Genomic DNA, 72,089 nt, shown 5'->3' with positions numbered 1-72,089 from the left:
TTGAACCAGAAATCTATAATATGTCACAATTATGTCTTCCCTATTACACTGCCATCTAAATAATTACAAATCTGATGAAATTGCTTAAAGTATTCCGCTCTCCATGTACTTGATTTACAAGATTGAGACTTGACAAATTAGTGGGTTGTAAGAACAACTGATTTGGTTGCTACTTAGCTTAGTGTACAATGCTAGCATTTTTGCTAGTCCACTCAAATTGCATTGAATACTGTATCTATCTGTCCATATTTTTCCCCAGTTAAATAATGACATCTCAATACATATGCAGTGTATTGGATGTGAGCCATATTTTCAGTTATGTACTTATAAACTATATGACTTTCCCCCCCTCCCTAACATTTTCCTGCAAGCGCAGGGCCCACTTATTTTTGGATCAACTGAGTGTATTCTATTTCAATATTATCCTGTTTTTAATCAACGTTCTGCTTCACTCCTCTTATACATTAATCTGTAATGCAAAATTAGAGCAATCTCAAAATAAATATTAGAGAACATTGCAAATTCTTTGGAGAGGCTGGGTTCCATTCTATATTAGCCTGAAGATATAAGACAAGATAAGACATACTTATTAGTTGTTTTAAGAACCATAGCTCTGTCTTTCTTGGAATCTGCCATTTTTTAAATAAAGGCTTAAAACAACTGAATAATTCAAGCAAAAGGTACTACCAGTGGTGCCTGGCAATAAACTACACAATCATAGCCACTACCTATCCCAAAAGGGATCATATACCAATTGCAGGGAAGCATTTTACTAGCTGAGCATGTTCTGTTCTCTTTATTTCAAACATATTCATAAAAAGTACATTTTTGGACTATCTCCAACTTAACACTGGCAGATCTACGCACATGATTTTCAGTTGGCCCGGAAGCAACATAATTTAATTATGATACTTTCTGTTGAAGAAATGTTTGATAATACGGTTGGTTTATTCTATCAACCGATCAAAACAGCCCAGGGATAATATATATAATTTAGGAAATAACTTTATCCAAGGGGAACTAATGCAAAATAAACTCCAATCTTTCATATAGGCAGATGATAAAACAAATATTTCAGATACATTGGACTTACTATATGGCCCTATTTTTGCTTAAGTATTTCATTACACAAAATGTATGTATTTTGTGGGTGATAGCATTCATTTTAATGTGGAAAATCTGTTTACCGTTTATCAAGTTATGTTAGGAGCAGAGAGACAGAGGAAGAGAGAGACTATCAATTCTTCTGAGGTCTTTTCATGTTTGGTTCTTTTATTTATAAACTACTCTGAAAGTTTTTCTAGCTGTGGTGTATAAAATCATAAAACAAAATCCCCCCCACCCCCCAATAAAGGAGAATACTTGTTGCTCAAGGTTAAAATGAGACATCCTTAGTCCTTTCTGGGCTTGCTTGTTTTATTGCAGACATTTCATTATCCAAACTAGGTAACATCATCAATGCTAGACACCAGCACTGATGATGTTACTTAGTTTGGGTGATGAAACATCTGCAAGAAAACAAGCCAGCTCAGAGAGCACCAAGGACCTCTAACACATTTTTTTCACTTGAATTAATAAAGCTGCTGACATTGGCTGACATTAAGATAAATTTATGCCTCTGCTTTTGGGTACCTTATTCCAAATCCTGAGGATCCCAGGAAAAGTTGGTTATAGGTCTGCAAATGCTTCTGTCTGTAACTTCTACACTGCAGTTTTCCCCCAATTTTCAGATAACAGATAATCAGGGTTGGAAGGGACCTTGTAGGTCATCTAGTCCAATCCCCATTTCTGACAAATGGCAGTCCAATCTCTTCTTGAAAGTTTCAAGTGATGGCGCTCCCACAACTTCTGAGGGCAAGCTATTCCATTGGTTGATTGTTCTCACTGTCAGAAAGTTTCTCCTTATTTCCAGGTTAAATCTTTCCTTGTTCAGTTTCCATCCATTATTCCTTGTCTGGCCTATAGGCGCTTTAGAAAATAGCTTGACTCCTTCCTCTCTGTGGCAGCCCCTCAAATATTGGAAGACCGCTATCATGTCTCCCCTGGTCCTTCTCTTTCCTAGACTAGCCAAGCCCAGTTCCTAGCCAATGCAACCGTTCATTGTATGTTTTAGCCTCCAGTCTCCTAATCATCCTGGTTGCTCTTCTCTGTACTTTTTCTAGAGTCTCAACATCTTTTTTATAATGTGGTGAACAAAACTGGATGCAGTACTCTAGGTGTGGTCTTACTAAGGCTTTATAGAGTGGTATTAGTACTTCCCTTGATCTTGATTGTATCCCTCTGTTAATACAATTTAGGATTGCATTAGCTTTTTTGGCTGCTGCTGCACACTGCTGGCTCATATTTAGTTGGTTGTCCACTGAGACTCCAAGATCCCTCTCACTGTTACTGCTATTGAGCCTGGTTTCACCCAGTCTATATGTGTACTTTTGGTTTTTCTTGCCTACGTGTAGGACTTTACTTTTCTCTACATTGAATTTCATTTTGTTAGATACAGCCCAGTGCTCTAGTCTGTCAAGATCCATCTGGATCTTGAGCCTATCTTCTTGGGTGTTAGCTATTCCTACCAGCTTAGTATCATCTGCAAATTTGGTAAGTTCCCCTTCTATTCCCTCATCTAAGTCACTAATGAAGATATTGAAGAGTACTGGACCTAAGACAGAACCTTGTGGCACCCCACTGCTTACTTCCCTCCATGTAGACTTAGACCCATTAAGGACTACTGGGTTGAGTACTGTTTGCCAGCCAGTTACTTGTTTCTAACTTCAATTTCTTTTCCTAAATATAATACTGGAACTGGCCTTTTTATGGGAAAAAATGGGTGGGGGTGGAATAGAAAGGAAGCAGACAGCGGAAAACCAGTTTTGCAAACATGTAAGTTTTCATGGCAAGAACTCTAATTGTACTCTTGCAAGTTCAGTCAGTCATAGGGTGGTCTTTATTTATTTTATCCCAAAAGACTACATACACATCACAATCCTTATGTGTGCATTTCAGGAAGGGGTAAAACAAATGTTTATCTTTTCAAGTTCACATGAGATGGTCCCCAATCGATTATCCTTGAACTGACACTACTGCATTCTGCTTTTCCTGACCATTGTCAAAATGTAAAGCAATGATTAGAAAAACAACAACAGACAACAAAATATTATCTTCCTTTGCTTTTTGAGATGTTTATCTGCATCAAATTCATATACACAGATAATAGGATAAATATGTATTCTTCCTTGAGCAAATATCACACATCTTCTTTGAATCAGGAAGATATAATAATTTTTAATGCTTATCAATAGCCTGCATTAACTGATTTGCAGAGCTCTTTCAAGCATACACTTTTCTCATTAGATCTTCCAAGTTAGCTCTTGGTTTGTTGAATATGGACATCTTCTGAGAATTTGGTATAGGATTTTGAGACCTATGAGCACAAAAATAATTCCTAGTCAATTCTTGTAACTCTGCATATAAACTCACAGAAGGTCCATATAATGTCAGAGGATGATTGTCTAAAAGCTACCAAGTTCCTGTAGTTCAGAATGTAGTTAATCCTACCATAACTACTAACCTATTTTTAAAGTTGGACATAGAGAGGAGCAATCATCTCAGTTTGTCCATTTCTTTAAAAGTTTGTTTACTTCATTAAAATAAAAGACTTAGCCCCAATTTCATGTGCAGACATTGACAGAATCGTTCCATGCTTTACTGCTGATGTCAGAATATTGAGAATCTTCAAAAATGTAGAATGGCATCAGGATAGGTTTGAGAGAATGTAGCTGTGTGTCCTAATCTCCAAAACTTTTCCTATCATCCAAGGTTTGAAACAGCTATCTTGCTTGGCCAAGCGCTATAGCTATCTTTGTCCTGAAATGTTTTAAATTTTAACATGAATTACATGATTTCTAAAAATTTACCTGCTACAATAGTCAAAAACAAAAAATAATGAAAGATATAGTTAATGAAAGTTTGGCAAAATGGAAGGTATATTATAGCTGTGCAATTGGAAGAAGATATATTGTTAGCTTTATAATATATAGCATATTATATACTATACTTATTCATAGTATATAATCTTCTTCTTCTGTTATATAAAAATGTGTATGTGTGTGTTTGTTGTGTGTGTGCATGTCAGCACAACTCTGAATGCTCATCAATTTCACCAAACTTGGTTCGAGAAGATGATCACTCTGAAAAGAAATACTGTGGGGTAAGACACCTCTAACACCCCTCGTGTAGTGGGGTGTGTGTGTTTTTCAGTTCAGGAAACCAGCTAATCACTCCCACCTGGCCCTGCCTTGCATTTTACCTCCTCCCCACCACTTCATATACACCTGGCCTCTCCTGAGACCGTTTTGGCATCTCGCACTCCTTAACCAGCCCTCAACCCCCTCCAAGCAACCGACTTCAGTGCATGCAAAACCCAAGCCATTTTGACAAGGTGCTCGGAGGAGGGTCTGGAGCTACTAAACAGGCTGCCAAGCTAAGTGCCTGAAGGACCCCATCTGTCACTGGGAGTCCAGGCGCAAGGAGGCCTTGCCTGGGCCCTCGGCACCAATGGGATTCTCAGGAGGCCCGATCTAGCAACTGGACTGGCTCTGCCCTAAGGGAGGCTGGGGGCATCATTGGGCTCCTACAAGAGGGACTGCCATGTCCCATGAGGCGCCATGATCCCATGAGACTGCTGCTTACACTGCACACGTACCCAGGCAGCTCTCTTCTGGATGGCGGGCTGCAAGTGGGCACAATGGTGGGTAAGAGGGGGTGGCCCTCTCCCTCCATGGGCTTCCTCCTCCTCCACAGGTGTCTCCAGAGTTGCTGGTGTTTCTGCACCCAAAAGCCAGTCTGCCTTCCTGGCCTCCGCGCCTGCTGCCTGGGCATGCTCTATGTCTCCTGCATGAGTTCATCAAGCATTTTACCCACACGCCAACTGCCACTCACTGCTGCCTTTGCCCCACCCAGGTGCACCCTTCCTGGTCTGCATAGTAGACTGTGGCACCTGGTGAGCAGAGAGAGAGAGAGAGAGAGAGAGAGAGAGAGAGGAGGAGGAGAGGAGGTGAGATGAATGCATTTATTTGTTCTTCCTCCTGGAAGGTTGACACTATAGATATAATGTATTCCTTTTCCTGTCTAATACAGGACTGATAAATAAATACCCAGGCAACGCTTGGTCAGCCATATCCAATATTATATGGTATATTATAGGTCCGTGGCACTTAATTGAAAGTAACAATTTCCCAAGTCATCAGGCATTGAAAAGGTGTTTTAATTGGTAAATTATGTTGTTAGATTCTTTTAACTAACTGACAAAAATAAACAAACTGAAAATAAGTCTTTGTCAACCAACTGGTCATTGATTTCACCTAATAACAGCCACATTGAGTATTTCCTAGTGAAAAACGCCTACAGAAGGAATTCATTTCTAATTTTAAAATCAAACAAATCAACCCAGAATTTTCAACATGAAGTCCTAACTGATCAACCTGTTATCTTTAGATATATTAGATGAAGACCCAGCCCTGGATGACTATAATGTTGGAAAGGTGGAAGGAGAAGAAGGAGATGAAGGAGAAGAAGATAAGAAGGAGGGATGGACCCAGCAGCAAGATGGATGTGTTCAGTTACAGTGGCTGCAGGTACAATCTTGGAGGTCCCCAAAGGCCAGGTTAGATACAGTTTGTCATGGAGAAAATCATATTTATATGGTAGATCAAAATAAAAAACAAAACAAAACCTAACTTGATGTCAAATAATCAATCAATATATAATTATCATGACTTAAACTATTACATTTATGTTAGTTAAACAGGATCTCTTGTAAACCAAGCAAATGGTGGAAAATCCTTCTGCATGAAGTCACTTGGTTTTCTACTCTAAGGCAATTCCGGAAATAATGTAAGGAAATGCTGGCAGAAGTAAAGAAATACTTGATTTCAGTGGGTCTTTACATACCCCAAGCTCTGGAAGTCTTTCTGAACAGAAAGTACATCCTTCTGGGATAGATCATTTGTACCAAGATGTATAATAGCATCAACATCACAGTCCTTGCTGGCATTCTTGACTATCTTAAGAATACGCTTCTTGTCTCTTCTTCTTTCCACAAATCAAGACAAATTACCAAGGACTGTAATCTATATTATTGTCATTTTACCTGATAAAGTATAAGAGCTTTTCCCTTGTAATGTGAGGAAACATACGTTTGGTTAAGGAGCAAACAAGTACTGTGCAACACTTCTATACCGTACCCTCTGAAGAACCTTTTGGTCCTCAAATTAAAAGTTCTGCAAAGCTCTTGTTAATCCAACAGTGAAAAAACAAAGCTATCAATATTAAACTTATTTTTAAACAAATTTCTCATCTCAGAGATTACTTCTTTAATCACCTTACCAAAAACACCAGATAATATCACTACCAGAATGTTCTAAAAGTTAGAGTTTCTCAAAAGTATGTTATCAAAAGTCTCAGTCAATTTCTGTCAAGGCTTGAAACTAAGAAGCCTACTACAGTGAAATATTTTGAAATAGAAGGTTTCAGTTTTTGAGATTTGATTTATCTTAGTAATTAGATATTTTAGATTTAGAACTGTGTAAAAAACTACTTTTAACAGTTGCCAGAAGAAACTAGTGCTTGTGCTATCTACTTTCTTCCATTGGATCCCATCTACTTGGCACAAGACTCGGACTACCTACTGTATCTCTAACAGATTCTGCCTCCTGTTTAGGCAGAGTAGGTACACACCAAGTGTTCTCAATTTAGCTTGGTGGGACCAAGGAAGAGTGTCTTCTTTGTTGATGCTCTCTTCACCAAAGCAACATTTCTTCAGAAATATGGATGGTACTCTCCCTCTCTGGAACCATTTCTGAAACTGTTAAGTCCTGACTTTGGTCCCTGGCTTGGAATTAGTGTGCTTGTGAAGCCCCTGACATGTTTTGATTGCTATTGTTGCTTTTAGAACAGGCTGTGACATTCTGTTTTATGGGAGGTTTTGTTAGTTGGGAGGCCATAAGGAATTTAATGCAAAAAAATAAATAAACAATTTACGAGTTGAGTAAGTTTTGATAGAAAAATCAATTTGATTGCTGAGAAGCCCTGTCACAGCATCAGATTCTTGCCTTCAGCTCTACCTGGCTGTTAAATGAATGCAATGCCCATTTTTCTATGGAACCAGTGGTCAACTACCAGACACAACCCTAACCCTAACCCAGATATATTATATTTAGAAGGAATAACTTAAGCAGCAGCCTTGTGCAGCATTCTCATATTTTTTTGCTATTGGGTACGCTGGTTGGGAATGATAAAAAATTATGTCTGAAATACCTGGTGGGCAATAAATTACTGTCTTGAAGTTGATATCAAAAATATCAGGCAAAACTTTGTACAGAGGGTTTTCTGAAAAACCTGTATGTTGGACTTCATCTCTGTGATTCAATTTCTTTTCCTAAATATAATACTGGAACTGGCATTTTTATGGGAAAAAATGGGGGGGAATAGAAAGGAAGCAGACAGCGGAAAACCAGTTTTGCAAACATGTAAGTTTTCATGGCAATAACTCTAATTGTACTCTTGCAAGTTCAATCAGTCATAGGGTGGTCTTTATTTATTATTATTATTTATATTATTATTATTATTTATATTATTATTATTTATATTATTATTATTATTATTATTATTATTATTATTATTTATATTATTATTATTATTATTTTATTTTATTTTATTTTATTTTATTTATTTTATTTTATTTTATTTTATTTTATCTCAAAAGACTACATACACATCACAATCCTTATGTGTGCATTTCAGGAAGGGGTAAAACAAATGTTTATCTTTTCAAGTTCACTATATTCAAAGATATAGTTAATGAAAATTTGGCAAAATGGAAGGTATATTATAGCTGTGAAATTGGAAGAAGATATATTGTAGCTTTATAATATATAACATATTATACACTATATACTATTCTATAGTATATAATCATCTTCTTCTATTTATATTAAAAATGTGTGTGTGTGTGTGTGTGTGTGTGTGTGTGTGTGTGTATGCATGTTTCAGCATAACTCTGGAATGCCTCGAGCAATTTCACCAAACTTGGTTCGAAGATGACTTACTCTCTGGAAAGAAATACTGTGGGGGTAAGACACCTCTAACACCCCGTGTGTGTGTGGTGTGTGTGTGTGTGTGTGTGTGTGTGTGTGTGTGTGTATTTTCAGTTCAGGAAACCAGCTAAATCACTCCACCTGGCTCCGCCTTGCATTTTGCCCATCCCCTCCCCACCACTTCTCATATCACCCGGCCTCTCCTAAGACCGTTTTGGCATTTCGGCACTCCCTTAAGCAGCCCTCAACCCCCCTCCAAGCAACCGACTTCAGTGCATGCAAAACCCAAGCCATTTTTGACAAGGTACTCGGAGGGAGGGTCTGGAGCTACTAAACAGGCTGCCAAGCTAAGTGCCTGAAGGACCCCATCTGTCACTGGGAGTCCAGGCGGCAAGGGAGGCCTTGCCTGGGCTCCTCGGCACCCAATGGGATTCTCAGGAGGCCCGATCTAGCAACTGGAGCTGGCTCTGCCCTAAGGAGGCTGGGGGCATCATTGGGGCTCCTGCAAAGAGGGACTCAAGCCATGTCCCCATGAGGCGCCATGATCCATGAGCTGCTGCTTACACTGCACAGCTACTCAGGCAGCCTCTTCTTGGATGGCAGGCTGCAAGTGGGCACAATGGTGGGGTAAGAGGGGTGGCCCTCTCTCTCTCCATGGGCTTCCTCCTCCTCCACAGGTGTCTCCAGAGTTGCTGGTGTTTCTGCACCTAAGCAAGTCTGCCTTCCTGGCTCACGTCTGCTGCCTGGGCATGCTCTATGTCTGCCTGCATGAGTTCATCAAGCATTTTACCCACACGCTCAGCTACCACCACTGCTGCCCCCCACCCCACTGCAGGTGCACCCTTCCTGGTCTGCATGGTGGACTGTGGCACCTGGTGAGCAGAGAGAGAGAGAGAGAGAGGGAGGGAGGGAGAGGGAGATGAATGCATTTATTTGTTCTTCCTCCTGGAAGTTTGATACTATAGATATAATGTATTCCTTTTCCTGTCTAATACAGGATTGGGATAAATAAATACCCAGGCAACACTGGGTTATCAGCTAGTATTCAATATTATATGGTATATTATAGGTCTGTAGCAATTGGAAGAAAGTAATTATTTCCCAAGTCATCAGGCTATTGGAAAAGGTGTTTTAATTGGTAAAATTATGTTGTTAGATTTTTAACTAACTGACAAAATAAACAAACTGAAAATAAGTCTTTGTCAACCAACTGGCTGATTTACCTAATAACAGCCACATTGAGTATTTTCAGGGAAAAACGTCTACAGAAGGAATTATTTCTATTTTTTGAAATCAAACAAATCAACCCAGAATTTTCACATGAAGTCCTAATGATCAAACTCAAGTTATCTTTAGACATATTAGATGAAGACCCAGCTCCCTGGATGACTATAATGTTGGGAAAGGTGGAAGGAGAAGAAGAAGATGAAGGAGAAGAAGATAAGAAGAGGATGACCAGCAGCAAGATGGATGGGTTCAGTTACAGTGGCTGCAGGTACAATCTTGGAGGTCCCCAAAGGCCAAGTTAAATACAGTTTGTCATGGAGAAAATCAATTTATATGGTAGCTCAAAATAAAAACAAACAAACCCAACTTGATGTCAAATAATCAATCAATATATAATTATCATGACTTAAACTATACATTTATGTTAGTTAAACAGGGATCTCTTATAAAACCAAGCAAATGGTGGAAAATTCTTCTGGCATGAAGTCACTTGGCTTTTTTACTTCTAAGGCAATTCTGAAATAATGTAAGTGAAATGTTGGCCAAGTAAAGAAATACTGGATTTCAGTGGGTCTTTACAGGAACAATCCAAATACATTTCAAGGAAAAATCCTGATGAAACTTTTTACCTAAGATTTAAGTAAGTGATAAACACAAAGAAATAGTACTACATTTATTATTAGTAAAAAAGTTAACAATTACAAACAACAAGACTTTTCTTTTAAGAGGTTGTGAATACACAGAAAGCTATCAAATCTAAATTGTATACTACTTTAAAAATGCCAATAATGTATCAGTCTGAGGATGGAAGATCTCATTTCAATTTCTCCATGTCAGTTGTAATTGATAGAATGTGTGGTGGCAACTTACCATAGAGCATCATGAGATCTCTTTGGAAGTCACAGTTAACTTTCAAAAATATTAAGAGAAGTGAGAAGTAGAACAATATAAGACATCATTAATATATTTCTTTGATTTATGAACATAACAGTTGAATTGTTAATAAGGAAGGCTTAAGCAGTAAACTGGAACAGTGTACAAAATTTCAATGGCAACAGATCTACAGAATCTCATTTAAAGAAATGCTTGACAAAAATAGGGGCCATCAATTAGTCCAAAATTAGTTTTAGAACAAATGTTAGATTGCTTTCATTTGACCAAGTTACAGTAGGTTGATACTGTACTTTGTCTTGTTATAGATTATTTTTTCTTGCTTCGTACCTTTGTTTTTCATAGGAAATGTTGAAATTCTTTATAGGTATATACTTGCAAAAACTTTTTTTGCTCTCATCATTCATATGTTCTGTCAATTGTAGTGTTGATTTTTAGTTATTACATGCACAAGACTTTACCAGCTACAGTAGTGCAATTCATAGAGCATTGCCAAATATAATGAATGATTCATATGTTTCCTATTTATTCTAACTTAAAGCTGACTCTTACTCTGGCATTCAAAGCTCTGTAATGAAAAACAGACCTAAGCAATGCTTACCTTGTTCTGTTTCTTTGTGTACTTTTTACCGATGAGGAAGATATATTTTTGATGTAGGAAAGAGGCCAATTTAACCAGGTATAGTTCTATCTATATCACAAAATCTAGTGGGACATTCATCTATATAATTTAAAACATATATCTGCTATTGGTATTAAATCTGTGCGATTTATCTAATATTTCTCCATGTGCCTGGTAGCTTCTGTAATCTTCATTTTTAATTATGTGCTTTTCAACAGTGGCATCCAAGAAATAATCATATCTCATTAATAAACTATTGTTTTCTTATTCCATATTCATTTGGTTTGCTTTATTTTCTTCCATATTATGTATTTAGTTCATCTGCATGTTTTAGTTTGAACCTGGTAATAGTTGCACTGAGCAGCGATCAATAGGTACAGGAAGGAATATAAATGGCAGAAACTCTTTGCTACTATAGTAACATTAAAGGCATTGTGTATAACTCTTTAAATTCTAATAAAAAAACAACAGAGGTCAAAAGTATGGTAAGATACTGGAATTACTGAACAGATTCCACAACTATATTTGAATTTTTAAGCATGTCATTATGCAGAAATCAGACTGCATATCAATGAACAGCTGGATCAATCAGTAGCTATATGAAACAGTATAGGAAATGATAGGAGGCGGCTCAGACAATATTATTTCCATACAGAAGGTATTCTTAGATTAATATGTTGTAAATTTCATATTTAAGTGACAGACAGGACAAAGGCTGCAGCCTAAATTACAACCTGATACGAGAGATCTGAATCCAGATGAGGGATGGGAAGGAAAAAGCATCTCTAAAGGGTTCATCTCTCATTTTCTGGAAAGGAAAGGCAGGAGAGGAAGAAAACACTTTCGGACTTGCAAGATTCTGTTAGAATAACCATACAATAAAGGCAGATTAGTACTCATGGTTTTGGTTTCTTATCTGGACTACACTGAAGAGCTGATACTTATTAGTCAATATCACCTTATGTAATATCTTTGCCAAGTCCTATGCTAATTTGTGTCTGGTTTACTTTCACTGAATTTCAATGAGCATAGAAGTTGGCTACTTATGTGACTACACCATTTAATTAATGGTAATCATCATTCTGTGGATGATTTCATAATATTGTGCTTGTCATGTCTTGTCATCATTGTTAATATTACCCATCTATTGCTAGACTTACTGTAAAAACATAAGGAAAGGATAATGTATAAATATTTCAAGTTAGCTAAACCAGCAGGAGCTTAAGAGGCAGTGGCCCTCAGTGACTAGACCAATTGTTAATTTTGGCAAGCATGGCACTTGTTTTTCCATCCTTAAAAAGCATGATGTCTTTAAAAAAATATTTAGGGGAGAAATAAGGGCCACACCACTTGAATAGAAGAAACAAAAGATTCTTGAATAGGTACCAGCAAATGAAATTCTTTTCCAACAAGCCAACCAATCCTTATGAGAAAAGTTCACAACTGGGTGTTAACTTTGTAAAGTGTTATGTTATTTTTGTTCTCTTCCTGAAGTGCCCTTCTTACAAAGGTGATTTCATTTTTAATAACTGCTGACTTTTACATTTCCCATTACATTAACTTTATTGGAGCAAAAATACCTAAGAGTATTGTGACACTGTAACTGGAGTATAAATTCCTTGAGGTAGGATCTCCGTGGACTATGCCTGATAATATAAAATTCCTGCTTGTGTCATGCACTGATTGCTCCAAGACTGTTCATATTTGCTTATATTTCCATTGTCTGTTAAAACAAAATTTTGGATCATGATATGAACTACAAATACACTTTCCACACTTTTCAGCATCCATTTAAACTTTTCAAATCCACAAAATCAGATTATTGCTAGTTCTTCATCAACATGAAACAAAGCTAAACCTAAAATGAAAAGTTTTGAAAAGTTTTGTGGATATGAACAGTCTTGTTTAACTGGTTACTGTCTCCAAGGTTTTTGGTACACTTAGCAACACTTTGACTGGGTCATAATATAGCATAAGTTCATGAGGCCAAGGACCAATAGGTACTTCTCAAAGCATCCAGCACTTAATGATAGGATGGGAATTTTATAGAGGTACTCCTGTTAATTCCTTGGTGGTCCTTTCATATAATCTAAATCTTGGTTTGTGAATTGAAATGATTTTACTATAGACTCTTGGAGGCTTGTGTGAATTAAATAGATCATTGTAGGTTTGAGAATCAAGCCAATAAAAGAATCTCTCTCTTCTCTTTCATCATTCCTCTCCTTATCATATCTATCTATCATCTATCTATCTATCTATCTATCTATCTATCTATCTATCTATCTATCTATCATCCATCCATTCAGCTAGCTATCATCTATCTGCCCATCCATCTAGCTTTCTAGCTATCTAATCTAATATATAATCTATCATCAGCTCTCTTTCTCTTTCCTGCTCTCCCTCTATCTCTATAGGTTCCCCCAGAATGGCACATGGCCAGGGTCTCTGTGAAAATCCCTTTCTCTAAAGAAATCTCATGCTACCAGTCAGATAGAGTGGGTAGGTGGTTTCTGGTCCCTTCTCCCAAATAGTGTCATCTCATGGGAGCTAGGAATTTTGCCTTTTCTATGGCAGCACTCTATATCCTGAAGTTTGACAGGCCTCCATCTTTTAGCCATAAGACCTGGCTTTTTCCCAAGCATTGGAAGTAGATTAACTCCCAATGATAGATTGCTAAAGTGGATTGGTGTCAGGTTTTTGTTGTTTTAATGTTTTAACTGGGTTATAGTTTTTAAATTATTTATATGTCTTTAAATTTTTGATTGGGAGCCACCCAGAGTCAGATGAGCAGCTACATAATTGTTTTAAATAAAAAATAAATAAATCATCTCCTCTTCTTCTATGACTATAACAAACAGCGTGAGCTGAGAAATGTATTCTTTCTGGAGCAGAAATATTTCTGAATTAAAACAATATTTTATTTTGCAGATTTTAGTGAATCAGCTATGAAAGCTTTGGAAAAGATAAGAGTATTCAGATTTTATGTTGTGTCAGATCAGAATAGTGCAACCAATTGGTATTCCCTGTGATACTCAGCAGAAGCAAAAGTTGAAATAGTATAAAAAGATTATTGATCCTTTTGCACTTTGGTATTGGGAGAAGACTCATGAGAATATTGTGGGGAGCTGGGAAAAACAAAGGAATCATCAAATAAATCAATTCTGAGGCACAAATGACCAGGCTCAAATCATCATAATTCAGACAATTCATCCAAAAACCTAGTTCTTGGAGAAGACTCTAGAGCTAGGAAAGGTGGAGGGAAAGCAAAGAAGATTATGACCAGGAGCAAGGAATGTGAACTCAATTAGAAATGGCAATTGATGCACTGCTGGAAGGTATGAAGAGATCAAGTTCTTCAACTAGTCATGGAGAAAATCTATCTATGCGACTGCTAAAAGTTGACATTAATTTGATAGTCATTTGATAATCAATTTGGGATGAGGGAAGCATAATCAGCTTCCCTCACCCCAAAAAGAGAAACTAAGTGTGCAGTGTCACTATTTGACATCTTTTACATCAAGGATTCAACCCAACTGAAAACCAAGAAAAAGACTTATGGCCACCAAAGAACCAAAAACACGAAATTATGTTATGATCCCCGATTTAAAAATACAGTAATTAAGTTTGTGCGATTTAGTTGTAGCAGCTAAAATAATCATTGCCCAACATTTTAATTCTAAGAAATGGAACAATTAAAATGTAGATTAACAAGGCCTTTTCAATTGGCATATTAGAAAAAAAATTACAGTTATAATAATACTGTAAGTCACCAGAATTCTAAAAAAAAAAATATATGGGTTATGTCAACAGCAGAAGATTATAATATAATATTTTATACATATACAAATTGCATATTGTACACATATACATACACACACACACACACACACACACACACATTACAATTTGTACTTGTACAGTACCTGTCTCTTTACTGTACTTACAATCTTCTGTAATTTCCATATCTTTTTTACTTTATGCACCTTGGATTTATGTTATTTTGGTTATTTGATAATGTAGTTAATCATACTTCAAAAAACAGGAATATTAAGAATGGATTGGTATTATGATTGTATTATATGGGAGACATTTATCTTTTCTCAACTAAAAACAGATGCCTTTTATGTTTAATAGGTATGTAGGGGCTGATCAGTATTTAATATATTTATCATTCTTAAATAGTGCTAAATCATTAAGGGGTTGAAATATTTGTTGTTGTTTTGTCTGTGTGCACAAAACTACTCTATAAATAACTTTCATTCCAACAAAACAAGGGCTACTTTCCATTTAAAAAAAATCTTGATGGCTCCATTAAGATTTCAAGATTATTACAAATTCCCTAAAGCAATGGCAAAATGCTGTGATTTTCTAGATCATATATGTATTATACAAGTGCTGAAAATCTTGCTCTTACAATTATCAAACAAGAGAATTGAATTGGCCCCCACTGGTGTAGAGAAAATCAACAGTAAACAGGTACTGTTATTGTTGTAATATGCACCATTCTCCAAAATGTGGATGTATGATGAGGAACAACATATTCATGAAAAATCAGCATGAATATCTGAAGTTATGGTTGCACAAAGAATGTTGTGCAGCGCATCCATGAGTATTTATTTAGCTGCAATACCAACTAGACTAATTGGAATCTGCTTCTCTAGATAGTCATGGTTGCTGCTACTTTTTCTGATTTTTGTTGCTACCTGTATTGCTCTTTCCTTTCCTTCCCCCCCCCTCTCTATAGGTCCAATTTAGAACTGATGAGAAGCTCTTCTTCCCATATATCTCAACCAGTTTCTTCATCTAAGTTTTTCTTTTGAACCTGGTTCAATAACAGTAACAAGACTGAGAGTAATCAGATCAGAATGGGAGGACAATGTAAATAGAAATTGCGCTCCACTAAAAACAAAGGTTCAAGTCAGGTAGCTTAGCCAACATTGTGTACATATTTGTGTCAAAAGCATCCAATATGTAGATATAACTCTAGCAGAAAATTACACATATGCTATTCTTCTGTTTGAGCCTATTTCTCTGACAAATATTCGATAGGATAATTATGCCCTCATCTGCAATCATTTGTCTTTGGTGAGCCATCCTTTTTTAGTCCAGTGCAGCAAACTTTGGAACTAGTTTGATGGCATGTATCTAATATTGTTATATCCTATTGCTTAAATAAAAAGCTTACTAAGCATGGGAACCTTAATGGATTTAAAATGCCAATTTATCATTATATTAATCATGTGTTTTCCAAGTTCTTTCATTAGATCTTCAAGATAAGGAACCCAGGTTGAACTAATTGTGCAATGCTCAACCCACTAAAGTATCTATATGTTATTGTATATCATACATATCTTTTGGCAAATCATTTAAAAATAAGAATATCACTTTTAAATCTTTTAACATTAATTAAATAATTAAACAGTTAAGAATTAAAATGGAATGGAGTATTTTTTTATATACCCTCATTGGATTGTTCAGCTTATCTTCACCCTGAAGTTATCAATAGAAAAGCTACTATGAAAAAAATGTGGAAAATATTTTTATTATAAAACACAGTATACTGATCTTAATATTACATACAATACAGTAAAATATCAGAGTCTTGTAAAGACCAATAATTTATGTACTGAGACACCTGTCACTGATATTCTTCTAGTCTCATAGTCTGAAAAACACACATAAACAAATATAAAATAAAAGGATGTCAACTAGGAATTCTGTTGCTGAGTTCTATTTTTACTTTTACAGTAATTATTGTTTTGCCATGCTGAAATAAAATCAGAGGGTTATTACTCAGTTATTGCTAATTGAAAGATTCAAAAGAACTGCAAAAGAGAAAGGGGGAACATTTTGAAGTTGCTAAATTCTCATCATTCCTGATTTCTGACCATGGTTCCTAGCATAGGAATCTTCAGGGCGATAGGTGAGGTCACATTTATCACAACATCATTACACAAATTGTAACACTTAAGGACAAATTGCAATATGGCTTGTATCAAAAGCCCTTGCAACCTTGGGTTACTGAGCATCATAGTTTGACTTCTAGAGATTCATAGTTTTCTTAACCCTTGTGACAGAAGTATAGTTAGGACTAATTTTACAGCAAAGCTTGAAAACTAGATGTGGTAGGAAGAGATATAAAAGAATAGCTTGCAGCCAACAACTAGAAGGAAGCATTTTTTTTTCCTGTGTCAACTTTTTTTTAAAGTAATACTGCTATGGTATGTCTTAAGGTGTTTGTTTGAAAACAGAATTTAAGATTATCTGTGGTTAGAATAGAGTAGAAATGGGCTATGAAAAATTGTCAACAAATGTTTCCCATTTTAGCATTGTTTGTAAATATTGCATATTTACAATACATTCTAATTTGCTTCCTGTCCAATAACGCTCAAATTATGGAAAATTAATGAGAATAAATAATTTTCAAATGGACACTAAATAATTGGATTAAATTTATAAGTGAAATTTAGGCCAAAACTATTTATTACTAGATTTGCAAGATTGTTGCTGGAAAAGGTCTTCTTGTCTTTCCTTTGTAACTTACTCCATCATGGCAACTGACTTTTGAATTTCTGCACCTACTTCACTGGCAGATAGTGACGTAATATGGGAGCAGGAAACTCAAAAATGATGCTCCCACATTCAAGGGTCAATTTTATCAAAATGATGTATACTCATATTTACATATGAATATATTAATGTAAGGGAGACAACTTGAAATTAGAAGAATACATAGCATGCCATAAATCGGGTTAAGGATTAGTTTTAGGCTTTATGCATTGCACAAAAGAATTAATTACAGTGGTGATCCCCATGAAATCCCCTTTAATAGAATCCAAACAAATTTGGCTTGATTGATAAATGGATGTAGGGTCCCTCCAAATCAAATTTCAAAGCTATATTCAAACACATCCATTTTACAGTGATCCCCACTGAATTTTGATTGTATACCCCCTTGCTCTAGTGTTAAATTCCAAGGCAGTTGGTGAGAATTTCTATTAACAGCATAAAGACTGTTCCTAAACCTTCTTTAAAATAATACCTGTCTCAATTATAGTTTGTTACTTTATTAATATTAACCTGCATGATTCACCATTTGTTTTCAGCTACTTTATTTACTATCATTGTTCACTTGACAAGGATTTTAGATATCTCTATATATTCAAAGATGTTTGCTAGAGTTTTAGAATATGTGTATATAGGTTGCTTTGGAATCACTGCCTAGTATATTTTTAGCAGTGCATTTATAGAAGCCGGCATCCCTTTGTGTAGCTTGCTGGATGATTAGGGAGCCCTGAGGATGAAGGTATTTGTTTCCATACAGATGAGACTGAGCTCCTGTGGTTAGATGCAGTTTCTCTGGCAGTTCCCAAGTTATGTCTGCTTTAGGAATTCCAATGGCCATACAATTCAGCTTCACTGTATTCCCTGGCCTTGCATAAATGACTGGTGCTGGTTCACTTGTGATCCGGGGTGGATAGGCAATCACAATCACAGGAACATTCATAAGGGAAGAGCCATAATCCGTGGCTACCTTGCATAGGTAAGTCCCTCTATCAAACACAGAGGCCTCACGTACAATGAGGGAGCCATTCTCAAGCAGGGAGAATCGTCCAATAGCTTGGGGACTATCTAACACCATTCCATTAGGCAGAGTCCAGGCTACACGAGCTTGCTGACCAGGTTGGGTGCCACAGTGAAGCTGCAATGTCTCTCCATTGATGATGCTTACTAGGTTGTTATAATGTTTGCTGATTTCTGGTTTCACTCCCACTTTGAGGAAGACCACCCTCTCTACATAGCCCCCTGGGTTTCTGGCAGTGCAACGGTAAGTCCCAGCATCTGCTGCAGACAGAGCACTGATGTGTAGTATCCCATCTCTTTTGTGATAAAATCTCTGCAGATGACTGCTTTTCATCAGTTCAGTACCATTGGGAAGGATCCAGGCAGTTCTGGGTGATGGGGTCCCATGGACTGAGCAATTTAGATTGATGCTGTGACCTGCAGTGGCTGTAATCCTTTCAGTAACAGGATCCCCAAAGAAGGGTTTTTCTACCTGATCCACAACCTGAAGCTGCACAACTAGGCGGGCCTCTCCCCCTTCATTTCTGCCAATACACACCAGCTGCACAGCATCTGTGTGCCTTACCCCACGAATATCCAGTGTCCCATTGCGATGTACAGTGATTCGGTTGCCATAATAGGGGGCTGGGAGGATCACTCCTTCTGGGAAAGCCCACATGACCCGGGGAGATGGGATGCCTTCTGCATTACAGTCAATAAGTTTCCGGCTGTCTTTTACAGCCATTTCTCTGACTGAGGTGCTGGTGCTGGGGTGACCATTTATTTTAGGGGGTTGAACATTGACATGGATCCAAACAATTTTGCGGTCCTCTCCAGCACTATTGCGGGCTACACATGTATAGTTGCCACTGTCAGATCTTTGGGCTTTTTGTATGAGAAGTGTCCCATCTATGTACACTTGATATTTATCTGATAAGGTTGGAATTGGTCTATTGCTTGGGGATAACCAGAATACCTTTGGAGTAGGCTCCCCTTTTGCTTTGCATCCTACAGATACTGCATCACCATATGGGATGTTGAGAATTACATAGGTTTTATTCCTAATTGTGGCAGGTTCAGCTACTACTTTAACCCGCACTTTCATCTCATCTTTACCAATCTGGTTCTCAGCATAACAGGTGTAGTCTCCTTCTTCTCTCAGCCCTACTTCATTGAAATATAATGTTCCATTGTTGAATACCACATATCTCTTTGCTCGGCTTCCACTGTCATCTGATTGCATGAAAGTGTTAACCATACTTCCATCTGGAAGACTCCAGGAGATCTCAGGGTTTGGTAGACCTGTGGCAACACAATCAACTTTTAGATCTCCTCCATATATCACTTTGTGATTATTCTCATTCTTGTGTTCGATTTTGGCAGGTTTCATCATCACATTTACTTTGAGGACCACATAATCATCTCCAATCTTGTTGCGGGCCATACACAGGTAGTCTCCTGCATCCTTGTCAGTGACAGAGTGGATAACCAGAGTTCCATTGCCAAGTACCTTGATTCCGCTGTCCAAACTGTTTTAAAGATGAAAAAAGGAAGGAGAATATGTTTATTAAATGATCATCTGTTGAGCTATCAACAAACAAAAATAATTATGCAATAGTGGTGAATATCTATAGCTCAGGTGAAGGTTCATTCTCCAAGCTTGATACGGAACAAGACAAGATACAGAAGAATGAAAGAAACAATGTAATTTACAAAACCATCCGTAACAATTGCAATCAATTCTACATGGGACAAACATCATGTTAATAAAAAACCAGGATCCACGAACATCAGCGGGCAGTCAAATGCCGTGATCTTAAACCCCTATTCTCTACTCACGCTGATACCAAACAGCACCAATTTGATTGGAGCAACACAAAAATAATTGGTCACACTACCACGTGCCACACTCATGAGTTCATTGAAGCCTGGCACTCTACAAACAATTCCATCAACAGACCCATTGACCTAAAACCAGCCTACAAACCCCTCAAAATCAAAATCCAACCAACCCATGCAATCCCGTCCACAAGCACTCCACTGCCCAATGACCCTCACCTGATATAACCTCCCCATTACAAGACCCATCACAAGGGTCTCACTGGTGACTCACACCTAACCTGTCACAAGATCCACCATAAGATACTTTCTTGACACACCCACACTGACCCATCATAAGACCCATCACAATGGGACCCGATGGGACCCTCACCTGATGTGACCTCACCATCACAAGACTTACTGATCACACAAAGCCCTTATAAGCAGAAGGACAATGACACTGGCATCTCCTAAACTCTGCTGGAGATGTTACTAGCCTGGTAAGGAAATGTTCAAAAAACAGCCCACAAGCTTGAAGAACAAACCTTCACCCTCAAAAATAATTATCTTTATTTTCAGGCCAACAATCCCATACTGAAACTGATTTAATTTTAATAAAAGGATGTTTTTATTTACTTCCAATTTCCCTTTTGAAGACTGTGGTTTTATAAACTGAATCCTGCATGTAGACATGAAAAAAAATATCTGATTTTATATGTTCTGTGGTATGTGGGTAAAAGAGAGTTAACAAAATGGACTTACAGTTATTTCCGTTCAATTCAAACTCCATAAGAATAAAAAAAATAATAGGAATTTAAGACATACCCAATGATCATCAATGACATTTATATTCTACCTTCATTATTTTTTAAAATAAATAACTAAAGGTGATAAACAGGACATGCCTAATGCTCCTTCCTCCTCCTATTTTTCCCACAACAATTATGTGAGGTAGGTTGGGCTGAGAGAAAGTGACTGGCCCAAAATGACCCAGTTGGCTTTCATATCTAAGGCAGGACTAGAATTCACAGTCTCCTGGTTTCTACCCTGGTGCCTTAACTACTAGACTAAGCTGGTTTTTCTTGGTCTTTCAAGGTCAAATCAAACAAGAGAGGAAGGATTACTTGGGACCAGTAAAGAGATTAGATTTCATTGAATACATGCTTGCTCCTTTCTTGTAATATTTTCATTAAATATACTATGGCAAAATATGTTAAATATTTTAATAATCCTTTTTGGCATGCCAGAAGTCTCTCAAGACATGGATTTGTTATCGGGCTTCCAGGGAACTAGAAACATGCTTAAATGGCTCAAGTATTGAGGTCACAATTTTTATCTTTTCTGTGCCTAGGCTTTGTACATTTGTTTTTCTAATATTTATCTTTTAATGTGAATTTTATTTATTTTATATTTGCTGTTTTTATATTTTTGTTTTCTTTAATTGTGAGATGGAAGGCTCAATATGATAAATAAATAAATACATAAAACTAGCATTGGATCATGCTTTCAGTATTTTGTGATAGTTATCAAGTCATAACTACCAAAGCTTTAGTGTAGAATGCAGTTTTAGGTCTCAGCTGAGTATTCTTGAGACTCAAAGCTGTGAAAATAGGGCATTTAATTATTACTCATTCATCTGTAGCTGGTATTTTAGATGATACTTTTATACTTTCTCCCCATGATTTTTTATAATTAATTTCCTTTCTATCATTCCTAGTTTGCCATAGAGTAGCCTATTCAGTATAGGTTCTGCCCTTTTCATAACGCAATGGGTAATTAAAGCCCATCAATCTTCCCATGCTAAAGTGTTAATCTATGTAGGAATGTGTAGATTGAGCTAGAGAATAGGGTTATCATGTTTGGGCTGACAAAAATAGCAGTAACGAATTGAACGACAGCAATAAAGTATAGAAAATTAATAACTTGGTTCCCTTACAGTGGCTATGCAGATTTGTGCAACCAAGATGTGATAATTTTAAAATGAACTCATATTACATAAAAGAAGAAATATTATTTCTATGCAGGGAACATTAAATTCCCTCTGCAATGTAAATTACAAGGATTACTTATGTGAAATGATACTCAGAGTACCACCATTTCAGTCAAATATATCATCCTCAAAAAGTATCTGAGCATTTATTATCCAAGTTTGACAGATACACACACAGAGTGAGGGAGGGAGGGAGGGAGGGAGGGAGGGAGGGAGGGAGAGAGAGGAGAGAGAGAGAGAGAGAGAGAGAGAGAGAGAGAGAGAGAGAGAGAGTTGATACTTGTAATGGGGAATTTATGACATGCCTTAATATAAGGGTACCCTATCACTATTTCTCCAATTCCTGCTAAGTGATTTTTGAGATTATTTGACTGAAGTACTAACTCATGTATTGGACACTCCTTCACTAATTTTAACAGAGTGCCATGTGATACTAAAGCAAAAAACTGATCCACACTGTATCTACTGTACATCTTTAGACTACGCACGTGTTACAAATATTATAAGAAACATTGCCAGACAACTGCAAAGGGGACTGTTAATCTACTCATGCTTTGGTATTAGCTTTTCAAAGGTATGCTGGAGCTTTCCTTGGCCCATCATGAAAGACTTGAGGCTAGGAAGTGAAATCTGTGACCTTTTCCATATTAAGCATGTACTCCACCAGAAACTGTAGTCTGCAGCAAATGGAACAAGTTATGATTCCATCATAAACTGGAATATGGAATTAGAAAGTGACCTCACTGCTGCAGTTGGAAAATGATTCTCTGCTAAGAAGTAAAGATGTCCAATTCTCCCTGTCTTACTCCCCATTCAAACATCAGCAAAGCATAGTTTTAGCTTTATCAACTCATCCAAGATACATAAAGCATTGCAAAGGCTGAAACTGTAACCTAGTTCCTGCCTCAGTATATTTGTCTCTTATGGTCAAGTTCAGCTATCGACTGACCTGGCTTATTTCTGAAAATACATATATAAAATCAACTAATCCACAAAAATTGCAATGTTACATGAAAGAGAAATACAATGGTATGAAAATTATAATACATTTGCTGATTAGTTCATATTCAGAAACTATGATATATATATAGCTAGATTCTAATGCATCTTTGCATACTCAGATATAAACTAATAATTTATAATCATGGAACCTAAAACAGATGTGCAATTTTTGGGAACCTAGGACCAGATTTCAAATGGCCACATTACAAATGAGGTAATTTGAATTAATTTAAGTAATCAATATATTTATCTTCCAGAAATTTGGGAGCAACTTCTGTAAGGACTTTGAAAGTCTTACCCCCATAGTTTAGGAAGCCATAGATAATCATGGATCCAAAGTCCATGCATCCCTGGCTTAATGTAGATATTACTGCAAGTAATGAAAGGATGATGTTGATTTAAAGAATCATTACCTATAAAATCAAAATACAACAAATTACAGCTAGAATACCAAAATAAATCTTTACCTCTGTAGAGAATCCACCATTCTTTTTGAAGGAAGCCTCCAGAGGATCCATGGCCAAGGATCCCCAGAGGCACTGCAATTCAGTCGCAGGGTGCTACCATAGGTTACATCTGTTCTCTGGGGTGAGCTTCCTGTGATCTTGGCATTTGTTGACTGCTTTTTGACCTGCAACTGCACAGTTCTCCTGACTGCTCCAACCATATTTGCTGCAATGCATTCATAGCTCCCACTGTCTTTGGGCAACACGTGACGTATATAAAGGGTTCCATTTGGAAAAACAAACAGATTACCATGGACAAATTGAGAGGGCCGAATCTGAGTCCCGTCAAAAAGTACCCAACGGATACCAGGGGTAGGGGCTGCTTTTGCACTACAGTGAATGTTAATGCTTTGCCCCACATTGAGGGAAAAGTTTTCTTCTTTTTCTTGCTCAATAATTGGAGGCAAGGCAGCTATGTGAAGTCTCACAGCAATACTGTCAGCTCCTGCAGCATTGCTGGCTATGCATTTGTAAATTCCCCGATCTTGAAAGTTAGCGTCTTTCAGGAGCAAGGTTCGGTTCTCATATAGCATAACCCTTCCCTCCACAGTACTCACAGTTTGAAGTATTTTACGATTAGGAAAAATCCAAGAAATGTGTGGGTTTGGGATTCCAGTGGCTTGGCAATCCATAGTCACTTTTTCTCCAAAATAAACAGTCAAATCCTTAAAGCGAGAACCTAGCATTTTGGGCTGTTGGGCTATGACAGTCAACAGGACAATCATTTTATCAATGCCATGAGAGTTCTCAGCAGCACACAGATACTGTCCACGGTCCTGAAGCTGAACACTGTGAATAAAGAGTGTGCCATTTTTCAAGACGTCAAAACGTTGCATCTTTGTTTGGGCTGTCATCGTGGCTCCTAAAGTATCAGAGTAGGAAAATGAAACACAAATTGTTGTTTCAACATTTTCTAAAATGCCTAGAAATGCACTGCAATACTCCAGTAAAATCTAAGATGCAGTAAAATGTAAGTACCAAATCTAACTATTTGCTTCAATCAGTCAATAAAAATTAGTGATTTTAAATTTTAAAAGGTGTCCTTTTAAATTTTAAAGGGTGTCCTTTTTATATTAAAAGAAGCATCACACCCTATAACATATATTAGGGCATTCTTCAGATATTTTAAACCCCTGATCCTATGCTCTTAGCCAGATTGACTGGAATTAACATGTCTATGGAACCAATTTATTGATTTAACCCATTCAATATAGTTTCAATGAATTTCACAATAAAAATGGGGATGCCTATCAAGATATAATTCTTTATTTTGCATCAATAATGCACACCAAAGTGCAAATATGCATGATGCAACAATCTATTTTACTGATTGAACAACTTTATAAATGTATTGCACCTCTGAAATCATCAAAAGAAGCAAAAATACACGATTAGGTTAAATAAGCATGCATAAAAGCATTCAACGTGAATGATTTTATATCCAACTGCTGTTGAAATGAGAGGATGAAAAAGGTTACCTGTAGAGATTTTTGTCCAAGAAAGGAGAGGCTTGGGTTCTCCTGTGGCATCACATGGGATAGCAACATCTGACTCAGCAAGAGCGGAAAGAATGGTAGACATTTTAGTGATAATTTTAGGTTTTTCTCCTTGTGGTGTTAAAGGCACAGGAGACTGAATGAAGCTTGAGTTGAAAACCTTAATTCTATCCAATTTAGGCACAAATAAGACATTTGGATTATTATAATAGATACCACTGGAAGACTGCAAGGTTGAACTCACTTGAGATTTTATTTTTGGAGTAGTGAAGGTAGGAATTATTGTCCCAGATGCTGGTACAGTATCCAAGGATATAGAAGGTACTGGGATAGTGGTGGCTTTTAAAGAAGTGCTATGCATTATCTTCTTGGTAACAGAGAGAAATGTTTTCTCAGTTGTGCTTACTGGGACTGGTAGATTAGATACCAGTGGTTTAGAGTTCACACCCAAGTGCTGAAATATCCTGGTTCTGTTCATCAGAAATGGTGTTCTAGCATTGTGCAAATATGGTATAACATGATTGATTGTTCTTCCAGGCTTATCTCTACTTTCAGGAAGAAAGTTGTTGACAAAAACTTTGGAGTGAATATTTTGTCTGATTTCATCTTGGTTGTCAGATTTGCCTAAAATAGGCATTTTAGGTCTATATAATGGAGCAGGTGTGGGGGTAGGGAAGGTCGAAGAGGTTTTTCTCTCTTGTGTGGTATAGGCTGCATATGCTGTTATCTCTGGTTTATTGGTATAATGAAGGGGCACTTGGTGAGTTATAAAATGATGAAAAAATCCTGGTGCAATGAGATATGGAGGTTTCACAGTCCCCCTCACAGGAATGTACTTTGGAAGTGAAAAACCTGGTTTTTTTCCAACTGGTTGATTTGGAATATTTGGATTTAATGAAAAGCTGCTGTGTGGTCTGCTACTACCTTGTTTTTGTTGAGTGGTGGAAAGTTCATTCTGTCTTGAGCTATATCTGGCTCTTATACTATCAACACTGGGTATCTTCCTATCTGGATATGTTAATTTAACAGATGTGTGATTTTCCTTTGTTGAAGAGTTATATGATAAATTAAGATTCATTGGTGTTAATGGGGGAGGAGGAGTGAGCATTGAACTGGATACAACTGAGGGATGTTTTTTTTCAGTTCTATATATTGCAATCTCATCTTCATGATTATGGATCTGGCTAGTAATTTCTTTGGAGTGTCTCGAAGTTGGTAGAATGTGTGTTTTATTTTGCCAGAGATCAAGAATTTGATTCATTTCTGTAGGTATAGAAGTATGATCAGAGACTGAACTGTGGTGAGATAGAATCACTTTTTCAACTTTATGAAAAAACGGTTCCACTGTAGTCTTTAATATGTAATCTGAAAAGTTCCACAATTTTTCTAAAGATGGCAGAGTTTCAGGATGTTCTGTTTGGCTAACAGATAGATACTGTTGAGTAGCAGTCTTTGACTGAGCTACCCTTGAGTCAATAACATTTGGGGAGTCTGATGAGAAAGAGTTAGCTTTTTCTTCAAGTTCTGGAATCACTGAAGAAGTAAGATCAAAAGATGATGTTGAGCTTTCTCCTAAAATGCTTGCTGTGGGTGTATTTGTTACTTCTAATATGGGTAACTTATTTTCTGTAGCTATTCTATACTCTGGATTGTGAGATAAATGCAGCTGCTTTGGAAGTGACCTAGTCATTGAATGATATGATGATGTCACTGTTTGACTTTTCTGATCCTTTATGACACTAGAAAGAGTTAATGGTGTCTTAGGTAATAAAGTAGGAAGTTGAACAGCTGAAGTTGCTGTTGCATCCTTGGATTTGTGTACAGTATTTATTAATGATGAAGAACTCAGTTTTTGTATTTCATCCTCTGGCTTCTGATATCCAGCCATAAAACCTGGCATGGCTTGAGTGGTATTGTCAAGTGTAGATATTTTTGGACCAAAAGTTATCTCTTCTACATTAAAAGCTGTAGGAGGAATTGGTTTTGGTCTTTTGAATCTATTTGTTCTCCGTCTCCCATATGGTCTTCTTCGTGAATGCTTACTGATCACTGGTTCAGGTGTACTTATTTTTCTTTCATATGCTGTTATTATGGTTGCTGTTGTTGGTTTGTTAGTAGTAGCAGATATCAGCATCCATTCATTCTTTTTCAGTGGATGAATAGTTCTTTCTATAGTAGAAGATTTTGGTTTTTCAAGATTTACATTTGTTAATATTAGATTTTTAGAATCTGTAAATGGATTAAAAGGAATTACTTGTTCATTTTCAATGTTGTCATATTTGTTAGTCATTTGAGCAGCAGATGCAACAATGGTAGCTGAGTTGTTGATTTCAGCATGTGTAAAAGTTATTGTGACATTACTTACATTACTCATAGATTTAGCTTGTAAATATTGTTTGTTAGTTTTAATCTTATGGCTTTTGGTAAGGATAGGATCTTTGACTGACATTTCTGAATATGGATTAGGTGTGGCTTTCTCTCTATTGCTGACTATCATTAAAGTGCTCTGGGTATAAGGTACAATTTTTTTTGAGATCATATTTATTTCTCCATTAAAAATTCCTGTCCTTTTTGGTTCTACTTTTGATTGGTCTATGTTTGAATCGCTATGATCCCAAGGTTGTGTCTGTATAGTTGGAGAGAACTGGATTTCCTGTGCTACAGAAGTTGCCATGTGGAATGGATCTTCTGGCATTTTTGAGAATTTATGTTCCACACGCACTGCTGAAGAAAGTATTTGGTCTTGATTATAATTCTGCATGCTGATGACAGAGGGAATGGTGACTGAAAATAATTCTGCTTCATCCAAATGGGAAGTATCTGCTGAAGATTCTTCTCCATTGATTTCCACAGCACTCCTTGGTGGAAGACTGGAGATAGGTAGATGACTTCTTGTGGTCCATTGTGTAAAAGGAATCTCTGATGTGGTACTTAGAAGAGGAACATAAGTGGTTGTAAGTCTGGGAAGACTTTTTCTTCGGACTTTTGCCAAAATATTAGCCCAGTGCTGTGGATTAATTTGTTTGTTTGTCATATGAATTCTCCTCCTGGATTCAAATACTCTTCGACCCTCAGCAACATTAATCTCTTCAGTCCTATCAATGCCTTTCCATAATTTCATTTTACGTTTCCCATTTTTATTTGGTCTTACCTGAACCTGAAAAATGTCATCGCTCTTCTGTTTCAGTGATTGTTCATAGTTTTTGAGATGAAATTTCTTGCTTGGCATAATGTAAATCTCTTTATCACCTGATCCCTCATCATCTCCAATGACCTGCTCCCTTACTGAGGTTCTTGAACCAGGTTGCTTTTTAAATTTTATCCTTTTAGAAGACCTGTCAGAAACCATCTTATTTACTGTTACTTTAACAACAACTTCATCTGATCCTTGTTGATTGATGGCCACGCATCTGTAGTAACCACTGTCACCTACATGACTGTATGGAACTAACAAGGTGCCATTTTGTAGCAAATATCCACTAGAGGAGTTTGACAAATCATTAATCATTTGGCCGTTTGGAAGTATCCAGCTTAAATGAGCATCTGGTATAGCCACTGCACTACAGGGCAATAGGATGGAATCCCCCACATTTTTTTCAATTTTTGTTAGTTCAGACTCAACTTGCTGAATAGCTGTGGGTTGCACTAGAACTCTGTAGGCCACTGTGTCTACATCATCTCTCACTTGGGCAACACAGTGATATATCCCTGAATCAGCATAGGCCACTGACCTGATGATTAACTGGCCACTACTGAGAACAGAAAATCTTTTGCTTTCCATTTTGAATGGAGCTTTCAATTTTGTCCCATCTGGGAGAATCCACCTGATAGAAGGACTTTCTGATGCTTTGACATTACAGCTTAGCTGAGCATTTGAACCTTCTACTACACTTTGAGCAGCTCTTGTATGCTGGTCTTGCTCTATCATAACCCAGCTGCTTTTCTGTTGCTTGTTTTCATGAGGTTGAATAGTTTGAGAAACCTGGGAAGAAAAAGAGAGGACTACCATTTCTCCTGTGCTCTGGTGTCTGTTTAATTGGATGTGTACGAATGGCTGCATCACCCAGGCAGGCTCAGCAAAGATTCTGCCTTTCACACCTGTGTAATAGGGAGCATCATCATAATCAGAACCTTGCCTATAGTGATAGCTTAATTTAGGTTCACGAGTGAGCACATATTCTCTTTTAAGTTTGACAGGCATTTCACTGTAATATGCAATAAGCTTCCACAACTTCTCGTAGTTTTCTCGGTTCATATTGCATTCCATATCCAGAGAAATAGTATCATTGACCACAATTTCATAAGGAGAGATCTGATTCCACTGGATTTTGGTAGAGTCTGTTGGTTTTTTAATTTCACATTTGAGGTCCACTGAGTTTTTGTGTTCATCAGTCAAGTTCAGAGTAATATTCCATGGAGGCCACTGAAATTCTTCTATTAGTAACTCAGAGATGTCATCTTCTTTTTCCTCATCATTTTCCTTGATGTTGATGTTCTGTTTTAAAGGAGACTGTATGATTGGCTTTTTGCAGGAAATGTCTTTCATATTTAGAATATCTTTCTTCTGGAATTGTTTAGGAAAAGTACATTTGGGACAAAGCTGACCATTCTCATAGGCTTTATCTTTTTTACACTTTAGGATACCTGAAAGACAAAAAGAAAAGGCATTTTGAATTCACAGGACTTTTGTTTGGCTTTCTCTGCTGCTCCATGTTTTAAATTATACTCTGAATTTAATCTGATTATTCTTTTTAATTGGTCTGAACTTATTTTAATTATTTTTCATCTAGTTTGTTCATGTTTTTTCAAGATAATGTTTATGCTATCTAAGTTAGCCATTAGATAATGTACATTTTTATAAATGTGTCATTTTATATTTATTCACTTATTTTCATAGTATCCAATAGAGCTCATTCGTTCATAAATAAGTTTATGTAATAAAATAAATCTAATTACATGTAATGTTATCACTATTATGCATTTTTATAGAAATACAGATACAATCAGACAATACTTAATTGAAAATATTATAAAGCTTTCTGTAAAATTTGAAATACCTTCATTTCTCTTGGGTTTTATCCTATGTTTCCTTATTCCCATTTGTAGCTATAATAAGTATATTGTAGACATTTACCTATATAACTGAGATCTCAGAAGGATCTTTTCTTGAGTTCTACTAGTCATCCCATAATCCCTTTAAGTTATTAATGGTGACTTTTAATGAGACTAATCTAGCAGGCATCCAAACATCCTTTGCTCTTTGTAACATCTGGCATATACTGGTTCCAAAACTGTTCAATGAAATGGATAATTTCTTCTAGTATTCCTGAAAAGTAGTCAAGGCAGATTACTACAGTGACCTCTTCAACAGTGGTGTTTGTACCATGCCATTCCCAGAAGTTTCTCCTAGTGTCATGTTATCAACATTACAGTACCATGCAAATATTTCCTATTTTAAAAAAAATAGGAAAGCAGAGCATACTTTAAAGAAGTGAAACACTTTTTTGTTTGTGTCAGAAACACCTACAAATTATACATATAATATTCAACACTGAGCAAAAAAATATAGGTATAAAGTAGATCATAGAAATATAACACGTGTAAAAAGTACATAGAATGAATAGGATTAAAACCAAATGACATTCGTCTGGTATCAGGTCACGTATACAGCATTTTCTTTGACCAGCATGATTAATCACTATTTTGCTGGTATGGAATTTTTTGCATTTTTTAAAATATTACATTATTATTGTTGTTGTTGTCATTATTGTTGCTGCTGCTGGTTTTAATTGTGTTTTATTATATTAATTACTTATGTATAGTTATGATGATATGCTCCCTAAGAAACCACGGATATGGGGCACTAAAATTTTATTTTTAATAGATAGATAGATAAACTCATAATTATTCAGAATAGATAGATAGATAGATAGATAGATAGATAGATAGATAGATAGATAGATAAACTCATAATTATTCAGACTATTCCATAATATTGGTATCTGACACAGCAAAGCCAAATAAAGTTATTTTTGTTGTTTCTTACATCACTTGGAAATCTCAGCTCATAAATGCAAAACTTCCCTTACAACCCCAGAGAGAATTTTATGAACAATTTTTAGTGGTTAAAAGACTCCTCTAATACCTACTTAAATGGTTACATTATGAGAAAGTTCAGTTTGTTCCATCCAACCTAATATTGTACAATATCAGAAATATATTAAGTGTGAAGATTCCCTGTTTTGCCTTCTTGACTGTAAATTGAACAATATGTTACCAATTTTGAGAAGAAATGCCATTGCCACTTGAAGTGTATTCATCTTAGTATTTTTATTCTTCATGTATTGGGAGAGAAGTGGTTTTCATTTTTGTTCATTGAATAGCATGGTGAATTGTCAAATTCTGATGGCATGGTGAATTGTGAAAATTATATTCTTTCTGATTTATCCTGTAATCTGTATTTAAAACATGATATGTTTTAAATACAGATTACAGGATAAATCAGAAAGGCTGGATTTATATATTACATGAAAACACCTCAAGAGAATTTAATATAGATTGTTATCAATTTATGACCAGAATCGTAATCAAAATATTGATTGTTCATTAAGTGATGTGTTACAAAGATTCTCTTACCTGCAGATTTCTCAGTCCATTCAAGGAACCATTTCAGCCTGCAGTCACAAGACCAGGGATTCCCATGAAGATAAATATTCTCTAGAAGAGACATCCTTTCAAAAATGCCCTTAGGCAATGTTCTAATGGCATTTTCAGATAAATAAAGATGCTTTATTGTTGACATCCTGAAGTAATCAAGAACTAAGAATGTTGAAAATGTGTTTGGATGAAGCTGTTGAAGCAGATTTCCTTCCAAGTGGAGAAGTTTGAGGGAAATTAATCCATTGAAAGCATTTGGATGGATGAATTCAATTCGGTTGTGGTCCAGGTGCAATCTCATCAAGTTGAAAAGCCCTTGGAGGGTTTGGCCAGTTATAACCTGCAGTTTGTTATAGCTTATTTTGAATACCTAAATGGACAAATAAATTAATGTTACTATCTTTATTGATATTTGAACTTTACAGAAAAAACATGTTTTTATACAGAGAGCAAATCTGTGCCCCTTCAGACTTAGCTAAATTACAATTCTCAATTTTTCATCAGTGGTACAGGATAACATAATGGCTTAATCTAGAGAATCAGAATTAGGGGAATTTGAGTTAGATACATAAAAAATTATCCACAGGAAATTAAGTGTAAGACCTTATTCAGTTATGCCATATAAAATCTTAATAAGATGATTCAAGAATTTCTAGCTATAAAATAATTAAAATGAGTTAGGGTTATTGTACAACGTTTAAAATCAGTTGTATATTTATTGAAGTGTCATAAATCACTAGCATGTATGAGCAGGCACTTCTATTTATAATATCTTATAGACACAGATGGATTCTCTAATAACAAAATCACTGATCTCTCTATAGGCAGATTTTGGGTGCCTACTGGAACACACTTTAGTTCACTAATGCTTAGGAAATAGGCTCTAATTGTTGTTATTTATTTAGTAAATATTTCTGGCTTTACCTGTAGTGATGACAGATCTTTTAAAGCACCATTAGGTATATTTTGGATATCATTGCCATGAAGCATCAGCAGTTCAAGCTTTGAAAGTCCCGCAAATGAGTTTTCAGATACAGTTTGAATGCTGTTGAACCTGGATTAAAAAAAGAAATGGAGTTTTGTTTCATTATTCACCATTATTCTTTAACGAAAAGGTTTGTCATTATGAGTAACTTTGGTTTATCCATAAATTATAAAGTTAACAAACCATTTTAACAGTATTATTGTACCTACAACTGACATTTCAAAAATTGTTTTTAAATATCTTCTTTCCTTCCTTCCTTTTCTTTTCCATAAATTATAAATAAATTCCACTTGGAATTTAAATTCATGAAAAATGCCAATTAGAATAACATTCTCTGATAACGTTCTCCTTAAATGAATAAAAAAGTATGTAGATAACATTTAAAAATGGACACCTGCAAAATAAGTTCTGGAAGCAGAAAACCAAAACTAGTACCTGAATTGTTAAGATAATATAAATAACTATAACAGTAACTGGTAATATAAATCTGGTAGAATCAGTGCCAAGAACAGATTAACATAAACATCTGTATTTTACAAGAACTTCATTATATTATTGCAGCCTGCTTTTGAAATGTTAACAGAACATAGCATAGTTTCTAATTAAATAAAATCCACTTTCAATTGTTCAAAAGGCCAATTATATTTTTATGTTCTACATTTTCCCAAATATTAACAGCAGTACCAAAAATCAGAGATATACACCAAAGATACACCAAAAATCAAAGATAATTTTTGACCCACAGCCTAATTCAAAATTGCTTTTTAATAATATAGTATTAAATTATATTAATGGGTTTATTTATTTATTATATAATAAATTATTGAACACTTAAAGTTTAGCAACTAAAATGCAACATTAAATGAGCTTTAATTTTCAAAGCATCACCCAGATCAACAAATACTCTTCTATTTTGAAAGCAACTCGCATTGTATTTGGTTGTTGTGATAGGAAAAAACAGATGTCTGGATTAAAGGAAATAAGGATTTTAGGGATTGTACATCAGGTATTCCTCTACATAGCATTTAGTTTGACCTATGTCAGCAAAAGCTGCATCTGTGCTTGGCAAGGGAGAAAGTAGATATATTTGCTCCAGCTGCTGATATGACCTCTTTCTTCTCAAAATGCTGGAAAATATCAGTACTGACAATATGCAGATTACATGCTATCATCAGGTAACTGGAAGCAAAAAATGAAGAATCTGCACAGTATATATTTCATTTATTTCAAACAGCATCTGTCAAACATCATTCAAGCTATAGACTTCTTTCTCACTTTGAGGTACTTAGAAGATAGAATGCACTATGAAACTAAAGTCACAAGAATAAGAAAAAAGAATTTAAAGATTTAGTGCTATGGTCTAATCTTATTCTAATGTTTCAATCAGCTTTAAATTAAAATATGAAAACGTTTTCAATACATCAGTAATATTTTTTCCTAGAACATGACATAGTGGGCATAATGGCAATAAAGGAATATATATATAATTTTGTGTTTTGAGGCTATTGTTACAATATGGCAATATGAAAATACAACTCCTAGAACATCTCCTTTATGGTCATGATGTCTGGAACACCTTCTGACTGCAATATCTGAATTAGAGAATTCCCCACCCCTACAATATTGCATAAGCTAGGGTAAGGTCAGAATCCAAATAAAAGCAAAATATATTAACCAGTTGCAGAGTTTTATATGCAAAATGTGTACTGTTGAAATAAAGCTCTTCATGATTTAGGAAGAAATACAAGGGGGCCAAGAAGACAGATTTATTTATGTATTTATTGCCTTTATTATTTTTATAAATAAGTCAAGGTGGTAAATAAACTACCGTATATACTCGAGTATAAGTTTAGTTTTTCAGCCCATTTTTTGTGCTGAAAAATCCCCCTCGGCTTATACTCGAGTCAGATTCCCTCTGAAAAAAAAATGGTGTGGAGCTTTGCTGCTGCTTCGTCCGGGGTCTCTGGGCAAACACGCCCACCCGAGCGGGCTTTGCCGCCGGCACGCAATGAGCGCTGCCCTCGGATTCCTGTCCGGTTGCCCCCTTTGAGGGCGAAGGCAGTAAACTGTTCCTGTAGCAGCGGCTGCTCCGCTGACATCTGCGGGCAGACAGGCGAACGCGGACCTTCTCCTCCAAGGGCGCCCGGCGCCTTTCTACCCACCCCGGCCCATCTCTTTCAAGCGGCGGCGACTGCGGGCGGGGGTCGTCCTGCGGGGACACCAGTGGGCGCGGAAAGAGGGGCGGGTGGGAGAAGCTCCTCTCCCTGCCCCGCCCTGGGGGCTTCCCCTTCTCCCGGTACAGGAGCTCCACGGCACTGGGCGGGCGCCAAAGACGACGCTGGGGCTCGGTCGGAACCGTCCGGCGCGCCCGATCTGATGCTAGCGCAGCGGCTGCGCGCAGCTTCGCTCCAGCGGCGGCCTTCCAAGCCGTGGCCTTTCCCTTCCCGAGGCGACGCGGGACTGGGCCGCCCGGCGGCAGCGACTCCCAACAGCCCCAGCGGAAGGGAAAGGCAGGCGGCGGCGACTCCCAACAGCCCCAGCTGGGAAGGGAAAGGCAGGCGGCGGCGACTCCCAACAGCCCCAGCCGGGAAGGGAAAGGCAGGCGGCGGCGACTCCCAACAGCCCTAGCCGGGAAGGAAAGGCAGGCGGCGGCGACTCCCAACAGCCCCAGCCGGGAAGGGGAAAGGCAGGCGGCGGCGACTCCCAACAGCCCCAGCCGAGAAGGGAAAGGCAGGCGGCGGCGACTCCCAACAGCCCCAGCCGAGAAGGGAAAGGCAGGCGGTGGCGACTCCCAACAGCCCCAGCCGGGAAGGGAAAGGCAGGCGGCGGCGACCGAACAGCTTAGCCGGGAAGGGAAAGGCAAAAAGCGCTTTGCCTTTCCCTTCCCGAGGTGACGTGAGATAGTGAGATCGTTTCCCAAATTAATTATTTTTATTTTTGAAATTTACCAGTAGCTGCTGCATTTCCCACCCTCGGCTTATACTCGAGTCAATAAGTTTTCCCAGTTTTTTGTGTAAAATTAGGTGCCTCGGCTTATATTCGGTCGACTTATACTCGAGTATATACGGTACTTCCTAGTACGACTTCCTCCTTTTATTTCTCCCAAAGCAACCATGGGAGATGGATTGGACTGAGAGAGACTGACTGGCCCAAAGTCATCCAGTTGGCTTTTATGCCTAAGGCAGGACTAGAATTCAGTCTCCTGGTTTCTAGCATGATGGCTAAATCATTAAACTAAAAAGATAGGGGTAGAAAAGATGAAAACCGTACCAATAGCAGGTATGATTTATTCATTTATTTGTATCATGCTTTCATTATTTTTACAAATAACTGAAGACAGCAAACATATCCAACATACCCTCTTCCTCCAAATTTCCTGACAACAACAACCCTAAGAGGTGAGTTAGGCTGAGAGAGAATAACCCAAATCACCCATCTGGCTTTCATGGTTAAGGTGGGATTTGAACTCATGGTCTCCTACTTTCTAGTCTGCTGTCTTATCCACTAGACCAAACTGGCTCTTATTTGATTTACCTGATATAGGTGAAACAAATTTAGTGAGAAATTGATGGGGTTGGAGAACATCTCACATGTAATAAAAATTTTGAATTATAACAGTTAATTAAAGGGTTTACAACAGTCATTGATCTCTTTATAAAAAGTATTGTTTCAGTTTGCAGTTTATTTCCTTGACAATGAACAATACTTAGATAACACGTAGGATTAATTTCACAGAATTGTATTCAAGAATATAAAACTCCATAGAAAAATTATTATACAAACCCCAAATTAATTCGTTCCACATGCTTAGAAATTTTCGATGGCACGGCTCCTAAGGACCGAAATGTGCAGTGAACTTCACTGGGAACATAGCAGGCGCATGGCTGAGGACATGCCAGGATGACTTCTGAAATCCCCAGGCAGAGAATCAGCACCATGGATAGTGTCCCCAAATTTGGATGCCTTTGCATCTTCCTAAAATTCTTCATTTTGCTCACCCTTAATTCATTTGTGAAAAAAAAAAAATCATTATTAGATAGGTACAACTCAGATACAGCAATCAAGGTCTCCAAATTGAAGCATTTGTTAATAGGTTTAGTGCTTTAGAATGCTTTGCAAATTAGAATAAATTGACAAGAAAGCTAGTCTAACACAAGCTTTTAATATTAAGCATCAAAACTGACATTTCTGAGAGTACAGTAAGTTTCATTCTAAGCACTGTGTTCCCAGTATTGAATACAACATGTGAACAACAGAAGTAGGCCCTGGAAAGTTATTTGATGTTGGGGGTGTCTCTTCTATGTTCTAACCCTTGAAAGAGACTGAATCCCCAACCCCAGATGTTACCACATTAGTCAACAACAGGAAATAAAGGATCCCTGATTTATTTCCATAATTAAGAATATAATATTACTCTATGGAGTAGAATTGTCCACAGGATAGGATAGGCCCAGCATAAACTCTGTAGACAATAGAAAAGTCATTAAAATCTGACCTTACTAGGAAGCTTATTGGGAGGTGAGTGCCTAGATTTGGGTTCTCTATCCAATAAATGGGATTTAATCTTTTGCATGCATTTTGCTTAGCATTGTATTATTACAATTTTGCTGATTTTTATATTTTACTATGGGATATATGAAGTTGCTAAATTGCAGTTGTTATTGGATTGGGTCATATGACATTTAGAGTTTGTTTTATGGGTGAAGTGAAACATTAGTTGAGAACCAACCAAATAAATAAATTACTGTAATGCAATGCCACAAGGTCTATAAATGCAAGATCAGGATTCACTATTATTCTTAGCAATTAACACAATTTTGAGATCACACATATTATTTTTTTAAAAAAAGCAAAACTAACCTTATTCTGTATTAACTATGCCCAGTATAAGTCAACATTTTTAAAGTGTCAAAGAAAAGTGTTGCAGAAAAATGCATAAATGTCGGATGTTCTGATAATTTATCTCTCAATTTCCTATCTGAAAACTTTTTTTCCTATAAGAAAAATTACTTACTTAAAGCTGATGTAAATTATACGAGCTCTCACTTTGTTTCTATTCACCAACAAATTTTACATGGATTTTTCTGATTTTCTGCTTGTTGTACTCAATTTTTTTCTTGAGTATCTTTTTACCTTTTTAACCAAGATCTGCATTGCCATGCCTAACCCAGTATGCCACCATTATACTGCAGGGGATATTATGAGAAGCAGTGGAGAAACCATATTCTTGGGTCAAATGGTGTCACAAATTTACCAAGTACGGCCAGTATTATAATCCTTCCTGCTAATCATACAAACTACTTCCTATTCATAATAGCTCATAGCTGAACCATTAGTCTTCAAAAGTTCTGTATACATTTACATCTGCAAGCAAAAAAGTGCCTTTCCTATCAGCATCATATGCAAGCCATTATAACTGAAAGGTTTCATCAGCTTAGTAAGCTTCTGAAATATTTGTGGTTAGAGTGCCCCCTCAAATATTTGTGGAATATTTTCTTAAAAAGAATATTTTCTTAAAAAGAAAAACAAAAAACAAAACCAAAAAACTCTGGTATGTCTATCAAAGTTCTATTTAACAAGGTATTTATTTCATAAAACTGGTCATATTTAGATATGTTGCCTTTCTTTTCTTTTGAGAACTAATCTACATCACCTACTCTTCCTATAATTCCTGTTTAGAGCAAAACAGAATTTGTAACATCCGAAGATACTATTTAAAATCCCAGACTCAAACTTCTAAGTTAAAAATGTTGCACAGTGCAGTGAGATTTCTCTCTTCTTTTTCTGAAAATAATCTGAATAGCAATGGAACATGTATACTATACTTTGGCATTATCTTTCTTCCTCATCACTCTCTTGAGGGTCAGCAAATACATACCAACCAGAAAACAACAGCTTTAGGGTGTTTTTTAGGGTCTAAAAAAAGAGAATAAAATATGCAGGTTTTACTTAAACTATGAAGTCACCCTTAATAGCTTAAATAGAAAACTTTATCCAATTCTGTTTACTAGATCAAAGTATAGATACTTGTACTTGTAGATATTCCATAACACACACATGCATACACACCTTTACTCTTAAAATATCTATGATTATAGTGGGAAACAAATGGGATAAATAGATAAATGAATTAATTGGTGGCATATATTCTTTTGTACTGCAGTGCTTATTTTTCTTTAAATAAAAATATAACAGCATTTTATCAACAGCTGATCTCCTGGAATGAATAAAGTCTAAGAGTTATGATAAATAAGGTATTTTTAGAATTTATATTTATATTTGTATCTTCATGGGGCAAACCCATCTGATATACATCTCTATATAAAAGCTAATGAAAACATTTCTTCATATTGTACTATTAATCTTCATTTTTCTTACACATAATTCAGAAATTGCAACATCAAACTGCACTCATTATAGGTTCCATACTATTGGCAAAGATTTTGATAAACCACACATTACATCAAATAGCTTGGTTCAGACATGATGTGAAACCAGTTTTGTGCTACATATGTAAATGAGTTTGGAATGTGCCTTAGGCCTATGTAGCTTCTTCTCATCCTCTCTTCCCATTTTATAGTCGGCTTAATTAGTTACTACTTGGTTTCATTGTGGTATGGAACACAAATACAATCCATATTTTACTGTTTTATGTTTAATAGAAAATTATGGTTTATCATATTCCAAGAAGAAGCTGTATGCACAAATGGAGAACTAGAATGGAGGAATCCCTGTGTGTGTTTAAGGCTCATTTTAAATTCTTCATGTCTCACTAAGCCATGGCAGAGTGCCAAGTCTGCATCAAACTAGCACTTTTCAGTGGAGAGAGATCACACGTTTACTGATGATGAGCAAAGATATTCTGCTGGAAACTTGGCCATGAGCCAGTACTGGTGGAAAGGCAAGAAAAACATTTATTTGAATGTTTTAAATAGAGACAGACCTCCAATTACCCAAAGCCTACAAGAATTATTGTATTTCTTTAATTGGGACTAAAGTCTCACTAGATTAATAACCATGTATGGAAGAGTACACCACTAAATGTACTCCAGCTTTTTCTGAAATGCCTAAGCATGCATCAACTACTCTAATCCCCAGCTAAAATGAGCAAAGTCTATGCTGATGGAGACTATTATAGCACTTGAAATCCAACACATATGAGAGTCACCAAGTTGGGACAGAGTACTCTGGGTCATTCAACTTCTTTTTGACACAGAAAAGGAAATCCAACTCAAGTAGACTTTCTGAAAACAGACCCCCAACACCCTGCTGATAGTTCTACTATCAAATTAGTGTTACAGTCTAGACAGTTATCCCAACATGGAACTGAAAGCTAACATCCTGTAATTTAGATTTAGTATAGCCTTCTACGTATGTTTTCTTTTCTTCAACTTAAATATACAGTAATAATATATACACTTTTGGCACATATTTTTGTAGTTAACTCATATGACATGATTTATTATCTTGTATGGTTTTCACATCTAATTCTGACAAACAGGTATTCCATGCTACTCTCATATATCTTTGTATCTCTCTCTCTCTCTCTCTCTCCCTTCCTCCCTCCCTCTCTCTCTCTCTACACACACACAGACACGTGTGTGTGTGATTGCTTATTCCAAGATCTTGATAGAATTATGGAAGACCATTTAAACAAGACCTCCATGTTAATAAAGAATTATTGATAAGCACTCTATGGTCTTCCAGCCAGCACTGATTCTACCTGATGGACTACTTGCCTAAAGGTATTCAATCAGTTTGCTCTGGCCAATCATTGATTAATGTGCAATGAGCCCTGGGCAGATATCCAGTGAGATTCATACATGCCCATAAAATTCAATGAATGTTTAAATTATTCTTGTTTCTCAACAGAATAGGTTTGTGCATGAACTTTGGAGGAAAGGAAGACATACATAGAAAGGATTCTAAACACCTTGAAAAAAGGGCACAATTATAAATAAAATGATGGACATGATCCCAAAATAATTGCTGTGACAATATTTATATAGATTGATATGGGCTTTAGAGAAGCAGATAGAGTTGAGTTTGAATTATATACTGAGTTAAATGGTAAAGTTTGATTCCATTCTACTAATATTAACAAAATGCAGTGATTGAAGTGTTGGAAACTAGGTTGAAATATCCCTATATTCATATTTTTACTCAACTTGCAATTCACTGGGCTATTTTAGGTCTATTACCACATTCAGCCTATCTCTCAGTATTTCTTGTGAGGATACAAATGGAGAAATGGATGAGGAATGTTACCTTGCCACTATGAAATTTTGAAAGCTACACATCTTAAAAGTAAATAATAATGTAACCAAAAAGTGGAAAAGAGTAATTGTAAAAAGAGAGCAATATTTACCAAGCTAGCGATTTAACCGATAGGATGAACATCAGAAAGTACTTCTTTTTAATGTATTATATGGTATTTTTGCTAATTTACATAAGTATTCTGCATTATTTTATATCATTTTAAATTCCAAGGTGCAGCCATTATCAAAGCAAATTATTTAATAATCTGCCTGAAGTACATTATTAGATACAGCTCCCATTCTGAGATATTTTGCTCATGCTTAAACACTTATTGTTTTCCAAATCTGAAGAAAAAAACATACATAAGATTAAGACATTCCCTTCCTCTTCTGGTTTTTAAATAAAATTCAACTTGACTTCTGAATATTCATACTGTAGCACAGTGCCCCCTAGGGACTATTTAAAGCACTACCTAGCTAGGAAAAAATAAAGCAAGAAAGACGCCTGATGCTCAGAATGCCCTAAGTGTTATGTAGGTCCTAAGGGAGGATTATGCCATAGTAGTGTTTGGTCAGTGATGGTGGAGGATGCTGGCTGAGAATCTGATCATGGTAAAGTCAAGCACTAACCTTTTGTTCAGCAGAGATCCAGCTAGGGTCAAACTTTGCAGACCATTCTGTGAAATTCTAGCATGCAGAATGGATCTCCCTTGTTTAAGGGAGGATCAGATCCACGAATTTATCCCCAAAGTAGCCTCGGATTTCCTTCTGAGAAAGAAAAGGAGAGAAAGAGTAGGCGGTGAGAGAAAGGATGAAGGCTTCATCGGCTCCACTCGGGTCAGCAACAGAGGAATGTGGCAGAAGTATAGGACTAAGTAACACTGGAGTTGCTTGTGCATATAACCCTGTGAATATCTTTTAAGAACACATGCTTCCCATTAGAGAAGAATGCCCTTAATTTTCTGAGTCATTACATTTATATATTCAAAGAAACTGACAGACTATTGGAGGGGGGGAAATTAACCTCCTTTCCTAATGAATTTCTATTTCATTCCAGCCCCCAAATACATCTAAAGTGAAGGTTGTGAGGAGAAAAAAAAAAAAACATACCCGCACACAAAACAGATCCCCAAACTTTCCATTCATCGCAGTTAGGAAAACGGAACCCGCAATTCATTTTTTCGTTTGCTAAAATACACGCGGGCGCATATTCACACAATTTAAAACAAACAAACAAACAAAAAAAAAAAAAACCAGCAAACGGCAGGAGCCTAGTGGTCCAACGCCGTCCAGGCGGCGGGAAGAAGGGAACAGACGACCTCCTGCAGCAGCCCGACGGAAAACCCCTGAGGAGCGGAATAACTGCTTTAGCCGGGCGTTACCTCAGCTCTGCGCCGGCAGGTCAGACGCTTTCGCCCGCGTAGCCCATCCTTTTCTTCGCCAGGGACTGTTTGCCGGCGGAGCAGCCGCTGCCGTTCGCCTCCGCTCTTTTGGCTCGCTTCTTTCGCGGCTCAGTCCCCCGAGAAAGTTGCAGACGTTTACATCCCACCTTCAAAGCGCCTGACTTGGAGCCAAGCTTAGCAACTCTGCCGGGTGGGATATAATACCTCAGCAACTCCGCTCAAGGAAATTCATCGCTCCCGCACTGGCGATAACAAACGTGGAGAAACTGAGGGAGGAAAAAAATAAATCAATCAATAAATCAAGGAGTAACGTTGCTCAGCGATCTCTCCGGGGACTCTTTGCTCCCCGCACCCCTTTCAATCCGGGATTGTTCGTGTGAAAAGCCGAGGGAAAGCGGACGCATTGGCGGAAGAGCCTCCGTTCATTAAATATCGCTTGACTTTTCTCTTCCTCTTCCCCCGCTAGGAAACTTTGGCCAGACAAGTTTGCCGGCCAAGCCCAAGTGGGACGAGAGGTAGACTCAGGCAATTGCCCCGCGCAAGGCATGTCCCGCGCTTCCTCTCTCTCCCCCCCGTTTCTTGTGTGGCGCTTTTGAAGCGGGCGGGAGCAGAGCTTCTCCAGTCCTTTTCTAGTGGGCGGCTCTTGGAAGAAGGAGAACTCCAGCGGACGGTAAAATAAAGAAAGCAGCTGGAGCTGGTGGAGCTCCGGCTGGTGCGTGGCCGCTTTCCTTTTCTCTCGTTTGGGCGAGATCCATCCCCCCACGCAGTGTGAAGGGTGGACTGTAACCATAGTGTGTTCAGTCCCATGCAGTGAGACGCGACGGACTTTTACAACATGATGCGCCCTGGCTCTTGCACTAAGTTTATGGCTGCACACGGTGCTGAGATGCTAGAGAATCTTTAGCCCAAGTGAGCTACTGTAGTGCCTGGCATACTAATACTACCCCGCCCTCTACCACAGGTTAACATTTGGGGTCGGGGAAAAAAAAAGACTCCTGTTTAGGGTGGGAAAAAGAACTCTCACCCATAATGAGGGGAAATCTTTTTCCTGGAAGGTACTCCAAAGTACCTGGGCAGTGCAAAACAATAAATAAAATAGGCCAACATAAAACAGACCAAAATCTAAAATGCCACAGTAATAAATAATCATAAAAGCAAAAATACTAATGAGGAAAAGAGGGGATAAAAATGCCCCCCTCAGCAATGGAGCCATTGAGACAAAAGTCTGGTTCCCTGGGAGCCCCAGGCTTGGTAGCCTTTTGAAAATCAAAAAAGATAGGGCAATTTTTTGGGGTGGGTGGGAGGGGTGAGGATATTCTGTAAGGTGACACCACAGTAGAGAAGGCACAACTCCTGAGACCAACATATCGGTTCTTAGTGAATTGTACCTTCAATATAACTTCTTTCTGAAATTTAATGGGATGGGCTGATGTAACTGGGGAAAGACACTCCTTCCAATAACTGAATCCCATGCTACAAAGTGTTTTGAAGATTAAAACCAGCATCTTGAATTTGGACTGGACGCAAACTAGATACAAATGCAGCTCACAGAGCAGAAGCATTTATTTATCTGTTTAGATACTAAGCACCTCTGCTCAAATCAGATATGATATCAGTTTAAGTAAATGAATATCTCTGAAATGATGACAAAGTTGAACAATGACTCAATAGATCAGAGGTTGTATAGTTAACTTCCAAAAGTCTTATGCACATCCCAATAAAGCAGATACATATGAGATGAGATGCATGAACTAAAGCTTTTTCAGTTCCCAATAAATTCAAGAGTCCTATGTCATCAGATTTAATACTTGAGAACTTAATCCTTAATTGTGTCTTATTTGACTGGATTGTCTGAGAAGATGATACATTTCTTTTGCATGAACACATGGTTTTAGCCATAAAGGTGTTTGTGGTCCAATTTGTAAGCAAACATAATTGAACCTGTAGGACTTCAGTAATTATTTGCTAGTTACAAAATGTTATTTCCTGAGCAAAGCATGTCAAAACATAGTATCTTAATCTATTTCAATCTTAATTTTGGGAAATCCTTAGTTATATTGATTGAAGACGCATGTCAATACAAGGAATGCAATTTTATTAATTGCCCATGATTTTCCACTGCTTGCAATACCACAACAAACAAACAAACAAAATAATATAGTTTCCTTTAGCATTATCATACCTTCTAGCAAGACTAATTCCAGAGGCTTGGGCTACATTTCTTTGGACATGAATTCTTCTTGGTGTGGAGAACCTATACAAATATAACTACTGTGTGTCTATATGAATACAGTATGTGATTTATCACAAGCCATTCTTTATCTGACCAGGGAATAGTTGGGATGCCATTCTTGTGTCAGTTATAAGGTTAGCCCATGTCATTGTAAAACCACCATACTGATCTAATGCAGTAGGTAGGCCATTTGAATCCTCTTCTGTCCTTGCTCTAGGAAACCTTGAGAGCCACCAGGTCAGGACAAACAACTCCATTAGGTGCTGGCCACCAAAAAGAGTTTTGCAATGCTGTTGCTAAAAGCAACGAGTCTATTACCACCAGCCAAATTTCAAACCTTGCTTTCAAATTCAAAAGGAAAATATACGAGAAAGAATGTTTGAGTTAGCTCTGGGTTTAATCATGGGAAATGTGCTCCCACAGCTGAGGCAGTTGAAGAGGATTGGAGATTCTTTGCTTTATGCTAAAAAAAAATGCAGCATAAAACCTCAGTCCAACAGCTGAAAATACAATGAAAGATAAAATGACATGTATTTAAACTGATTCCTCTGCAAGTTTGAACAAATTTATTAGGATAGATACTATCTTGATTTTTAAGCTGTATATTGCAAGGTTTTATCTCCTTTTATTTGTTGTAATTACTGATCATTAGTCTATGTCTAATATTATTTTGTGAAATGATTATCAGCCTTCCAAAACTGAAGATTTATTTTTCTTCTATACAGTATTTTTATTGTATGTCTGCTAGACTCTCCCATGTTTTGAGATGTACATAATATAGTTAATCATTCTTGAATAATAATTCCAGATTGTATTATGACAAGCCTCTTTCATAAAGCCTCTTTTAATATGAAAGTAAACATTTGTGGCTTTGTTAAGAGGCCAAGTGCTTTCTTCATTCACCTGATTAAAAAGAGACTGAATAGATTAAGGCTGTGAAGTGATAACAGCTTTGAAAATGTGGTGCAAAATAGTGGACTGGAGAGGGGTGACTATGGGATACTGTGGTGGTCTTTCATGCCTATGCCCCATAAATGACTGGATGTGAAACCCTGTTAGGTTGTCTCTGGAGATAATTTGAATTTGTTGCTCCTGCATGCAATCTTCTTGCCTGAACTCTTTGACTCTATGGTTGTGGTGAGGGTGGAGTCCCCCCAGTTTATGGTCTTTAGGGAATTTAACTTGCCTTACCTGAAGAATTTTTTGTCCTTTGAATCAGGATCTCTGCAAGTAATGTATGAATGGAATTAAACTTCACTTATAGACCACATGTTTCACATGTATCATGTCTCATGTTCTAATTGTTACATTTCCTTAACCTTAATTTTGCTTGAAACCTGTTTTCTTCTGCCTGTCAACATAACTACAGCTGAACTATATAGACAAAAGTATGAATCGCCTTAAAGCAGTTTCCTGTAGTATGCCATTTCTTTCTGCAGCTTGTCACCACTTGGATTTACACATCCCACTGAGTCATATTTATTACAACTATGGTTTGTGAAATAAACCAAAATTGGATGGGCTGACATGATATGGTAAGCCATCCAGTGCGGTTTATAAGTCAAATAACAAGGTGCAAATGGCATATTAAGTCAAAATAAGTTTGTATCGTGCCTTAGAACAAGGGTCTTCACACTTGGCAAGTTTAAGACTTGTGGACTTCAATTCCCAGAATTCCTGAGCTAACAAGACCAGAGGAGGAATTTGGGGAGTTGAAGTCCACAAGTCTTAAATTTGCCAGGTTTGAAGATCCCTGCCTTAGAACAATGGACGAAGCCAGCCAAAGTGTCTCCTATGAATTTCTGCAGAGGATTAGTGACATCATCACACACATTGCATAATTCATCTAATTTGTGCGATGATGTCACTAATATAATATCACCAATGCATATATTGGATATCTATGCCCATTCCACAATATGGAGTGTTGTTTGTGAGATACAGATAATCAGAGTTGGAAGAGACCTTGTCGGTCATTTAATCCAATCCCACGCCCAAGCGGGGAGCAGGAAAATGTATATCTGATCTATTCAAGCCTTCATACTCTTTTCTTTCTTTTTTCTTCTTTAGTTTTAATGATATATAATACTATTTACATAATTATATGTATCAGTATATTGTGCTATCTTAAGATTATAGAATATAAATCAAACCAGTATAGTTAAAGAATTGACTGATTTAATAGATAGTAACCCCTCCCAAAAGGGAATTTAAAAAATATTTTTTGTGGATTTATAATCTACAGTAACAATATAATTTCTATACTAGAATCATTTATACAGTATCTCTTGACAAAAGTATTTCCCCAAAAGTTTACTTAAAAAAAACAAACCAAGCCAAACCATGCTTTGTTTCTTTTGGGAAGGCTCACTAGCTGCCTTTTTTCCCTATGGAATTTCTTCAGTATAAGAAATAGTTTATGCCCTATGTTTTGTATCACAGAATGATAGACATAAAAAAGCAAACTCTTACTTAAGATTCATTATTCTGAAGACTTAGTTCTGTGTGGCTATGGAGCCTTCATGTTGGAAAGATGTAAGCAAATCCCAGCCAGTGTAGACACTTCTTTATTTATTTATTTTATTTATTTATTTGATTTGCCAATTGTTTACAAGATAATAAGTATAAATGTATATATAGTTGTGGATACATGAAATGGGTACATATAAGAAAAATAAAAGAATAAGAGAAACAATAGGACAGGGACGGTAGGCACGTTGGTGCGCTTATGCACGCCCCTACAGGCCTCTTAGGAAAGGGGTGAGGTCAATAGTAGACAGTCTAAGGTTAAAGTTTTTGGGGTTTGGGGAAGAAACTACAGAGTCGGGTAGAGTATTCCAGACATTGACCACTCTATTGCTGAAGTCGTATTTCCTGCAATCAAGTTTGGTGCGGTTTACTTTGAGTTTGTATCTATTGTGTGCTCTTGTGTTGTTATGGTTGAAGCTGAAGTATTCATTGACAGGTAGGACATTGCAATGTATGATTTTATATACCATGCTTAAGTCAGACCGAAGACGGCGTAATTCAAGGTTTTCTAGTTCTAGAATTTCAAGTCTGGTGGCATAAGGTATTCTACAACGAGTAGAGGAGTGGAGAACTCTTCTTGTGAAATATTTCTGGACTTTCTCAATTGTGCTAATATCAGATACGTAATGTGGGTTCCAGACTGATGAACTGTATTCGAGTATTGGTCTAGCAAATGTTTTGTATGCTCTGGTTAGTAGTGTGATATTACCAGAGAAAAAGCTACGTAGGATTAGGTTAACAACTCTTAATGCCTTTTTGGCTATGTAGTTGCAGTGGGCTCTAGCACTTAGATCATTAGAGGTGAGTATTCCAAGGTCCTTTACAGAGCATGGGTCATCAACAAGATCTTGACTATTCAGCTTGTATTTTATTTTCTGATTTTTTTTGCCAATATGTAAGACAGAGCATTTATTTGTTGAGATTTGAAGTTGCCATTTGTTTGACCATTCTGATACATAGTCAAGATCTTTTTGTAGGGTAGCAGTATTGTCTGTGGTATTGAACAGCTTTACATCATCAGCAAGAGAACGCAATTGCTCTTAATATGATCACAGAGGTCGTTTATGTAGAGTATGAAGAGAGTTGGTCCTAGAACACTGCCTTGGGGAACACCACTATTGACAGGTACTGGATTTGATAGGACGCCCGATTTTGACCATTTGTTGTCTGTTTGACAGGAATGCTTCTATCCAGTTATTCAGTTGTCCAGAGATACCATAGGATTTTATTTTTAGGAGTAGTTTGTCGTGTACCACTGAATCAAAGGCTTTACAGAAGTCTATGTAGATTGCGTCTATTGCTTTGCCCTGGTCGAGTTGTGTCGTCCATATGTTTTTGCAGTGTAAGAGTTGCAGATTACAGGATAGTTTTTCTGAAACCAAATTGTTTATTGGAGAGTAGGTTATTTGTCTCTAAGTGGAGGATGATGGATTGGTTAATAATTGATTCCATGACTTTACAGGTGACGCAGCATAAGGAGATTGGTTCTTCCCATCTATTAAACCAAATCAAAGCCTTTTATAGTTGCCAATATTGACAATTTTTATCTATTGACTGTTTCTTTAACTTTGGCTAGCACAGATTAGTATCTCTAGATATAATGAAGTATTTGGAAAGAGCAATGAGCACTTGCTTTTCATAGACGTAAGTTTCTTTACAGTAAGAGGAAAATAAAAGAGCGTGCTTTAGAATTACTGGGTTTGGAGATCAAAAGAATCCATTCTTGAAAAGTGTTAGTTATATGCCAGACTGAAATTTTAAGGAACCAAGTAAGAGAAGCAAAGCAAAGCAGCCATGAAAAATGGGCATAGTATAGAACAGATAATAATTCCCTAAAAGAACATTTATCTAGTAATCAGTTATTTTTGAGTGTCCAAACACAACTCTTATAACCTGGACAAAACCCATATTGTATGCATATGGGTGTGTGCTTGATGTATTAACTAATATAGAAATAAACAGTAGTTATAGATCTCTTTAAAATATTTCATGTTGTTTAGGTGACCATTTCTCTTCCTTTTATAAAAACTGAATGAAGGCCCTATGTGAATAATATCCAAAAGTTAATGAATAATGATTTTTATTTAGATATCCAATGTATGGTTGACATTAAACAAAACTTTCAGATTTTTTATAATTTATTATATTTTGGTGTTACTGATTCTTTATGGACAATAACAATAATAATAATAATACAACCCAATCTAAAAGTTATCTATTCAAAATGTTCCATGAAGCTCAACTGAATTTTTCCTGAGCATTTAGGACCTCATATATCCTTTCAATATTACTGATGTCTTCAGTACTGTTAATTAATGTATTGATTTGATGGATATGTGAAGTGGGTTGTAGAGGAATATTTTTAAATGCTGTAGTAAAACTGGTATGGAACTGCATTACTATAACATTTTACAGAGTTTAGATTTCCATTTTTCAAGAAGTTTTTCTACAAAGTAAAATTTGCTTTACCAAAGGCAGTCTACACATCTGCTTCTGCTTATGGACAATTTTGCACAGCATTTCCCCCCTAATCCTGTCTTTCCTCTGTGTCTTCTAAAAATGTGTTTCAATGTATTTGGGATGTAGTTGTCCATGGGGGTTGGGGGCCCAGGACAGGCAATTGATGGAATGAGAGTTGTGACATTGTGATGCAAACCACATGAGCGACATATCTGTATCTGACATTGTAACACATATTTCATACTTTTTCATAATTATTCAATTTGTATCCTATTTCTATGTCAGCAAACCTTTTGAAAAATATGTTTTTGGAATGGGAAGTTTTAGAATGCATTTTCTTCCTATTTATTTCAGTGGAAGTCATTACTAGACCAAAAATTCCTGCTGCTTATGTAGAGAGGAATAACTAAAATCTTTTCTGTCCTGTTAAATATGACTGACATGTTCAAATACTTTGATGTAATCCACAATCCACTGTTTGTATTAGTATGATTCAAATGTTTGAAGAAAAGATGACATTTACAGAGCTAATAAATGAGTTATATCCTCATTAAGCAATACAATTCCATGCAATTATGAAATACAAGGAGAAGAAAAATGTTAACATCCCCTATTAGTCTTTCCTATTTCTCATAATTTGATTTGATTTGTCATTAATAATCCTAACCCGCTAAATGCTAACAGGTTATCTCATTGTGTCTCATTTCAAAAGTTTTTTGTTCACTTGCAAATTTCCATTTGCAAATTGGATTATAATACTTCATTAATCCTCAGTAATATAGTGCAGAAATTTTTTCTAAAAAGAAAAGAAAGATAAAAAAAATTCTCATTGCACATGCAGAGATAAATATATATTATTATTGCAAAGAATCATCATTGGTTTCTCTCTTCCTTCACAATGGATTTTCATGGTAACCAAGCAATTTACTTTAATATCACTTGAGTTCACATATATGCTCATTTCAGAGGATGGTTGGAAAGAGATGATCTGGGCCTCTAGCTTGGTTACTCATCATTATGTCTTCCTTCTTTATTTTTTGTCAGCTTCCTTGTTTGATTTCTTTTTTGACCAATCAAGACTTCATTATTGATGTGTGGAGTTTAACCAACAAATTAGAAAGTAGCTGATTACTAAAACCATTTTTCTAAAAATCCTTGGTTGAATTATAAAATCATGGTCTGGTTTTGCATAAATGAGATTACATGGGAGACATTAAAAAATTAAGTCTGTTCAGGCATTTGTTCAATATGGTATTTTGTGCCATACTTAACTATACCTAACTCTTTAATAGAGTTTCTATTTTTTATTTATTTCTACAAAAATGTTCTCAATAATTTTGTGCAGTACAGAGATAGTCCACCCTTAATGATGCTAACTGGGACTGGAAATTCCATTGTTAAGGAAAAACACCCATGTGACTGAACTGCTTAATGAAGGCAGATCCAGAAGTCCTGGTTGCCATTGTTAAATGAGGATGATGCAAGTCATTAAGTAAACAATTTTGAGTTAAAAATTGATGTGTGTGTATCTCTCTCTCTCTCTTTCTCTCTCTCTCTCTCTCTCTCTGTGTGTGTGTGTGTGTGTGTCTGTTTATCTGTCTGTCTATCTATCTATCTATCTATCTATCTATCTATCTATCTATCTATCAACACTCCCACACCCTCGCATATATGTTGGGCAGCCAATAAATTTAAATAAAGAGATAATAATAATTCAGGAACCAGTAGAAACATCAGAAACTTTGTCAATGGAATAATGGAAGACATAGTTGCTAATCAACAATGATGAGAGAGGTTAACTTGAAAAAAGGAATCTTTCAGGGAGATCCACTATCACCACTGTTTGTCACTGCATTTATTCCTGAAGAAGGAACAAGTCAGGTCATGACTATCAAACATCAAAAACATCTGCCAGGCTGTCCCACCTCTTTTACCTGAAGAATCTAAAATCATATAGAAAAACACCATCTGTGATAGAATTGCTGTTCAACACTGTTCATATATAAAGCCAAGATACTGCAATGGAGTTTGACTGGATAAATGTGCCATCTTTGCCATCAACAGGGGAAAAATAGTGAAAACTGAAGGAATCAAGATGTCATACAGAAATAATATCATTGTACATCAGACTGGATGTACAAGATTACTACAAATATTTGGGTAATCTTCTGACAACAAGTACATTGAATCAAGAAGAAGGTCAGTTAACATATCATGAAAGTGAAGAAGATCTTAAAGTGCAAACTCAGTGGTGGATATACCATTGACAACTGGGAAATTCCAGTCATTAAATGTACAGCTAGATTAGTGAATTGGATTCAAGCTGAAATAAAAGGCAAGAAAAATAATAACAATGAATCATACCTTTTATCCATGCAGCAATGTTGTCAGACTCTATTTACCAAGGAGCATAGATGGGTGAGGAATGTTTCAGGTACATCAAATAACTGAAGAAAAAAACAGGGCATTAGAACAGGGGTGTCAAACTCAAGGCCTGGGATCAGATCTGGCCCATGGGGCTGCCCTGGAAACTGCATGTGGAGCCTCCTGAGCTCTGTTTTCACTGACAGAGGGTTGCAGGAGGCCATCACAGCCAAAAATGGAGCTCAGGAGTCTGTTTTCTCTGGCAGAGCACTTGGGCCACCACAGGCACCCCTGACAGGAGTGACATTGAGCTGGCCACATCCACCCTCGCTACATCCACTCTGGCCGCCCGAGGTCAAACACAGCGCTGATGCGACCTTCAATGAAATCAAGTTTGACACCCTTGCATTAGAAGAATTTCTGAAGGACAGTGAAGATTATGCACTGAAACTAGTATACAATAGAGCCTTACTGAATATTTTTAATTTATTTTATTTATTTATTTATTTTTGTCAATTGCTTACAAGATAATAGGTATAAGTAAAAACATAGTTATGAATATATGGATACATATAAGAAAAATAAAAACAATAAAAGAAACAATAGGACAGGGATGGTAGGCACATTGGTGCGCTTATGCACTACAGACCTCTTAGGAAAGGGGTGAGGTCAATAGTAGACAGTCTAAGGTTAAAGTTTTTGGGGTTTGGCGAAGAAACCACAGAGTCAGGTAGAGAATTCCAGACATTGACCACTCTGTTGCTGAAGTCGTATTTCCTGCAATCAAGTTTGGTGCGGTTTACCTTGAGTTTGTATCTATTGTTTGTTCTTGTATTATTATGGTTGAAGCTGAAGTATTCATTGACAGGTAGGAGATTGCAATGTATGATTTTATATACTATACTTAGATCGGACCAAAGGCGGTGTAAGTTGTAGGTTTTCTAGGTCTAGAATTTCGAGTCTGGTGGCATAAGGTATTCTGCAACGAGTAGAGGAGTGTAGAACTCTTCTTGTGAAATATTTCTGGACTTTCTCAACTGTGTTAATATCAGATATGTAATGCGGGTTCCAGACTGATAAGCTATATTCGAGTATTGGTCTAGCAAATGTTTTGTATGCTCTAGTTATTAGTGTAATATTACCAGAGAAAAAGCTACGTAAGATTAGGTTAACAACTCTTAACACCTTTTTGGCTAGTGGGCTCTAGCACTTGGGTCATTAGAGATGAGTATTCCAAGATCCTTGACAGAGTTTGGATCGTCAACAAGGTCTTGACTCTTCAGCCTGTATTTTATTTTCTAATATTTTTTGCCAATATGTAGGACAGAGCATTTATTTGTTGAGATTTGAAGTTGACATTTGCTTGACCATTCTGATACATAGTCAAGGTCTTTTTGAAGGGTAGCAGTATTGTCTGTGGTGTTGAATAGCTTTACATCATCAGCGAAGAGAACACAGTTGCTCTTGATATGATCACAGAGGTCATTTATGTAGAGTATGAAGAGAGTTGGTCCTAGAACACTGCCTTGGGGGACACCACTGTTGACAGGTACAGAATTTGATAGGATGCTCCCAATTTTGACCATTTGTTGTCTGTTTGACAGGAATGCTTCTATCCAGTAATGCAGGTGTCCAGAGATACCATAAGATTTTAGTTTTAGGAGTAATTTGTCGTGTACCACTGAATCAAAGGCTTTACAGAAGTCTACGTAGATTGTGTCTATTGCCCTGATCGAGTTGTGTAGTCCATATGTTTTTACAGTATAAGAGTTGGAGATTACATGATAATTTTTTTCTGAAACTAAATTGTTTATTAGAGAGTAGGTTGTTTGTTTCTAAGTGGAGGATGATACATTGGTTAATAATTGATTCCATGACTTTACAGGTGATGCAGCATAAAGAGATTGGTCTGTAATTTTCAACTAGGCTAGGGTCTCCCTTTTTGAAGATGGGGATGACCATGGCTTGTGACCATAGTTTTGGCAAGGAGCTGGTCCTGAAAGATTTTTCAAAGATTATGCTTAGAGGTTCGGCTATGGCAGTGGATAGCTTTTTTAAGAAGTAGGCACATATTCTGTCCGGTCCAATAGATAGAGATGGTTTTAGATTGCGTAGTGCTTTTTCAACATTGTCTTCTGTAAAATTGATATGTATTAGATCATTGTAGTTTTCTGTGGTTTGGCTAGGAAATACTGGGCATGATCCATTGCTGTTTACAAATACTGAGCCAAAGAATGTGTTAAAGACGTTGCCTTTAATAGTGTCGTTGTTGCAGTCTTTACCATTAGGTCCTTTCAGGGGTGGGATGGACCTTGAGTCTTTTAGTTTGTTGTTTACAAAATTGTAGAAAGTGTGGGTGGAATCGGTGTGTAGAAGGTTTTCTTCTTGTTTAATGTGATAATTGGTGCATTCAGTTTTTATCTGGTAGCATAAATTTTTGTATTGGCTTTTGAAGTTGGCAATGTGACCATATTTGTTTTTCCACCAAAGTGATCTCTTTTTGAATTGAAGCTTCCTTATTGTTATGGGTAATTTGTTTTTTCTGGTTTTGGGAGTTGTTAATGATACATATAGTTTGATGACTCTTTTGACTTCAAGTAAAAATATGTTGTAATGGTCTTCTACAGTATTGCATCCAGTGAATAGAAATTGCCAATCAAGGGATGAGAGATCATTGTTTATAAAATCATAGTTGCCTTTTTTGAAGTTATAATTGGGGATTCCGTCATTGTGATGATTTTTGTGTGGATGTATGTTGAGACAAAAGTCTATCATGTTGTGGTCACTGTTGGAAAAGGGTTCTTTAATTTGTATTCCGTAAATTGAATTCAAACTATTGCAGAAGATGAGATTGAGGCAGTTGTTAAGTCTAGTGTTGTTGGTTACTAGTTGTTCTAGTGCCAGATTTGTTACTGCTTTGTATAAGGTTGCATGTGTGGGTTCAGTTGTATATTCGTTAAGGGTCCAGTTAATATGAGGTAAATTGAAGTCACGAAGAAAGATAAAAGCGTGCGGGCAGGATGCTGCCCATGTTAGTACTGTATTTAGCTTGTTTGTATGTTTGATGTCCTAATCAGGGGCTCTGTAACATAGTAAGAACCGAAATGTGATATTTAAGGACAGTTCACAGACGATGGTCTCAGGAATAGCAAGCTCCTGTGTAACTTGGATGTTTTTTAGATGTAGGGACTTTTTATAGAAGATAGCAACACCACCCCCTCTATGGATTTCACAATCTGATCAGTAAACATGATAGTCTTTTACTGTAGTAATGGAGTCAGGGAGAGATGTATTGAACCATGTTTCACAGACAAATATAACGTCGAATTTAGCCGTATTTAGTAAGAGGAGAAATTCTGGTATTTTATTTACAAGGCTTCTTGCATTGAGTAGCTTGCATTTAAGACCAGTTGTGGTTGAAATAGAGGTAGTTAGGGGTGTGTGTGCCTAGTTTTGAGTGATGTTGGATTGGATGGGGTGGGGTTGGATGCAGAGTTGTGGGTTGTGTGACTTTCTTTTGATGCAATCAGTTCGGTAGTCAATGTATAGGTCATTTTCTCCATTGTCTAGATAATTTTTGAGTTCTTCGCGGAATTCACGGGAGTGGATTCTTTGCAGTATGGGTAAGTCTGGTCTTGAGTGAAGTTTTTTGTGGTTGGGATTGGTTTTTGCAATGGTGTTTATTGTATGAATGAGTATGCGTTTGCTGGACCCATTTTTACATACAACTCTACAAAATCTTGGGGCCATAGAGCCATCATTGTATTTGTACAAGGGCCATCTCTGGTTATTTCAATGATATCTTCAGGAAAGATGTTTGTTGTATCTGAATTGCTTATGATATTATGAACTTTGGTGATGTCGTCTGATTCGTTGGTGTCTTCGAGACCAAATACGATGGCATTTGGACGTTTCTGTTCACGTTCCATGGTGTCTCTGATGAGTAAGGAGATATTATTTGTGGAATTATTTGAAGGGATAGTAATTGTTTGTGGCTGTGGTTTGGTGGTTATTTTTGGTTGTAGTTGTGATTGTAGTTGAGGTAGTGGTTGTGGTTGTTGTGGGATTTGATTTTGAGCTGATGGGTACTCACTTATCTGTGCTGTATTTTTTTTTCCAAGAGAGATTAGGCTTGCTTGTATAGTTGTTTCAAAACATGTTGCTAAGCATTCTTCTATTGAGTGAATGAGTGATTCTATGCTTTCAACTCTGTCAGGTAGGGTACTCAGTTTTTTTAGCTTAGGAGAACATGATGGACATAGATAAAATAATGTATCTGAATTTTTAACCATATCAGCTAGGCTTTTGTTTGCGTTTAAGCAGGCAGCGTGGGCTAGATTGTCGCGTAGGCAGCATTTGATGTAAAATTCGCTTTCATTGATGGTTTCAAGACATCTGAAACATGTGCAGGAGTCTGGGAGGTCATTGGTAGAGATATTTTTCTTTTGTTTTGGTTTGGAGTTTTTGGCTGGCATGGTCAATGGCAATAGTACACTAAGCAATTACAATAGCTAGTTAATGTGAAAGGTAGACAGTTACTTAATGAATGTTGGTCATTAATAAATGTTAATTGATATGTTAGAGAACAAATCAAAAGTAAGATTACTTATTACTAAAAATCAACCAATCAATCAATTGGTTATTCAAATCACTCTAATCAAATAATTTTAATATCAAATAAATAATATCAGAAAGACCAATTTATCCTATAAGAAAGACTGAATAAAGAACAGAAAAGAGACATCGCAAAGGGAAAAACCTTGCAGACAAAGTAGATAACAAGACCCGTGAAAGGCTAAAAGCAGGAAAGTTGAAGAAAGAGACAGAGGAACTCCTGGCTGAAGAAAATAAAATAATATAAATATCTGCAAAGAGAACTACTGTGGCAAATATGAACTATTATGTATTATAATTACAGGCTGCTTGGGGGATTCTTGGAGAACAATATATGTAAACTTTGCTATCATAAAATACCATCAGATAATAGTATTCTAAAATTAATAAACAAAATGCTTATATTCAGTTTACTGTGGGGCTTTGCTTGCTGAGTGATCTGACTAATCCATGGTAATGAAGTTTGGCAGCAAGTTCTGGAAATATGATTAGTTTAAATCCCGACAACTAAATATCTACTGATAAAGACTCAAATAATAATTGCTATTGTTTGTAAATTAGCAATATTTCACCAACTTCCATATGAAATTTTTGAGCCACTCTCAGATGTGCAATCTCTAAACAACTGCAGCACCACTTGAACCCCATCAGCTTTGACAAAATTACCATCAGTCAATTTCAAAAGTTAGTTTTACTTGGAATGTTTATTAAGCTTCTCAATCATCCAGGTCATAGTTGTCCCAAAGATGCTTTTTCCAGAGGCAACTGGACTTTCTGGTTTTTCTTTGAAGACATTTCACTTTTCATCCAAGAAGCAGTTTCAGCTTTACTTGGAATTGCTTACATCCTGCAATGATACCTTTATTATATTAAGTAACACCTGCCTATTCTAGGTCCCTGGGAAGGACTCAATATATAGACAAAAATGCCAAATCCAATTTAAAAATCTGCCTGACTGCACAACCAAGCATAATATATAATACAGACAAATCCCCAATCATCATTAAGGCATTTACAAATGACCGTTGTTTCTCTCATCAAGCTTTTCCTAGCTCTTTGAACCAAAAGTTTTTCAAGCAGTGATTGAAGAGGATTGTTCTCTGTTAAAAGTTACATTTATTATAAGAACTAGAAAAGTTATTTGAAAAATAATCATATGATTGCCAAGTGTAAAATGCAAACCATATTAATTGTAGAATCAAGATTCAAATGTTGTTCTTTCCCTCCTATTGCCCAGTTTGATAGACTGAAAGACTGCTCTTTAATTGTGTGTCCAAGTGTGATTGGATACATAATTCTTTATGTGTCCAATCACACTTGGCCAATAAATAATCCTATCCTATCCTATCCTATCCTATCCTGTCCTGGCCTGTCCTGGCCTGTCCTGTCCTGTCCTGTCCCGTCCCGTCCCATCCCATCCTACCTACCACAGGTGGGATAAGCAGTTCACATATCTGCATCATTATTGTCATGGACCAGCCTGGTCTTAGAACAGTAGCTACTAATCAACTCAGATTTAGCCCTCACAATCCTATTATACAACTCTTAATTAACTCAAGGTCTTTGCTTATCTGATCTTGTTATACTTCTTCTCATTTAGACAGCCTGCTCTGAATATACTGTATATGAGGTATCATCTGTCTTCAGCTCTCTCAGGTCACAGCCCATCTTTTCAACATTTTATCTCCTTTTATCATTTAGACTTGTAATCAAGAGTCAAATTACCTTACCACCATTTTTCCATGGTTGACATTTTTTATTCATTGTCTTCTAGTATTTTTCCAATTGCGTGGATTTACTAAGATGTACTCAGCAAACTATTGTGCATTATAATTGCATGCTGCTTGGAGGCTTCTTGGAGACTAGACTAAGTAAATGTTGGTATCACGAAATACCATCAGATAATAATATTCTATTATTAATATTCTCAATACCTTGTATCCAACTTGCTGTAGGGTATTTCTGGCTGGGTGATCTGAGTAATCCATGGGCATGAAGCTTGGAAGCCTGGAAATATGATGTGTCTATGTGCTAAAAATCTTATCTAGGTGACTGAATCTCTCAATGGAAGACTCAAATAATAAATTGCTACTGTTTGTAATGCAGTAAGGCTAATTTGGCAGCATTTCAGCAACTTTCATATAAGATCTTTGAGTCAACTAGATGTGCAAGAAATCCTGCATTTCTGGTCTACTTCAGCAGGTAGACTACTTTTATTTTTGCTCAGCTGAAGTACAAAACAAATTCCCGAAGGTGCATTTTTACTGGAAAACTGGAGTTCTGTGGAACTTGGAGACAGGCCATTATCCATTGGAAATACTGTTAATTTACCCAGCTCCTGCTGGAACTCCCAAATTATTCTACGCCAAGAGAATAGAGGGTGACATTGATAATTCAAGCAAAGTGTGTATGGGATGGAGAAGAGGTTATCTTCAGCAGGTGGTGAAGAATTAGGATGCTTGGGTTGTCTTCCTTCCTTCCTTCCTTCCTTCCTTCCTTCCTTCCTTTCTTCCTTCCTTTGTTCGTTTGTTTGTTCATTCCTTTCTTTCTTTCTTTCTTTCTTTCTTTCTTTCTTTCTTTCTTTCTTTCTTTCTTTCTTTCTTTCTTTCTTTCCTTTCTTTCTTTCCTTCCTTCCTTCCTTCCTTCCTTTCTTCCTTCCTTTGTTCGTTTGTTTGTTCGTTCATTCCTTTCTTTTCTTTCTTTCTTTCTTTCTTTCTTTCTTTCTTTCTTTCTTTCTTTCTTTCTTTCTTTCTTTCTTTCTTTCTTTCTTTCTTTCTTTCTTCCTTCTTCCTTCCTTCCTTCCTTCCTTCCTTCCTTCCTTCCTTCCTTTCTTTCTTTCTTTCTTTCTTTCTTTCTTTCTTTCTTTCTTCTTTCTTTCTTTCTTTCTTTCTTTCTTTCTTTCTGTTTCACTGTTGCCTTCTTGTCTATGTTATATGGGTTGGTAGGATGGAGGCAGGGTTGGACACTGATTTTTGCTCATTAATTTCAACATTACTGAAGAGAAGCAAAGATGATAGAAGCAAAGGTGATCATTTTAAAACTATATTTCAAGGACCTAGGAATGGATGTGGTGGTGGCATCACAGAAGTTTAGAAGAAGTACATTATGTCACGTAGTCAAATAAAGTTGAGTCATGTTCTCTATGATTTTTTAAATTTTAGTTTTTTATTTCTGTTTCCCAAATAACCTTATTCTGACTAAATAATTCTGATTTTCCCAAATAAACTGTAAGAAAAAATTTCATATAATTTTTTAAAAAACCCACTTGCTTTCTTTGTTACAGCATTTTAGAAGTTATTTTCTGAAATGATATGCATCACAATTATGAACTAATATATTTGTGGCAGTATTCCAATATTGATATTTACATTTATCTAAACTATTTCCTTAGAATAGCTTATTTATGTTCATTGATAAAGACAAGAGTATGGAATTTAAGAAATTAAACTCAACTATGCCTTTGGATTTGTTTTTTTAAAATATTCTAATTCATCAAATTAAAAACTGTTGTTTAGAATCCATTTGTCAGTTTGGTATTTTTCCAAGCTATCTAAATGGATCAGTTGGTTTAACAGCATATCTGGAATACATGCTTTTATGCTTTGCCACATGTTTTTGTAGTTTATGCATGTCATAAAAGAAATCCCAAGAGATCATGAGCTTACCGTCTGTACCTTTCATGCACACTCTTAGCTAATTTATTCAGATAATTGGGAAACAATGTTCCTTAGTTCTGTGAAGAATAACTAGAAATAGGAAAAATGGCTTCTCTTAAATCTTCACATCTCCCAGCAAGTCCTCTGTAAACAACTACCGTATGTCTCCTCACATTTCATAGCACTGAACTTTGGAAAGTTCTTCTATTCCCTTTTGCTTCACTGAGTAAAATGTGTTTCCTGTAAATAAAGAACATTTTTTGGTTAACTAATATGAAACTTGCAGTGTTTGGGGGCCACATCTGGGTATATCATTTTGGGCCAATCTACTGGGAATCTCAGACTGAAACAGAGATTGTCATCAAGACAGCCATAATTTGAAAACCATGTTCCTTCCTCTGGAAGCTGCTTATTAACTAAAATACCTTTTCTGTGATAGAAAGTGGATCTTGAAAATGGATAATTATAGGCGGAATGAAGGCTAAACTAGCATGGGATTAACTAGAGGCATGAGTGTGAAAGCTCTCACTAAATATTTATGCGAACTGTATTCTTCACTAGATAGCAAATTCTGTTCAGTCAAAACTGTCTTGTTCTTTGGGATTAGTACGTATCATTGTTTTTCCAGAAGTGGATTAATAGTAGGAGAGCCTCAGATCTTGTACTCTAAAAAACAGTTTGCTTTAGTTATTGTGAGGACAATTAGAATACATGCTTTCAGAGTTCCCTCTTTCAATGTTGATCTATCTACCCTGATTGTATGTGTCTGCCTGACTTCCCCAGTGCCTTTCTGTCCTTCTTTTTTTGGTATTATCCATCTTCCTCCCTCTCCCCCCCCCAATTTTTTCCTGCCTTTTGATGCTCATGGTTTCCTTGATATTCACCAAAGCCTGGAACACACATACCAGGAGTTACATCACTTTAGTTCATGTTGCAACCAGCTGTAGAGAGTATGAGCTGAGTATTTTTCTTTAGGGATCTGAGGTGATGGGGTCTGAGCCAGGAAAAATTCCTTTGTGCCTTTCCTTTCAGAGACAGCTTTGCCAAGAATAAATATAATTACGAATTATCCTCCTTGAACATTTCTAGCTATCAAACATCTCTTATATGTATGTTCTGGCATTGCATGCAATAATATTGCACATTTTATGTGTTCTTAAATATCATGCATGCTTGGTGCATCACATTTTCTACTGCAGCAAGTATTTCAATTCATCTGCTACTACCATTGGAAGACAAGAATAAAACAGTATTTGTATATACTGTTGATTAAGATATTTAACTGCAGAAAGAACTGCAGAAAAAACAATTACTACCAACCTGCCTTCAATCGAGGACCTGTATACTGCACGAGTCAAAAAGAGGGCTGTGAAAATATTTACAGACCCCTCACATCCTGGACATAAAATGTTTCAACTCCTGCCCTCAAAATGATGCTATAGAGCACTGCACACCAGAACAACTAGACATAAGAACAGTTTTTTCCCGAATGCCATCACTCTGCTAAACAAATAATTCCCTCAACACTGTCCAACTATTTACAAAGTCTGCACTACTATTACTATTAATCTTCTCATCACTCCTTATCACCCATCCCCTCCCACTTGTGACTGTATAACTGTAACTTTGTCACGTGTATCCTTATGATTTATATTGACTGCTCCTAGTATGATTTGATTACTTATTGTACCCTATGACTATTATTAAGTGTTGTACCTTATGATTCTTGACTTTTAATGAATGTATCTTTTCTTTTATGTACACTGAGAGCACATGCACCAAAGACAAATTCCTTGTGTGTCCAATAAACACTTGGCCAATAAAGAATTCTATTCTATTCTATTCTATTCTATTCTATTCTATTCTATTCTATTCTATTCTATTCTATTCTATTCTACTCTACTCTACTCTACTCTACTCTACTCTACTCTACTCTACTCTACTCTACTCTATTCTACTGTCATATTGGTCAATAAAAAAAGAATTCTATATTATTTTTTTATAGAAACATTAAAGGCATGTATTATTTTAAAAGATGTTGAAAGGAACATATAAAAAGAGCCATAGATGGTATTTTGTCCCAAACTTAAGAGAAGAATAGCATGTTAACAAATGCAATGTCAATGGACTACCACTGTCCATTTGCCATTACATAATTCAGTTTACTGCTGATTACAGTTAGCCCTAGTTTAACAACCCCAATTAGGACTTAATTGTTAGGTGAAGCAGTCTCTAGGCAAATCTGTCACCATGTGTACAATATTACTTCAGCTTTCCTTTGCTTTACTCACTTGTAAAGTGCATAAAGTGCATCATGCTCCTTTTTGTATTCTATTCCATATCTTATACTATTTTTTCTATATAGTTTTTCCCCTCTTTTAATTTTCTCAATTTTATTTTGATTATCTCATCTCAATTCAAATCATTATATTTATACTTTTGTCTGTTCTGTTTCAATTTCATATTATCTTTTCTCATTAAACAAATTTTCTCCGGTAGTTACTAATTGGAGTATGACACCTTTATATCTTTTAATTACATCCATTCAACTCTTATTTAAACTTCAATATATACCTTAAGGTTATGACCTTCAATATAATACATAATACATAACTTCCAATCGAATTCTGCTTGGTACGTTCTTATAATACACACTATATTCTTTAAAAAAAAAGATTGTAAATATATGTAATTATAAACCCTCACTCCATTCCAGTTCAGTTCTATCATTAATAATCATTAAAGTCTTAAACATCTTTAACACTTATTTTCAATTAAATATCATACTTCCTTAAAAACACATATAATCTCCATAATTAATTTTTCCCTTATTTCTCTTCACATATGTTTTATAAATCATTAAATATACCTTTTGTTACATTTATTTATTGACAAGCATTCCACTGAATTACGATAGCTATTTTATCAGACATTTTAATCATACATTGTTTCATATTTTCTAAAATTATTTCTGTTTCTAATATAACCATACTATCTTATGTACCTTTGCAGAATCCCTTTTTCCATTAAGTTTTCACCCATTATCTCTAAATAGGCCCTGTTTCTCTATATTTTGCTTCTGTCCTTTATAACTTCTTTTCTTTCTTTCTTCCCTCTCATCTTCTTCCTCCCCCTTTTACCCCCTTGTCTCTCTAGTTCTAATTGTCTCTTCTGCATTTCCCTCTTCTGTTGCTTTCTGATTTTATACTTATTTTTCACTCTATTTTTGGGGGGAATTGTTTTTCCCAATCTTAAACTTTCCATTCTCTTTCCCCCTTTCCTTCCCCCCTCCATCTAAGATTACTTGTTCATTGAAGATGGCTTCTTCTTTGTCACAATCTTCTTGTTCTGCAGGCATTTCTTGTTGTTTCTCATAATTCTAAATCTCCATTTCTAAAAACTGAAATACGAAGCCAAAAGAACCTCTCCCTTCTTGTGCATCTTCTTTGTACTTTTTCAGTTCCATTTTCAGTTCTTCTAAAAGTGGAGCCCTTTTAAACACTTTTAAACAACCACCCGATTGATTTTAGTCATTCAAAACAATAACCAAGAATCCAGAAATCATCAAGTAATCCAGATAGTCCTGAGTTATATCTTCTTATTTCTTTTTTGACTTTCTCTTCCTGGGGTTTTTGTTGCGATATTTCAGTTAGAATGTATCTTTTGGAAGTCTTGTTGAAATTTTGCTGTAAGTTCTTTTTTAATTCCAGGCAGTCTTCTCCCTTCCAGATCCTGCCCTTTTATTCTTTTTCTCTCCTTTCCTGTTTTCAAAAGCTTTTAATTATCCAGAAATCTTTATTATCCCTTTGACTTTTTATTTTCAGGATTAAATGCCTGTTGATGTCAAAGTGGATTTTTTTTCCAATTTCTTGCTTAAGTCTCTTAGCTGTCAGTATAGGAAAAGGAGAAAACCAAATCTTTTCCCTTTTCTCTCTCCTTCGCAGCTTAAAAATCTTCTTAGGGAACAATGTTATTGTTTTTTAATAGTTTCAATTCCGGGGTACCTTATTTGTTGCTTTTGCTGACCCAGTCAACCAAAACTTTCTCTTCTTATCTTCCTCCTGCACATTCTTTTCCGGTCGAGTTCTTCTTTGAGGTGGCCATTTCTCCCCCCTCTTCTCCACCTCTATGGGGTGGCTTACCCCGAAACCAGCTGGCTTGGGGCACTCCAGCAGTGAGCACGGATCAAAGCCTCACAGAGACGAGGTTTCGGTCTGTCACTGAAGAAGCTCAAACCGGAAGCTCAATAATAAAATATCTATAGAAGAAATTAGGAAGGCAATTGGAACACAAAAAGCAAATAAGACCCCTGGCCCAGATGGAATTCCTTTGGAATTCTATAAGGAATTCCAAGAAACAATAGAGGAGATATTAGTGGAATTGTACAATGAAGCCCTGGAGAATGCTAACATGCCTAAATCATGGTTGGAAGCATATATTACCCTCATTTATAAAGAACAATCAGACCCACAAAAAATTCAAAACTATAGACCAATATCACTTTTAAATGTAGATTACAAAATAATGGCTACAATACTGGCGGAAAGATTAAAGAGAGTATTAAGTAGAATTATCCACACTGATCAGAATGGCTTCCTGTCCCATAGGCAAATAAAAACAAATACAAGAACCATTATGGATATATTAGAATATTATGACGTACACTCAACCAAGACAATGGCATTGATATTTTTAGATGCCCAGAAGGCTTTTGACAACCTGAATTGGAACTTCCTTATTAAATAACTGATGGGCATGAAATTTGGTGAAAATTTTATAGGATTTATTAAGACAATTTATAACATGCAAACCGCAAAAATATTAATAAATGGGGAAAATACAGATACCATAAAGATAAATAAGGAGTAAGACAAGGCTGCCCCCTAGCTCCTCTACTGTATATATTGGCAGAAGAGACTCTCTTAGCACAAATTAGGCAAAATCAAGAGATTGGAGGACTAAAAATTAAAAAAGAGGAATATAAACTCCAGGCATTCGCCAATGATATGGCATTTATATTAGAAGAACCCTTAGAAACGAGCCCTATACTACTAAGAGAAATAGAAGAATATGGAAAGGTGGCAGGGTTAAAAATTAACAAAGAAAAAACAAAAGTGTTAACAAAAAACTGTACAAAGGAGCAGAAGGAAGAACTAGCAAATAAATTAGGTATGCAGGTGGTAAATAAAGTAAAATACTTAAGAATCTGGTTGACTGCTAGATGTTCATTGATTAAAAAAAATAACTATGATAAGTTAATAATGCAAATAGTTAAAGATTTAGATAATTGGGCCAAACTGCAGTTATCGCTATTGAGATGTATTTCGATAGTAAAAATGAATATTTTGCCAAAATTGTTGTTCCTGTTTCAGACAGTGCCAGTCAAGTTGGAAAAGAACTTTTTTGTAGAATTAAACAAATGTATATCTAAATTTATATGGCAGAGGAAAAAACCCAGCGTGAAATATAAACTATTACAGGATGCCAAGAAAAAAGGAGGATTTGGCCTTCCAGATTTTGAATTATATTATGATGCTGCTATAGTAAACTGGCTTAAGGATTGGGTTAAATTAGAAAATAGAAGGTTATTAGTATTAGAAGGTTTTGATCTCCAACTTGGCTGGCACGCCTTCATGTGGGATGGAAAATCTAAACAACATTCATATTTCCAAAGGCACCATGTAAGAAATGTGTTGTTCAATATCTGGGGAAAGATTAAAAAAAACCACTACCCAAAGGTTCCATTGTGGCTATCTACATTGGAAGCAGTCACATATCCAAATCTATTGGATTATGAAAATATTGTCAGGTATAAAGATTTACTATATGATACTGGAGAGCTTAAAAATAGGAACCAAATACAAATTCAAGGAAAGGAGATAGCATGGTGGCCCTTTGCACAAATACAAACCCATTATAAAAAAGATAGAGAACAATTTGGCTTTAATATGATCCCACAGGAATTAGATAAAATTTGGCTCGGAGTGGAAAAGAAAACAATTAGTAAAACATATAAATATCTTTTGGATTACAAATTAAAAGAAGAAATAGTCACAGAATCTATGATAATTTGGGCTAAAAACGTGGGTCATAGATAAAAACGTGGGTCATTAGATAAGTGGGAACACATCTGGCAAACAAATTACAAATTAACCATGTCAGTCTCGTATAAAGAAAACCTATATAAAATGGTTCATCGATGGCACCTACCTCCTGCGAGACTGGCTAAGATGTTCCCCAACCTACCACCCAACTGTTGGAAATGTAACTATGCACAAGGAACATATTTTCACATGTGGTGGACTTGCCCATGTGCTCAGAAGTTTTGGAGAAATATTAGAAATTGGATTTTAAATATAATAAGACAAAATTTAAAACTTGAACCCAAAACCTTTCTGCAAAGCATGCTAGATTTAAACATGGAGAAAAAAATATCAATATTTAATTTTGCACATCATAACTGCGGCCAGAATAACCTATGCACAAAACTGGAAATTGTCTTTCATTCCTTCAGAGGATATGGTAATTAAAAAAAATACATGAATGTGCTGAGATGGATAGCCTAACCAAATTGTTTAAAAACTAAACAAGATAATGACTATTATGAAATATGGAACATTTGGTATGATTGGTTAAAGAAAAGGTAATATTTGATATTTGGATAAGTTATGGAAATGACAGAAGACATGCATTTAATTATAAACTATATAGAGAAATTAAAACATTAAAAGAATGAAGGAGTTATTGTAACAAGGCAGATCACGTCAATGATAAAGAAAAAAAATTTAACCATTGCTCAATATACGCTGTAAAATGTATATATGTGTGTGTATGTATGTATGTATGTATGTATGTATGTATGTATGTATGTATATGTTGATTTGTCTGTTTTAAATGTATGTCAAATAAATGTTTAATAAAGTTTAAAAAAATTTTTTAAAAAAGAAACTACTAAGGGAGCTGAATTCTGCATTAGAGTTGTCCAACTTGATATTCTCCAGATTCACTCCATTATATTGTAATTCCCATTGTTATCCATACTGATCAGGATGATCATACGAGCTCTCCAAATTATTTAGTATATCCCAAATTGAGAAAAAAAAACTCTCCACTAGGAAACTCAGATGAACTTATGTTCCAATATCGAGCAGACTCATTCTGAACAAAGTTAAATACAACCTTATTCTTCAAAGAAATACCAGTAATTGAAAATGTAACCACTCAGCACTGCCAAGGCTTTCCCTATGAATAGCATAGCACATGCCTTTGCCATTAACAAGTTGGCTAGATAATGTAATGGCAAAAATAAAAATAATTTAAATGGATGTAGAATGTTATATAATAAAGCAGGGAAACAATAGAACATTTTAAACTAGAGTAAGTAATTTCCTCACTGCTGAGGACTTTACAGCTTCTTTAATAGTGGTAGATGTGGCTTCAAAATATGTTTAGCTCCTGAGAAGGCAGTAGGGACCAGTTATGCAAATGTTTTTCTGCCTCTTGATCTGTTGCATTTTATTTACAGTAGTCAGTGAATACAACCAGGAGATAAGGGGGGAGAGAGGGAGGGAGGGAGGGAGGGACACAGAGGGAGAGAATGAATTATTATTTTAGTTGTAGTATAAATTTGATATTACAGCATTCATCCTTTCTACAAAGAAAATAACGAACATTTTTATTGGAAAGTAAATATTTTCTCTCTGTATTAGCATCTCTTTGAACCAGAAGTGGTATTCAGCAGGTTCTGACCAGTTCTGGAGAACCAGTAGCAGAAATTTTGAGTAGTTCGGAGAACCGGCCAATACCACCTCTGACTGGAGATTTTATAGTATCTTTCCCCTGTCACGCCCACCAAGCCACACCCACAGAACCGGTAGTAAAAAAAAATGAATCCCAAAACTGCTGTGAACAATAATTGTTTTTTCCCCATGTTATTGTTTTAATAAGTATTTCTCCTTTCTTCCCCTTTTATCACAATATAAAATTCAATATTAAAAGTAGGTGTTAAATGTTCCTTAACTTTATATTTTAAAGCTGCCACCACCAAGGCAATAGCTAACTCATATCAAGAACATTCGTGCCTGTATTCAGTGTCACGCCTTTAGAGAAGGAGCTTACAATTACTTATAGATAAGATCCATGTGTAGTCTGCAGTATGATTATGGATCAGATTACACTTGGCTAGGTAAAAATACTGAACCAACTTCAGTTAAAAAAAAAAAAGAGGAATAAAAGTGATCAGTTGCTTTTTAAGAAATGAAACATAGCTTATCTAATCATTCTAATCATGGACCTGAACCGTTGAAGCTACTTTACCAATTTAGAATGGTAGTGATAGTTTCCCTGAAGGAGGTCTTTCTTTCTTTTTACTAACTGTTATGACACCTTGGGAAACAGAAAACAATATTAAGATTACCAACCTATTAAAACCAAATAATACTACAACAAATACTGTATATACTGTGTCAAGAATGTATCTGGAGTGAATTTACATGAATGTAAATTAAAGGCAATTTGGAGGATGGCAACTTCAGGAGGCTAATTTAAGCATTTATTTGCTTTGGTGTTTCCATAACCAATTTAAATAACCAATTTAATTGCAAGTTACACCATTGGAATATCACTTGCTGCACTATCTTGCAGGAAATGAACAATGATTTACGTCAGCGGGCTCCTAGGATCAGTTTTTGTATTAAATGATAGATCCTAGGCCAGAGGTAGGGAAACTTGGCTCTTTTATCACTGATGGACTTCAACTCCCAGAATTCCTGAGTGAGCCATAAAAGGTTCCCCATCCCTGGCCTACTGGTTTTTCAGTTGTGGGGCAGGGGTGGGATTCTACAGGTTCGCACCTATTCTCTAGAACCGGTTGTTAACATTCTAAGCAGTTCAGAGAACTGGTTGTTAGAAGAAATTACTGGCCTAATCCTGTAAGGAAGGCAGGAAGGAAACATTCTGGTGTTGCTTACAGAAACTGCCTCTCTATTAACCCTTATTACATTCTTGGCAGGACTAGACTTCTTGTCTCTGGAACTTCTCTAGAGTTTTTTTCCCTCCTTTGCTGGTACTTTGCTTGTGTGGAGTGACCATTCAAAGTTACAATGGCACTGAAAAAAGTGACTTATAACAATTTTTCACACTTATGACTATTGCAGGATCGCCACAGTCATGAGAGGCCAGGCAAGGAGATGCGTGCCTCGATGTGAGTGATGTTGAATTGGCCACGCCCATCCAGTCACATGACCACCAAGCCATGCCCACCAACTAAGCCACACCCACAGAACCAGTTGTTAAAAAATTTGAATCCCACCCCTGGTTGTGGGGGAAATCAATGTATCACTTGAATGGGATTGTTTAATATATAAATGTAGGACATATGTCCTACATTAGTATATCAACAGTCCCATTCAAGTCAAAAATTGATTTCCCCCACAACTGAAAAACCAGTAGGCCAGGGATGGGGAAACTTTTATGGCTCACTCAGGAATTCTGGGAATTGAAGTCCATAAGTGATAAAAGAGCCAAGTTTCCTTATCCCTACCCTAGGCTATTACTGAATAATTCATCTTGAATTCTATTTAAGCAAAATGGGACAATCCATTCTTTCAAGGCACAAGGAATTTTCAGTTCTTTTTACTCATTATCAAAGACTCCTCTTTCCCCAAATCATTCCACTGAAACTGTGCATCACAATTCTAAAATTTGTAAATTTGAAATACACACATGAACCTATGATTGCCTTCACTCACCTATTTTATTTCAACCATCCAAGTACCACTACCAAAAAAGTGTGACACACAAAATTCAACCTGTTTTCTTTAGGGTGACATACAGCACTGTTATGTCATTGGATGCCAATTTAACAAGAAAAATGTCTGTTCTGGCCACAAAACTGTTAGTTGATCTTCTCCTAAAATAAATGGTATCCAACCCAGAAGATAGATGAGAAGGAGCAATGTTTGTCTCAGGATCAAGCCTCTGGAATCTGTAAAGAACTGGAGATATGCATATTCCTGACCACAATTTCTCTTCTTTTGCAAGGCAGTGGTTGTCACTCATTATTATGGGGGAAAGCAATGAAGGTCAACTTTTTAACACAGTCCAAGTCAATACTGTCTCCAATATATTTCATTTATTCTTACGAAGTTCAGCATTCTTTTTTTAAATTGCCAGTGGATAGTCTTTATTTATTTTCTGAAAAGTTAAAGATACCTTTTTAATTTTTTCCTGTCATTTCTAATCATCTGCAAGTACCATTATCTTGGAGTGTACATCTGTAGGTTTATTTATCTTTTTTGTTGTTGTTAACTAGTCATCCAGATGAAGAGATAAATTGAGAATATGGCAGCACTCCAGGAGACACACAGCTTTGTCCCTGTTCCAGTTGGATCCCAGTTGATTATAATTTTGTGCTTACAGTAATTTTCGCTCTTTAAGCATAAATGTTTCCTGGCCAGCCAACTGGGATTGCATCAAAACTGTGATTCTATTTTCTAGAGGCATAGGATTAATTATTAACCTGACTAAGGCTCCCAACGCCCTAGCAATTATCTCAAAAGAATTCTCTTTACTTCATAATCTTAATATAGACAATTGGAAGAAATAATCTTCCATTACCATAAATACTTGGAAATCTGCTCAGAAAAGAGTGAAGGTAATTGCATCATAGGTAACTGCATAGGTAAAGGTAAAGGTTCCCCTCGGACATATGTGCTAGTCATTTCCAGTTCTAGAGGGCGGTGCTCATCTCCGTTATAAAGCTGAAGAGCCAGTGCTCTCTGAAGACATCTCTGTGGTCATGTGGCCAGCATGACTAAACGCTGAAGGAGTACGGAATGCTGTTACCTCCACACCAAAATGGTCCCTATTTTTCTACTTGCATTTTTACATGCTTTCGAACTGCTAGGTTGGCAGAAGCTGGGACAAATAATGGGCGCTCACTCCGTTTTGTGTTGCTAGGGATTTGAACTGTTGAATTGCTGACCTTTCTGATTGACAAGCTCAGTGTCTTAGCTATTGAGCATCACTAATTGCATAGAACAACTGCTAAATGCAACCCACAGAGAAGAGGAGAAGGCAGTTGCACATGGCTTACTAATTGTCTATTTTTTGCTCTTGCATACACAAGGTTTGGCATAGAACTGAGAATTTGATAAAAACTGGTATTGATACCATCTTGCTTAAAGAACAGTCTCCAATTGTTTTTATATTAGGGGTCTAGAAGTTTTGTAGCTCAAAAACCAGATGTTACCTTTGACTTGGCAATTCAAGGATAAAGGATGTTGGTGGTGATCATTGTTATGTTTCATAAACAAGTTCTGAAACAGTTTAAAACATATTTTTTTGTTTTATATGACAGAGCAGGTGCATTTAATGTAAGAAAAGGGTTTACTTCATAAATTTTGAGCAATTATTCCAGGGGTGGAATTCTACCTGTTCAGACCGGTTCTATAGAACTGGTTGTTATGATTCTGCGCAGTTCAGAGAACCAGCAAATCGCACCAATGGCTGGCCCTGCCCCTCTCCACCCATCCTTCCCCTCTCCGCCCAGTCAGTCCTTATCGCACATATGCAATATGACTGCCTGCAGCCCACCCACCACACCAGCCATTACTCCCTGCCTTCATGATCAGTGAGTGAGGCTCTGCAAGCAAGCCCCAGTCGCCTACCTGTCTCTGCTAGTACCCCCCACTTGCCTTTTGCCATCACTGCTGGTCACTCTCCC

General features: G+C 36.5%; 1 protein-coding gene across 2 annotated transcripts; it reads right to left on the bottom strand.

Moving 5' to 3' along the window:
• Nucleotides 1–16,350: 16,350 nt before the first annotated feature.
• Nucleotides 16,351–43,404, bottom strand: MXRA5 (matrix remodeling associated 5). 2 transcript variants are annotated; one of them, XM_026666891.2, is made up of 8 exons: nucleotides 42,488–43,404; nucleotides 41,736–41,873; nucleotides 36,631–36,846; nucleotides 32,787–32,916; nucleotides 31,842–32,232; nucleotides 25,188–29,849; nucleotides 23,671–24,571; nucleotides 16,351–19,919 (listed from the first exon to the last, which is right to left on the bottom strand). In XM_026666891.2, exons 3-8 carry the CDS (start codon nucleotides 36,834–36,836, stop codon nucleotides 18,011–18,013), a joined length of 8,199 nt encoding a protein of 2,732 aa, XP_026522676.2. In that variant the 5' UTR covers nucleotides 36,837–36,846; nucleotides 41,736–41,873; nucleotides 42,488–43,404; the 3' UTR covers nucleotides 16,351–18,010. The 2 variants fall into 2 exon arrangements, with proteins under 2 accessions (XP_026522676.2, XP_087823188.1); XM_087967062.1 differs by lacking the exon at nucleotides 42,488–43,404 and adding an exon at nucleotides 42,216–42,437.
• Between the last annotated feature and the right edge of the window lie 28,685 nt (nucleotides 43,405–72,089).

Source organism: Notechis scutatus, chromosome 5, assembly GCF_049901735.1.
Source record: "Notechis scutatus isolate UNSWTSFEM ecotype Mainland chromosome 5, rNotScu1.2, whole genome shotgun sequence".
Lineage (NCBI taxonomy): Eukaryota > Metazoa > Chordata > Lepidosauria > Squamata > Elapidae > Notechis > Notechis scutatus.
This window is presented reverse-complemented; position numbering and strand designations above follow the sequence as displayed.

Coding starts and splice junctions, on each gene's coding strand:
- MXRA5 (XM_026666891.2), bottom strand. CDS start 36,836: ATGAAGAATTTTAGGAAGATGCAAAGGCATCCAAATTTGGGGACACTA. Junction 29,850..31,841: donor ATGGACTGAGAAATCTGCAG/GTAAGAGAATCT, acceptor TTTGTCTTTCAG/GTATCCTAAAGTGTAAAAAA. Junction 24,572..25,187: donor TTGGACAAAAATCTCTACAG/GTAACCTTTTTC, acceptor CTGATACTTTAG/GAGCCACGATGACAGCCCAA.